This window comes from Felis catus, chromosome A1 (genome assembly GCF_018350175.1).
Source record: "Felis catus isolate Fca126 chromosome A1, F.catus_Fca126_mat1.0, whole genome shotgun sequence".
Lineage (NCBI taxonomy): Eukaryota > Metazoa > Chordata > Mammalia > Carnivora > Felidae > Felis > Felis catus.
Window position 1 is genome coordinate 26,003,572 of NC_058368.1, and position 72,089 is coordinate 26,075,660.

A 72,089-nucleotide genomic window follows, 5' to 3' on the forward strand; every position below is an offset into this window, starting at 1 on the left:
GGAGGCAGCTGTGGGAGCCACCTGTGCCTGCCCCGGCTTGCATAGTCGCAGTGGGCATTGTGGGTCCTCCACACCCACCTGCCAAACAGAACCGGCCAAGCTGGGCAAACACAGGTAGTGACTTCATTCTCCCTGCTTCATACCTGACATTGGAAAGACCCAACTAGTCCAGCCCAGGGTCTTGGCCTGTCCTGTGGACAAATCTCCCGGGTCATCTAGACCCTGGTTAAGAACCTCTGTGTCCAGCAAAGAGCCCTGGATGCACACCTTCCATAAGCAAAAAGAAAGGTGTGCGGGTTCTCAGCAAAATGGTGACCCCTGTAGATTCTGCCGACTGTGCAGCCTCACTAACCCTTTGGTTACCAGTGTCCCCGGGGTTCACCCGAGAATTCTTGTCCTCTCCCTTCTCTTCTGCATAGTTTGGCTGTAGTTCATTGGAAGGTGGGATCAGATGCCAAAGGAGGAGGAGATAGGAGGAACTTGAACTTTGGTCTCCATGGCGAGGAGGACGTAAAGGACATTTTGTTTTAATTAATCGTTTTTGTTCTTTTTAGGATAACAAAAGCCGTATGTGTTGAGTGTTGAAAAATTGAAAAACACAAAAAAGTAAGATGAAAACAAGTTCGCTCATGAGATTCACGCCCTAAGATTTGTGTGTTATTTCCTTCTAACATCATACTCCCATATATAAAGCATATCCACAGACACACTTGTAAACCAGATTAGAAGTGTATAGACTGTGAGCCTCTTTTCTTCACTAAGCAACATGTCACGGGCATGTCCCCATACCGTTAAACTCGGTGGACTTTCAACCATCCTGTGTGGTGGATTCCACGTTGTACTAGAAGGACAACAGATGGGACAAGCTGGTGGGGGAATAAATTGTGAAAACTCCCGGGAGGCCTCCCCCTGGAAGACCCCACTCGGTCACATCTTAGCAACACATCCTGAAGAAACCGTGAGTTCTGACCCTTAGCACTCCAGGCCTTCTCCTTTATGTGTCTCATTCATTCATTCATTCATTCATTCATTCATTCATTCATTCATTCATTCAAGAGAGCGAGTACGGTAGGGGCAGAGAAAGAGAGAGAGGGAGAGAGAGAATCCCAAGCAGGCTCCACACTGTCAGCACAGAGCCCAATGCGGGGTTCGAACTCATGAACCATGAGATCATGACCTGAGCTGAAAACAAGAGCTGGATGCTTAACTGACTGAGCCATCTAGGCACTCCTGTGGGTCTTTTAAGTAGAGGCCATGGTACCAAACTCCATATCAGTTCTCCCACAATTAAAATGTGCACAAGTCTGTGGAAAGCCCTTTTGCATAAGAAGTAGGTTTGGCATGGGGTGGATCCCCTGGATGCTGGGACTTTGAACTGGAGTTTTAATAACAGACCAAACACTGTTGTCTCACAATGTCTCAAAGGAAAGCTCCCTTGCTTTTAAATTCAAGCACACCCAGGGCGCCTGGGTGGCTCAGTCCGTTAAGCGTCTGACTTCAGCTCAGGTCATGATCTCATGGTCCGTGAGTTCGAGCCCCGTGTCGGGCTCTGTGCTGACAGCTTGGAGCCTGGAGTCTGCTTCTGATTCTGTGTTTCCCTCTCTCTGCACCCCTCCCCAGCTTGTGCTCTCTTTCTCTCAAAAATAAATTTAAAAAAACATTAAAAAAAATAAATTCAAGTACCCCATATATTTAACCAAATAAATTCAGAAACTTAATGACTCGGCAGTGGGTTGTGTTGGGGTTTTAGACCCTTTGTGAGTGTCGACAGTTTCTGTCACTCTCCCCTGCACTGTTCTCAGTTGGTAACTAAATGCGCCACGTCTGTGGCTTGTTGTGAGAACCACACGATGTGCCTTTCATAGAGAAGTTTCTCTTTTTGGTTCAGGACTTTGCTAGAAACTACTCTCACCACTTTTCGGATTGAATTCTAGTTTAATCCTCTTTTTCCTACCTCTCCAACGTCATGCACACTTCTATATGAGAAAAGTTGGAGTGCTCTTTAGAGACATTTTCAGATGTGTTTCCACAGCCTGTAAACCTTGTTACTTTGGGGCGCTCGGTACCCAGTGAAGCAATGGGTTTGGGGAGCTTCAGGTGGAGGTCAGAGAGCCAATGGAACAACAAGATAATTGGTCAGTTTTTATTTTTTTAATGTTTATTTATTTTTGAGAGAGAGAGAGAGCGCGCACACGCATGAGCGAGTGGGGGAGGGGCAGAGAGAGAGGGAGACGCAGAATCCTAAGTAGGCTCCGGGCTCTGAGCTGTCAGCATAGCATGGGTTCATGCAGGGCTCAAACCCATGAACCATGAGATCATGAACTGAGCCAAAGCCAGAAGATTAACGGACTGAGCCACTCAGGTGCCCCATCAGTTTTTTATTTATTTTTTTTATGTTTATTTATTTTTGAGAGAGAGAAAAAAAGACAGGGCATGAATGGGGTGAGGGGCAGCGAGAGGGGGGCAGAGGATCCAAAGTGGGCTCTGTGCTGACAACAGAGAGCCCGGTGTGGGGCTTGAACTCATGAACCCCTGAGACGTTGGACAGTCAACCGACTGAGCCACCCAGGCACTCCAGATAATTGGTCAGTTTTGGTCGGTAAAATAGTTTCGACTCAGTCCCCAGTCAGATCCGAGTCTTGGGAGAATGAGGAAAGGGAGGGGGTGTGAAGTGAAGTGTAATGTGAACTCTTCACATTAATTTAGTGTAGGAGAACTATGAATCTCTTCAGAAGATCGTGGAGAAGCTTCTTCCTCCTTTGCAGGTAGTGGGTTAGGCCTCAGGTTGTCTGTCACCAGCCCTGAGGAGGTAGGAGGTGTGGAGGAAAGAGTAGTCTGGAGCCTCCTGTTGGGCTTGCGAGAACAAGAAGTTAGGCAGAGGGAGAGACTGAGGTCACAGGTCACAGTTGGATTCTTGTTTCTTCCTGGCTTCAGGCTAAGTCTGGGCTTTGGAATAGAAGAACCCGTTAGAAACACGAGATAATTAAAGAACCTGAGGAATCGGGACTAGAGGCCCACTTTCTGAGAGGTAATGAAATGGAGGCTGAGGCCTCCAGGAGAGGCCCGGCTCAGCACCTTGACCAGAGCGTCGATGTGAATGAAGGTGGTGGCAGAGGCCAGAGGAGAGAGACACAGCACTCTTGGCCCTGCCGCCTCAACTTGGCAGGTTGGGATCCAGCTGTTTCTCGGTGTCAGGAAGAGGGGATCTGGAAGTTGTGTTAGGCAGAATCATGGCTTCCCAAAGGTGTCCGCGCCCTGGTCCCTGGAACGTGTGAGTTTGTTAAATTCAGGGGTAAAGGAGAAGGTTGCTAATCCGTTGGTTATAATAGAGGGATCATCCTGAATCATCGGGTGGACCCAGTGTAATTGCGAGGGTCCTTCAAGGTGAAACAGGGAGGTAGGAGAGGGGGACGAGGGAGATGGCGGCATGAGAAGGGCCCAGCCTACCGCTGTTGGCTTTGAAGGGGGAGGAAGGAGGCCATCAGCCAAGGAATGTGGTGGCCTTTAGAATCTGGGGTGCCTGGGTGGCGCAGTCGGTTAAGCGTCCGACTTCAGCCAGGTCACGATCTCGCGGCCCGTGAGTTCGAGCCCCGCGTCAGGCTCTGAGCTGATGGCTCAGAGCCTGGAGCCTGTTTCCGATTCTGTGTCTCCCTCTCTCTCTGCCCCTCCCCCGTTCATGCTCTGTCTCTCTCTCTGTCCCAAAAATAAATAAATGTTGAAAAAAAAAAAAAAAGGTGGTGATCTCTAGAATCTGGAAAAGACAAGAGAATGGATTCTCCCCTGGAGTCTCCAGAAGGAACACAGCTCTGCTGACACATTAAGTTTAGCCCAGATGGACCCATTTTAGCCTTCTGACCTTCAGAGCTGTGTGGTAATAGCTGTGTTATGCCACCATTGCAGTAATTTGTTACAGCAGAGACAGGAAGCCCCTCTAATCCCCTGTTACCTACTGGTTTTAGCTGTTTGCTGCCTTGACACATGACTTCTTGGGGAGTTACAAAAGACAACTGGGAATTAGATGTTAATTTGCCATGAGAGTAGTGATTATGTCTGCTTAGTTTACCACTAACCAGTGATGAGGGCCGGGCATGTTCACTATGATATTCAATATGATGTGGTTTGAAGTGTTGGGGTTTGGAACTGATGGCCGAGAAAGAATTCTTGAGACATCTGTGCAAAAAGGCGGTTTTATTATAGCCCGGGGACAGGACCTTCGGGCAGAAAGAGCTGCACTGAGGTTGTGAGGAGTGACTGATAATATAAGAATTTCTATCCTATGGAGGGGAGGGTGGTGAGGGCTCCAGGAAATGGAGTCTATGGGTTTCTGGAGATTGCTTCTTTTTCTTGTAAATCATTAAGACAGTTGCAAACTGATGGAGACTTATGTCCTGCGGGACTGTGATCTCTATCGGTTCACTATTTGTTTTTCCTGTTTCTTTGTTCTTGGGCAGCCAGGAGGGCCTGAGGAATGTCACACATATCCCACCTTGAGGGGGGTGGTCCTTATGGAGCATTAGCTTGTGCTTTGCCCTGTGCTTGCCTTTTGCCGCTTCATCAAATACATGCTTGGTACATGAGTAAGTAATGAGATTCTTTAAAATGTAATGGGGCGCCTGGGTGGCGCAGTCGGTTAAGCGTCCGACTTCAGCCAGGTCACGATCTCACGGTCCGTGAGTTCGAGCCCCGCGTCGGGCTCTGGGCTGATGGCTCGGAGCCTGGAGCCTGTTTCCGATTCTGTGTCTCCCTCTCTCTCTGCCCCTCCCCCGTTCATGCTCTGTCTCTCTCTGTCCCCAAAATAAAATAAAACGTTGAAAAAAAAAAATTAAAATGTACTAAAACTCCCTGGACTATGCACTATTATTCTCTTTCTATGTTGCCCAGATTATCATCTGGACAAGTGAGGAGTAGAAGTTAGTTTGCACCTCAGAAGGCAGAAATTCACCTGATTGGCCTCTTTTTCACCCAAATGGTCCACCCTGAGAAAATGACCTCACAAATGCAGAGCGATAGCTCTGATCCAGAAGAATACGAACAGTAGACTGATCCAGAAAAATGTGGTGGCTGGACAGCGAGTTCTTTCCCCCATGAACATTTTGCCACTATGTGGAGTGTTGATAGAATGGGGTGACCATGGGGCAAATAGATGAGGACACTGTTAGCCTGGCTGAGCTATAAGAAGGGGTCAGTGTCATCAGGAAAAAGACATGTGCTTCCTTCATGCTATTTTACGCTGAAGAATCCGAAGGACCCTGGGGTTCCTCTAGAGGCACTGTTCCTCCAGATCAGAGCTCGAACCGTTGGGGTAGGGGCAGCAGAAGGGTCTTGGGAGAGGAGAGGAAGGAGAGAGAGCAGAGAAGAAAAAGACCCCTGGCTGTTCCTTGCAAGTAGAGTCTAAGTGGACGAGGGCAGCCTGATGGGCAAGAGACCTGTTTTGTCTGGTCTTGGAGGCTCCACGTGTGCTTTCAGTTCCTAGAAAGTCCGTCACCTCCTGGGAACGAACTGGATTAGTACCTCAGCCTCGCCTCAGGGGCAGAGATACTCAGATCATAAGGATCCTGTGCAAGGTTGGGTGGGGTCTTTTCTGCAGTTTCAAGGTCAGATGATTCAGGCAGTAAAGTAAATTTGGGGCAGGAATTATGATGTGGACTGTCTCAGGTTGTGGGCAGGTGCCTGATAGTGCTGGGGACATCCAGACTGGGACCCCTGCAGGACCATGACTTTCAGAGGGGGAGGGCCAAGGGATGGTTCGGCAGACACTCTTCTTTTTCCTCTTTCCTTCCTCTCTCCACCTCCACCTCTAACAATGCACTCAGGGTGGCAGGGATTTTTCTCAGGAGTTGTGAAAGTAAGGGTATGTCGAACTGCTAGGGGCATTTGAGACAATTGAACTGCAGCTTCTAGTCAGGGAGCCAGAGAGTGAGGTGCATTTACACAGTAAGTGATCTCTGAGCCACCTCCACACCAGTCCTCTGGGTACCTCTCCTCTCCCCTTGAACTGGAAGATTTGCATTGTTCAGTAGCAGAGAGCTCCAGATCATTCGCCATCCCTGCTCTGCCTTCTCGGCAGGTTGTGGTGCTCTGAAAAACTCCCTCCTCCTATTCTTACAAAAGAATGATTATTGCAGAGGAGGACATGTGACAAAGTCAGGGCCAAAATCTCAGAATCCTTCTGAGAGATTGACTTATTTACCTACTTTTACATATTCTCTTTCCACTAGGATTTCTAAGCCAGGAGCCTGTGATCTAGAATAGCCAATAGCCATTTTTTCATAGCTGTTGAATAAGACTGCTGTACCAGAGGAGAATAACATTTCTCTAAAATTCAGCAGAAAGCCAAGCCAAGAAATGAAGATCATGAGCGTAAGAGTCCTGAGAACCTTGTTTTGGCACCTGGATCGAGCTCTTCCTGAAGTCCATATCCATTCATTCATAAATATACCAGATTCATAAGGCAATACCCAGCCATTTTGCTTAAGTAGTTAGAGTTTCTGTTAGTATCTTGACTAATGCAGTCAGTTAACCTTGCCCTACAGAAAGTCAGTCTTATACTATCCTTCATCTGATAATAAAGGTTAGGTTTTTAAAATTTTTTTTTAAATGTTTCTTTAGTTTTGAGAGAGAGAGAGACAGAACACAAGCAGGGGAGAGACAGAGAGAGAGGGAGACACAGAATCCGAAGCAGGCTTCAGGCTCCCAGCTGTCAGCATGGAGCTGGATATGAGGCTTAAACCCATGAACCGCGAGATCATGACCCCAGCCGAAGTTGACGCTTAACCGACTGAGCTACCCAGATACCCCTAGGTTAGTTTTCTTTTTTTTTTTTTTAACTTTAAAAAAAATGTTTATTTATTTATTTTTTGAGAGAGGAGAGAGAGCAAGCCGGGGAGAGGCAGAGAGAGAGAGAGAGAGAGGGAGAGAGAAATCCCAATCAGGCTCCATGCTGTGAGTGCAGAGCCCGATGCAAGGCTTGAACTCACGAACTGTGAGATCATGACCTGAGCCGAAATCAAGAGTCAGACACTCTTGAGCCATCCAGGCACCCCAGTAAAGGTCACTTTTCATCACATCTGTTCCACTTTCACAATTCCTTTAATATGAGGATTCATTTAGTCATGTAACTTTTTTTGGTAAGATGTCTATTGTCTTAGGAATTCTGGGAACCACTACTAAATATAAAATCAATTGGAAATCATGCAGCTATAAGGAAAAATATGCATGGGAGGAAACTTGACAGGAAATTCCAGTTTGGGTGGAACGTTTTGGACTTAGAAGTGAGGTTCCACTTAAAATTGCTGCCTTGGATATTCTTGTAATTTCAATTTTTTTCAAAACAAAATTCTGAGAGCCCCGATACATTTAGGAGTAACAAAAAGACAAGAAATGAAGAAGGAAGGTCGGAGCAGACTCCTGCCCCCAGTCATATTGGAATCATTACGGATCCAGGTCAAGTGATTACCTGTGCTGTGCTGTTTCCTCTGGCCAGATATTCTTTCCTTCTCCTATTCAGATGTCAGAAATAGAATCTTAGAGAGGAACCGCTGGGCTGGAGCAGTGACAAATGGGATATGTTGTAGGAGGATTTCAGCCGGAGTCCTGATACCTGTCGGAGGGGCTTAATTAGGATAAATGGCAGGGGATACGCTGAGGGCAAGGCATACCCACTCACGAGCCGCATATGGAGGGCTCGCAGGGTGAGGTCAATGGAGTATGAGAAAAAAAATCACATGAATTCCATCTTGTTGAGAGGGAGCGAGCAAGGGAGGCTGATATTCTCTGCTTGGGGTGCAATGGGACAGTGCAAGCTTGTGGCCGGGATTACAGACTCTTAGGTTCCTGACCCCAGGACTCCTCAGGACTCTTCAGAACTGTGTCTCTAGAGCCCCAGTGCTCCTGTTCTGTGATAAAAGTCCAAGGACTGTCCATTTGCTCTGGGCTCAGCCTCATCGCCCTCACCTTGCCTGATCAGGAGCTTTTCCATAAAGCAATGAGTCTGATTCATGTTTTGATGAGAATAGTTGATAAGCATCAGCCTGATTCTTTTGTAGTAATTCCTCTGTCATGGAAACAAGGCTTGTCTCTCCAGGTACTGATCTCCAGATAAGGCTCCAGATATCCTGGAAATGGATGTAATTGCTGCTGCACCCACGGGGCCACGGCCACACCCTGCTGTGGGGACGGTGTGCTCCCAGTGGGGTTTGCTACTGGCTGTTCTTCATACTCCGCATACCAGTGCTCTTTCCTTTCTCTCTCTCTCTCTCTCTTTTCTCTTTCCCTTCCTTCCTCCCCCTCTCTTTTTCTTTTCTTTTCCTCCCTTCCTTCCTTTTCTTTCTTTCTTTCTTTCTTTCTTTCTTTCTTTCTTTCTTTCTTTCTTTCTTTCTTTCGTTCTTTCGTTCTTTCGTTCTTTCGTTCTTTCGTTCTTTCATCCTGTTTAAAATTTAGAAGCCAAGTGTTTGATTCAGCAAGAGGGAGGAAGGGAGGGACAATGAATTGCACGTTTGAGAGCATTGCTCAAGGAGGAAAAATACTGCTGTATTCGTTGTGCAGTGTGGCCCTAACACATTGGGGGGGGGCACATTCATTGATTCTAACACAAAAAAGAATTTTATTTGAAAAAAATGTAAAAAGTTATTTGAAACGTTTATTTTTAGAGAGAGAGAGTGTGCACGTGCAAATGGGGGAGGGGCAGAGAGAGAGAGGGAGGGAGAGAATCCCAAGCAGGCTCCACACTGTCACTGCAGAGCCCAACGTGGGGCTCGATCTCACAACCTGTGAGATTATGATCTGAGCTGATAACAAGAGTCTGATGCTCAACTGACTGAGCCACCCAGGTTCCCCTAACACTAAAATGAACTAAAAAACATTTTTTTTTTAGTTTATTTATTTTTTGAGAGAGAGACAGAGAGAGACAGAGAGAGAGAGAGAGAGAGAGAGAGCGAGCAGGGGAGGGAACAAGAAAGAGGGAGAGAGAGAATCCTAAGCAGGCTCCTCACTGTCAGTGCAGAGCCTGATTCGGGGCACAAACTCACAAACTGTGAGATCATGACCTGAGCCCAAATCAAGAGTCAGATGCTTAACCGACTGAGCCACTCAGGCACCCGACACGAAAAGGAATTTTAAAGAGGGATGCCTGGGTGGTTCAGTCGGTTAAGCGTCTGACTTCAGCTCAGGTCATGATCCCAAGGGTCGTGGGTTTGAGCCCCGCGTCAGTCTCTGTGCTGACAGCTCAGAGCCTGGAGCCTGCTTCGGATTCTGTGTCTCCCTCACTCTCTGCCCCTCCCCCACTCACACTCTTTCTCTCTGAAATAAATAAACATTAAAATTAAAAAAAAAATTAAAGATTTAAAGGCTAAGAACTATTTTTCTGTATGACATCTACCTATCTATCTATCTATCTATCTATCTATCTATCTATATATGTACATGTATGTGTGAGTATAATAAGGTGAAAAACGAATCTTATGTGGCTACAGCATTCCAAATTCATCTCAGAGAGGAGCCGATGCTTGCTGGCTGTTTTAATGGGCACGGCCCTGTGTTTGCACAATAGAAAACATCCAGAAGAATAAAATATATACTCCATAACCAATAACCTAATTGCACAAAGAAGATCCTTATTCATTTACTCTTTCTTCCATTTATCCATAAAGTATTTATTCAGAGCCTAGCCTGTGGGAGGTCCACGCTGGGTACTGGGGATAGAGCAGTGAGAGGGAGGGGTGCGGTTCTGCCCTGTGGGGTTTGCCATCTAGCTGAGGTCACACACACAGGAAACCTGCCCGAAGGAAGCCAAGTGGAACTCATGCCTCTGGGGAGGTCCGCCGGGCTCTGGCTGCTCGTCCGACACCATCCCCCTGGTCACACGGGGCTGTTGAATACTGGAAAAGCTGCCAGTGTAACTGAGGAGTTGAACATTTAATATTATTGCATTATGATTAGTTTAAGTTTAAATTGAAGAGTACTGGGTACAGTTACTAGCAGACTTTTTAGCTTTTTGGAACAACTTGGGTGCCCGTATCTTTTTCAATTTTAGGCTTTGTGAGATCTAAATACAGATTGTGTGTTTCTTATCAAAATTTAGGACCCTAAGCGAGAGGTTCTGTAACTATGAAATGCACCCTAGATTTAGAAGATTTGGTACCAGGGGTGCCGGGGTGGCTCAGTTGGTGAAGCATCTGACTTCGGCTCAGGTCATGATCTCACAGTTTGTGAGTTCAAGCCCCGCCTCAGGCTTTGGGTTGACAACTCAGAGCCTGGAGCCTGCTTTGGATTCTGTGTCTCCCTCTCTCTCTGTTCCTTCCCTGTTTGCCCTCTGTCTCTCTCTCTCTCAAAAATAAAGTTAAAAAAGAAAAAGAAAGATTTGGTACAAAAAAAAAAAAGAAGAAAGAAAAGAAAAGAATGTAAAATAATTCATTAGTAGTATTTTGGATATGTTGGGTTAGATAAAATATATTATTGAAATGGACTGTATCCGTTTTCTTTCTTTTTTTTTTCTTTTTTAAAGCTTATTGAGCTTATTATTACCTTTTAATGTTTATTTATTTTTGACAGAGAGAGAGAGAGAGAGAGAGAGAGAGACAGAGCATGAGCAGGGGAGGAGCAGAGAGAGAGGGAGACACAGAATCCGAAACAGGCTCCAGTCTCTGAGCTATCAGCACAGAGCCCGACGCGGGGCTCGAACTCACAAACTGTGAGATCATGACCTGAGCCCAAGCCGGACGCTCAACCGACTGAGCCACCCAAGCGCCCCTCTTTTTTTTTTTCTTTTTAATAGGACTCCTGGAAAACTTTAAATCACATATGTGACTTGTATTCATTTGTCTTGGATAGTGTTGGTCTAAGGGGTTTTGAAGGAGAGAGAAATCCTATCATGAAAGAAATGGCTTTTTGGTATTAATTTTGCAGAACTGGATCCTTCAGGTGGAGAGAGCAGAGAACGTTCCTGGGACGGGAGAGATGGGGTCATGGGATGGCTGTGATAATTCCAGGGATGCTGGTGTGTGGGAGCGCCTTGGTCACTGTGTTTGGGGAACAGCAGTGGGACAGGCTGGTCAGGATCACGAGGCCATGGTGTGGGTAGCCTTGCCCTGCCAAGCTGAGTGGGTTGTGCTCAGTCCAGTTGGCCAAGAAGGAGCTGGGAGGCTTTTGAGCAGGGGCAGAGTGGTGAGAACAGCTTTTGTGATAATTTATCCCGCTGCACTATGTAAATTGGGACTAGTGGGGAGAGCCACAAGCAGAGAGATGTGGTTTGAAGACCCCAGCAGTAATTCCTTTTAGCCGAGAATCCAAAAACAAAGAAACAAATCTAGGAACAAATGATAAAAACTTCACCCAGTTCTTACAAGAATGAAATCAGGCCTTACTCACACTCTACTTCCTACAAATTACCCTTTGTAGTAATTTCTTCCCCTTTAATTTTTTAACTTTAATTTGATTTATTTATTAAAAATTTGTAAATGTTTATTTAGTTTTGAGAGAGCGAGAGAGCGAGAGAGAGAGAGCGTGTGCATGAGCCGGGGAGGGGCAGAGAGAGAGGGAGACACAGAATCCAAAGCAGGCTCCAGGCTCTGAGCTGTCAGCACAGAGCCCGATGTGGGGCTCGAACTCATGAACTGTGAGATCATGACCCGAGCTGAAGTTGATGCTTAACCGACTGAACCACCCAGATGCCCCTAATTTTTTTTTTTTTTTTTTTAAACTCCTGGGCGGTGGTCATATAACTTGGATATTGTCCTGGAGCCTGGGATGGAATTCTATCAGTCACTCGTAAGTGAGCCCGTTTAGTTTGCTTATCACAAATCTCCAAAATATGTGATACCCTTTGGAGCCAAGAGTCACAGGAAATAAAGATTTAGGGAAATGAATACCGACGACTCCAGAAGATCTGTAAAGTTCCAGATCCTGGGATTGTAGCACGGAGAGGGCTTCTAGGTGTCATCCAATTCAAACTTGACTTCCCTGAAGAATAGGCCCAGAGAGTTTCCAGGACATGTCCACAGCCACACAGCTAGTTAGTCACACAATGGCCACGAGAGTCTGAGCCACGGGTTTTCATCCAGCTTCTGCCCCAACATGGCATGCTGGTGTCTAGGAGCATCGAGCCTATAATGAATCCAGAAAGATGAGGCAAAACCACAAGGAACTGGGAAAGGTAACAGTTGGGTCCACTGTATAGAGAGAGGTTATATGAGTACACGCAGCCCTGTGAATAAAACGCACGGGGCCTCTCTTCTCTCAGCTGCAGCCCTTGGAGCGTCATTGGTTGATCCCCCATTAATGGCTCAGGGACAGCTGCCCAGTGTTGGGACACCCGGGAGGAACACTTAATCCTCACTGAGGAGGGGCAGCAGGGTGGAGGGCCAGCCCTACCATCACCCCAGGAAGGTTTTCAGTGCCCTCACATCTTCCTTTCCATGTCTGCAGGGAAGAAAGAAGCATTAGAGGACTAAAGAGGGGGAGGCACTAAGAAAAGTTAGGAGAGGGAAAGTGTGGAGGGGTCCATTGAAGGCTTGGCTCATATGTACATGTGCGGACCATATAAAGGCTCTTTAAATAGCGCTGTCGCAGGTGAAGGCGGTGACAGAGGACAGCCTCCCTGTGCTGCAGGGAGCTGAGTAAATACACACTGACGTCATGTCCATAGCTGGGTGGGGGCGGGGCTGGACCACGAGTTTCTCAGAAAGTACCAGAACGTCTGTAGTTTTCACCGCCAAGTCCCGTTCTATTAGACGGCACCTGTGGAGTCGCTCACATTTCAGGAAATATTTTCTGCCTAGGGATCTTTCAGAGGAAAACAGAAAAATCCAGCCTCAACTCTGAACCAGTCCAGCCTCCGAGCCACGGTTACAGCTTATGAATAGCTTGGGCTTTCTTAAGGAGTCCTTAGGCTGTTTGGTGAATTTGCTTGCAGGCACGTGTTTCATACATTCCCTTGAAAATGGAAACCCAATGATAATCACTAAATAACTGAAGTGTGAATCCTATGAAAACCAACCCGCCACCCCTGGTAAGAAGCCACACAAACTGACAGCCTCCCAACCCTGTTGTGTTCTTCCGCGTGGGTATCACACAAGTGGGAATAACGCAAGGGCAAAAACGCAAGCAAACGTTTGGCTTTTGATTAGACATTAAAGCTCAGACAGTCATTGAACTTCTTGAACTCTGTGGCTTCAGTCCAGGTTGGAAAGCAGGTCAAGCAAGTAAAGCTGAAGGTAGAGTGTGGTCTTTTGTTCTCGAAGGCTTTGAAGATTGTTTCACGGTTAATGTTTGACTGTGGGTCTTAACTACTTTGTCCCTTGGCGTTCTCCCATGCAAACAAAACCTAAGTCTTGCCGTGAAGGAAGATCTCACTTTTTTTCATTAATGTGAAGAGCATAAACTCTTTCTTTTGGAGGGTAAAGCAAAATGGTGAAGTGTTCAGGGTCTAGAGCGGCGTGGGTCCAGTAGAGGTATAATGTAAGCCGCGTGCGCGGGCCACACATGGCGTGCCTACTTCTCTAGAAGCCACGTTAACAAAAAGTAAAAGCCAACAACTAAAACTGACTTTAGTAACATTTTATTGTATCCAGTATAGTCAAAAGCTTATTTCAACATGTGATCAATATCTTAAAAACCATTCATGAGATATTTTACATTCTTTTCTTCATACTAAGTCATCAAAATATAGTGTTTTTTTTCCACTTGCTGCACAGCTCAGTTCCAGTTAGCCACATTTCAAGTACTCAGTAGCCATATGTGACTAGTGGCTACTGTATTGAGCAGGACAGCTCTAGAGTCAAATTGTATTGACTTAGAAACTGCCTGATTTTGAGCAAGTTCCTTAAGCATCCCATGCCTCAGTTTCCCCATTGGTAGAATGAGAAGAATAATAGGATCTGTCTTATTGGGCCTGTCGTGCAGATGACAAGTACAAATACATTTAAAGCCCTCAAGGCAGTGCCTAGCATATATTTGATCGATCTGTGTCAGCTAGCATTATTAGTTTTGGCAAAAGTACACAAGGGAAAAGTGTTAGTTTTTCTCCAAAATAGAGTACTTCAAAACCAAGTGAAACTGAGTTAAATTTAGAGCTTAGATCTGTGTTGGGGTGGTGGGGTGCTGGTGGTGGTGGGATTATTTATTAGCCCAAACCCGGAACACATACTCAAAGTACTTTATTTTTTTGAACATTTTAAAAAGTTTATTTATTTATTTTGAGAGAGGGAGCACAAGTGGGGAAAGGGCAGGGAGAGAGGGAGAGAGAATCTCAAGCAGGCTCTGCACCACCGGGGCAGAGCCCGATAGGGGGCTTACGTTCATGAACGTAAGGATCACGACCTGAGCCGAAGTCAGTTGCGTTAACCGACGGAGCCACCCAGGGGCCCCCAAAGTACTTGAATCTTTGATTTCATCAGACCAGTAAAATGTAAAATGGCCTTACGTCTACACCTGTGGCAACAGGAAGCGAGAAGAGTTTAACTAGCTACCTGTCGGCTGTTTCCCCACCTTGTCAGTAATATTTAAGGCAGTTGAATAGTTGTGTGCATTTGTAAAAGTGCATGCATTTCGATTTTGATGGGTAGAATTTAGAACTTTTCAAATTTTAGAACTTTTAAAATAATAAAACAAGGGCGCCCGGGTGGTTCAGTCAGTTGAGCGTCCGACTTCGGCTCAGGTTATGATTTCAAGGTCCGTGAGTTGGAGCCCTGCATCGGGCTCTGTGCTGACAGCTCAGAGTCTGGAGCCTGCTTTGGATTCTGTGTCTCCCTCTCTCTCTGTACCTCCCCTGCTCACCCTCTGTCTCTCTCTTTCTCTCAAAAATAAACATTAAAAGAAATAAAAAAAAAATAATAAAACATTCAATGTTAAGCTGAAATTCCTTGCCTTGTTTTCTAAAGCAGTTTTGCCTGTGAGTGACTGTCACATCCTGGGTGACTTCTGCAATGTCCCTGATCTCAGGGTTTCATCTTGGTGCTCCAGAGGCACACCAGAGGAGTGGAGCATTTGCTTTGTGGCCACAGGGGCCAATTTGTTACGTGAATTTTTTCTTAATCCCTTCTTCTGTACCTGTGAATGAGCATAAGAGAGATGTAATTTTTGATGGGGCCACATCGTCAGGGCTTATCCACACGTGGCCAAGACTGAACAGTATTAAGAAGACCCACAGAGGTCAGAAAACTGGCAATCAGGTTCCATTTTGCCTTCATCCTTAGTTTTAGTGATGGCACCAAACATCTCCATGACATGTGCTCAAAGTACATTTGCATCTTTTGTAGGAGGTATGAGGGGTTTGGGTCTGATCAAGGAAAACAATATGACCATGTTTCAGGCAGTAACATGAAAGCTTTATTGGGCCATGCTTGGACAGGGTTGTGTGAAAGGGGAAGTCTCTCACAGCATGAGACCATCCAGAGGCTCCAGGAAGCCCACCTCCAGAAGGGAAGGAGAGTAGAGGAGCTCCTGGCAGAGAGCAGTGGGGTGGGGAGAAGGGAGTGGGGGATAAGGGGGTGGGGTGGGGCACTCAGCACATGGTGCGGGGTCTCTGGGTAAGAGAACACTGAAAGGTGGTTTTAGCTTGGGGTCTTGTAATTAGAAGTCTCTATCTTATCAATGGCCAACAGGTACTGGGCAAGTTTTTGAGGGGTATGCAAAACTCTAGAGGTGGGCTCTAAATGGCTACAAATCTGCTTGTTTGGCTATATATCCTGGCATGTAAAAATTTCAATTTGGTGTCAGCGGGCTTTTGAACAAATGAGTCTCAGCCTACAGTGGAAAACATATACGACCTAGGGGCCAATGCACAGAAGCCATTTTTGACCAATTTATGTAACAATCTTACATTCCACGTGTGAACAGTGTGGCCACGCAGAAAGCACACTTTCTGGAGAAAACCTTGGGTTCTCATTGTGGCCGTGCCATTTCCTAGCTGTCAATCTGTTGGGACTCCCTGGCCTCATCCGTAAAATGAGGGGTGGGACAGATGGCCTCTGAAGCGTCCAGCTCTAAATATTTATTACTCCCAGGTTCTTGAAACATCCTCATGACAGTAGACAGGGTATGTTTTATTATTTCCATTTGTTGGATGAGAGATGCGAAGCACAGAGTTGTTAAGTGCTGAGCGTTTCATCAGATCTCACCCGGTTCCTGGCAGAGAATTGGATTAGGGTTCATGTTTGGGGATGTTTGTCTCTTTTGTGTTTTCTTATTACCCTGATGGGAAAACAAGGGGAAATCTTTGCAAAAGGTTGCTCTGGAAGTGAAATTAAGATTCTGCCACTGTACGTGGCTGAAGCCCAAGCAAGAGGTAACTCAGATTGAAGATTTATAGGAATAACATCCTGTTATCATTCTATTTTCTTTATGTGTTTATATATATAAACATTTAGAGAAAAAGAACTACAGTAGCACTTCCTTTGTTGCTCTCTATAAAATTACCGAGTGGATGAGACATTATTCCTAAAGACCCCACGCCTGGTGATGTTGCATATGGTACCAGTATTTCCTCTGCACCAATGGGGCTGTTATCATCCTGCACTGATTTCTCAAGTATGTGCTCTGAACTCTCACTTCTAACACAGGTCTTCTCATGGCATTACTGAAAAGTCATGAAGATTTGTTGCTGTTTTTAATAAAGCATATCAGTCTTGGAGGCTGTGCTTCAGAAATACGCTCTGTTTCACTCACCATTATTGGGACCATGTAGAGAGTTTGACTTCTTATGGCCAACAGCTAGGGAGCATTTCCTTCTGAAAGGAGGGAGGTTTACTTGAAACTAAATGAGTTTTAAAACCTTTATCCTGAGACTTGCCTGAATTGTAAAATAAATCATACAGGAGTTTTGGTGAATTTTTTGGCTCTGAAAGCTTCTATATTTGACTGCCCCAGAACGCTCTGTTCTCTGTTAAGCCATGTCCATTGGTTTCTGGCTCCAACATTTCAGAGGACTTTGTGACCCTGTTTTCCAGACCTGAGTTTAATTGGATAGTTAATTATCTGAGCAGGAACACATAAGCCAAGTTGAGTTTGGGGGTGAAGCCTGCGATCTCTGGTCCACCTCGGCCGACAAGAAAGTCTTTGTGAACCTTTGTTGATTATATTTTTACATAAGCAGATGTTCCATATAGCAGAGGAAAGAGACCAGGGAGAAGGGCCTGTAACCAGATCGTGTTTAGCTAAGAGGAAGACAAAAGCCCCTTTATCTTTTTGCAATAACTTAGCTGAGGGAGACCTGAGGCCTGAGCTGTGAGGCCCTCGTTTCAGTTCCAGGCAGGCATTTGAGCTGAACAGGAAGGAATGAAGGTCGTTTGCTTGGCCTCAGCCTTCAGTCATGATTTCTGATTAGCATGTTGTTCTGAGATGAAATTTGTAAGCACCTCGAATAATTTCTTCTTCCTCTCATTCCAGGAATTTTTTAGTTAGGCATTTTCAAAAGTTTCTTTCTTTTAAACTCACTTGACTCAGGCTACTAGACTGCCTTCACTAGTTCAGGGTTTCCATAACAACCAACTGGAGGATCCATTCAAGTCCATCCACAATGACCTTAATGAAAATGATGTCACAGCACTTAGAATAGATGTCCCTTCTCTAGAGCTCAGCTAGTCTCCTCAAGCTTCTGATGACTGTCTATGAAAGAGCCCTCCCCTCTGCCTCACAAATGCCGCACATTTTATTATCCCCCTGCTCCAAATGGGCACCCATCTAGGGTCCATAATCGCAACCATACTGTATTTGGCCTTCTAAAAGTTTTTCCGGATTCTGAAGTGCTGTTCCCAATTTGTCTGCCTTGGAACTTACATCCATTTGACTGTTCTCACCACCTCCCTAGAAACTATTCTCTCCAGTAAGCTTTCCTTAATGCCTCTCCTTGGGACATGGCTCTATTCTCCAGAGGTACACAGTCACAGGCCCTGCCTTAGCGTTAGGCCTACTGTAACATTTGTGGGGGTTGGGCAAGAGTCCAAATGGAGGCCATTTACCACATGTCTAAGTGTTTAAACATCATAAAGCAAGTTTATGAGCTGTCAAATAAACTATGTCTGTCCTCCTACCCTGACAAATATATCTCCTGTCAATGCCATTCAGGCATAGATCACCAGGAACATACCTTTGGTGGAACAAAGTTGGGTGGATTGACTCATACCAATGAGAGAGAGACTCTACCCCATGGGGAACCAAGGGACATCTCGTGCAGTGTTAGAAAGGGCGTAGTAGACATTTGGGCTTATGATGGGTGACTAGGGGAGAGTTTAGGAAGGTATGGTTTTGCTCTGGGTTAAATGGATGCTGTAAAAAAGTGGGGTGGTCCTGTGACTGGGTACCTTAACAAAGTGGGAAGGTGCTGTGGCTGGTGAAGAAACAGTAGTCAGTCTTCTTAGCCAGGGTAGGGGGATAGTGGTCATTGCTGTGCTTTGAATAATGTTCTCAGTTTGGTCTGTGCTCAGACGTGAGTACAAAGAGGTCTTGGTTTTCTCTTACTCTGTCATGGTCACAGTGTGGCCTGTCGCTTGTGATCTGTGAAGTTGTTTATGCTCAGTCGGAGGACATCAGTACTCACCTGAATGCCAAGGCCAGTTCTGGGTCATACCAAGCCTGGCTGATGGGGCTATGCTGCTTTTCTGTTTCTCTTCTCATTTCTGTCTTGACAAGGAGGGCCAGGTTTGAATGTAGAAATCCTGGGCTCCTCAGTGTTCTGTGCCAGAATGTGGCAGTGAGGTGGCGGCTTCTCTGCCCTCCTCTCCTCCCCTTCCTGGCTTCTTCCCACCGCTGTATCTATCTTCTGCTGTGAAAGGTCTGACCCTCAGCAGCACTCATGTCCCATCCCACACATCCAAGCTGACCCGTGGCCACCACTTGGGCCTAGACATCTGCATGCTGGCTGTGAGATACATCCTCAGGAGGGTGAACTCAGAAAAGAGGACTGCACAGGCCTGGGAAGCAGGCTCCGGGCTGTTTGGACCAGAAATTCCAGGGTCCTGGGTACCTGGAATATAATCTAGTGGTTGGTTTTAGGGGCCTTCATTCCCTCAGTCCCGCAGACTTCTCACCTTGTGGGGAAGGGCACTGTCAGAAGAGGGTCAGTGGGGAGGCTGCTTGCCCGGGTCTCAGAGGGTCTGCCTCTAACTGTTGATTCCCTGAGTTGACCTGTTCATTATAGTGACCTCCCTCATCCAGCAGGACTTCTTTTTTTTTTTTTTTTTAATATATGAAATTTATTGTCAAATTGGTTTCCATACAGCACCCAGTGCTCATCCCAAAAGATGCCCTCTTCAATACCCATCACCCACCCTCCCTGCCCTCCCACCCCCCCATCAACCCTCAGTTTGTTCTTAGTTTTTCAGACAGCAGGACTTCTGATCCCAGTCTCCGGTAGCTGGTCTGGTTCTGTTTCACTCACACTGTCATATTAGACAGTCACTCAGGGTACACACCCAAACTGATGGGAAAGGTGAAAGCCACTCAATGTTCGAAGCTATTTCTATTCCCTCAACTTTTTCAAAGAAAGAGACGAATACATAAAAACTTGTTCAAAATCAATGTTCATGTAAATGGCCTACCTCTGTAGAAGTGAAAATATGTCCCGAATGCGCCAAGGTTCGCCGAAGTGCAGTGATTGGTGAGTTACATTTCCTGAGAAGCTAAACTAACTAGTTTTATGAATTCTACCTTCCTTTAAAGTTTGGGCTTTTAGATTAGAATTAGAGTTAACATTTCCAGAACTAGTTTCTATAGTGTATTTTGCTTCTCATCTAAGAATATCTTGGGTTCCTCTCTCACTTCTTACTTTTTGAAAGAGGAAAGTCTTTCCTTCTTATTCTAGTCAGTAGGAAGTGTGACCTCTAGTTTTTGTGCTCAAAGAATCCTCCTTTAGGTAATAATGACCTCAGGTGGTAAGACTTCAGGATGTTGGGACTAAAGGTTTGTAAAGGCAGGCACTGAGAGGTTATAGGAAAAAATGTTGGAACACAGCAGACTCCCTGAGAAAGGACATCCTGTTTCACTCTTTAAGTATCTTCTGGAATGGGCTCATTTCTTCAAACATAAAAATGATAAAATCACATTCTTTATCTGTATGGGCCCATTTTACAAGAGGATTCTTTTTTCATCACCTGCAAATGTATATTTTTACATTTCTTAGGTTTATCCAAAATAATACTTGTTCCTTCTTTCAAGTACTAGTATTTAAAACCGATTCGCCCTGCCATTCATCACTGCTAGTGAAGCTTTGGAGGGCCGTTTGGATGCATTTCCTTCCTTGATTTTCTCCCACCTCTTCCTCCCTTCCTTCCATGAGTGTAACCAACGAAGAGGGTAGGTTTACAGCCCAACTTTCTGTTGAAACCTAACGCTATCATTTGCTAACTGGGCGATCACGGACCTCAGTTGAACCTTCCCTCTCCCATAAAATAGGAGAAATAACATTAGTTATTTTGTAAGGTTGTGAGGGCTAAATGGAAGGTGCTCAGTATGGTGCCTGGCACAAAGTAAGCATTCAATACATACAAACATTGATTTTTTTTTTCCCCACAGTGTTTATTAAGTGCCCACTCTTAATAAGGCACTGTGTGAAATGGTGAGGACACGGTAACAAACTAGATATCTTCCTTATTCTCTGGGAGTGTACCGTACAGAGATGGGAGACAGGGGAGTAAATAAATGGACATCCTAGGATGGGAATTGAGATTGCCATAGGAGTGACCAGGGGGAAACTCTATCTGGTTTTGAGAAGCCAGGAAAGGCTTTATAGCTCCACTGACACCAAAAGGGTGGATAGCAACCAACAAGGTGATGTGGGATCTGATGAGGCCTTCCAAGCAGTGGGAACAGCATGTGCAAAGTCCCAGAGGCAAGAGAGACCACAGCAACTGCAATAAGACTGAAAAGAAATGAGCCAACTTTATTTTTCTGTATCCTTTTTCTTGTGAATTATTCTCTGTTCCTCACAGGTCCCAAGTGGATCCCAGAATGATTGCATCTTGTGTAAAGCGGCTAAGGCGAGATGCTCCTTCTTGGAGATATCTTCACACTGTGCTTTGCTTACCTCTTCCTTTACCTGCCCTCAACCATCAGCTACTTTTGGGTCTTGTTCAGGATTCTCCCTCTCTGGATTTATCCCTTCCAGGGAATATTTGTTTTAGCTTCTTTTACCCTTTTAGGCTTCATCTGTTATTTTAGGTTTACTCTCTTCCCGTTTTATGATGTCTTAGATTCCCCCCCTCCTTTTTTTTCCCTGTTGCTTTTAGTGCCTCCAGCTGATGGCCTCTTTCTAAATCTCAGTAGTTCATTCCATTTCTTCTGTTCCATCAGTCACTAAAACATTAACATTTGCTTGATCTCCAAAATGGTCTTTGGGACGTAGTCCTTCCTTTCATACTAATCACCCCCCTTGCTTTGTGATGCTTTTGCTAGATTTTTAAGGTGCTCTTGGCCAAGATATCAAAGTTGATGTTACAATAAACAATGTCACATGCTTTTGAAGAACATGCTTTGCTGGTCCTACATAAATAATTTCTGTTGGGTATTTCAGCATTCCTTGGGTATTTCAGCCCAAGATACTCAGATACTCCAAATGAATTTAGAGACTGGCTTAAAACTGCATATGTTAGATATCTTAGAAAACCGTCACTTTTAATCCCAATTTTGAGATCTTCACCCACCATAACTTCCCAATGGTGATAACAGAAGTTAACCTATTTTGCACACTTGTTAATGTGCTAAATTCTTTGCCGAATGAATATGAGCACCATTTCATTTTACTCTTATTAAAAAAACCTACACGGTGGATGCTCTTTTATAGATTAGATTTAGGGTGTTTTGGCGCTCTTCCAGTGTCACACACTAACACGCGACGTGTCAGGAATCAAGCCCTCTCCGCAAGCCTCTGCTCTCACTCACCGCACTGGGTGGCCAGGTGGCCTTCAAGCCGTGAAGGCACAAGTGAAGGAGAAGTTGGAGATGTTGACAGGCAGTCAGGCTGGCAGTGTGAATTCTAAGGGTGTGGGGTTTGTCTCTCTTCTGGGATTTTTTATCCAGATGCCCTATCCCTCTCGTAGCTAAAAGGTAATGCAGCTCAATCTTTTCTGCTGACCTGCAGCACCCCGGGCCCGTTAATTTTTTCTAGAATGATATTAGTATTGTGTTTATGATTTTAAAAACGTGTCCTCGACTTTGAAGACATGCATATTGCACAATGATGTGATGCCTGGGGTTGGCTTCAAAATAATTCCTTTGGTGGACAAAGTGGAGGGAACTATAAAGAAACCACGACTGGCTGTGATTGTTGTAATTGGGCATCTGTTGAGGTAGATGGTCTCCGTTCTACTATACTCTATAATTTTGTGTGTATTGAAAACTGATCATGACAAAGTGTTAAAAACATTTCTGAGCAACTTCACTTGCCTCCTGTAAGGCTATCCTTGCTCCCCAACTCCCCTGGTGAATTGTATTTCATTTTCTTTTTTAGAGGCTCATCTACAGTTCGCCAGTCATTTAAGATCAGCATTTGTTCAGGCATCTTCCTTGTGGATCTTCTTTTCACTTTTCTGTGATAAGACTTTTAAAAAGCTTGGTTATTATAATGCATATATTCTTTAACCCTCCACCCATCTTTTTTTTTTTTTTTTTTTTTTGGTTAAAGCAGAATTTGACTGCTGATACCATCTTTTTCCCCATGGGTCTCTTCTCTTCAATTCTCGAACACACTTTTTTCTCTACAAATAGATTTTGTTTGTGCAGTTAATTATGGCGTGATTTTGGTACACTTTTCTGTAGGAATCCTTTTTCAGAAGGACTGTGGTGCTCCAAGTTTGAGGTGAATGTTGACTCTTTTTCACTATTATGAGACTCAAGTGGCTATGATGGGTCTTCTCTATGAGACAGACTTATATTAAAAAAGTTTTATTTAAACAGAGCTCAGGTTGAATGATGGTCTTGCCTATTTATTTGTGTTTCATTCGCTAGTTTATCAATAAAAATTGTTAAATTCTGGGGCGCCTGGGTGGCGCAGTCGGTTAAGCGTCTGACTTCAGCCAGGTCACGATCTCGCGGTCCGTGAGTTCGAGCCCCGCGTCAGGCTCTGGGCTGATGGCTCAGAGCCTGGAGCCTGTTTCCGATTCTGTGTCTCCCTCTCTCTCTGCCCCTCCCCCGTTCATGCTCTGTCTCTCTCTGTCCCAAAAATAAATAAAAAACGTTGAAAAAAATTAAAAAAAAATTGTTAAATTCCTACACATATTGAGCATATAAAATACAATTTACTGTCCTTTTTTTAAAAAAAATTAACGTTATCTATTTTTGAGAGACAGAGAGAGACAGAGAGAGACAGAGCTTGAGTGGGGGATGGGCAGAGAGAGAGGGAGACACAGAATCTGACTGAGCCCCCCCAGGTGCCCCAATTTATTGTCTTAACTACTAATACTTTTGTAGGGATTTTACAAAATATTATTTAAAAAATTATGTTATACTAAAACTGAATTTGGATTATAGCCAACATTGGCTGAATTTTATTCTTTAGGGATTATGAAGTTCAAATTTCTTTTTATATGGTATACACTAAAAAGTATGATCAGGAGGAGAGGATTTATTTGTTCGTTCATTCACTCAATAAATATCTATTGAGGTCCTAGCCTGTACAAATATTCTTCCAAGTCTATGGATACTTTGTCAAACAGATGAACTTCCCTGCCCTCTTATAGCTTATATTCTACTGGAGGAGACAGATAACAAAGAAAATAAGCAAGTTTATACAAAGCTTGTCAGAGAGCAACAAGTGGGCAGAACCTGAGTAGGGAAGGAAAGGGGAAGTGTGGGTTGCAATGTTAGAAAGGTCAGGCAAAGGGGCACCTGGGTGGCTCAGTCAGTTAAGCATTAATCGTTTGCCTTCTGCTCAGGTCATGATCTCGAGGTTTTTGGGTTTGAGCCCCGGTTCACGCTCTGTGCTGACAGCTCAGAGCCTGAAACCTGCTTCAGATTCTGTCTCTCTCTCTCTCTGCCCCTCCCCCATTCATGCTATGTCCCTCTCTGTCTCAAATATAAATAAACATTAAAAAAAATTTAAAAAGGGGCGCGTGGGTGGCTCAGTCAGTTGTGCGTCTGACCTCGGCTCAGGCCATGATTTCACGGTTCGTGAGTTTGAGCTCCACGTCGGGCTCTGTGCTGACAGCTCAGAGCCTGGAGCCTGCTTCAGATTCTGTGTCTCCCTCTCTCTCTTCACCTGCTCTCTCTCTCTCTCTCAAAAATAAATAAACATCAAAAAAAATTTTTTTTAATTAAAAAAAAATAAAGTTGGGGGGGTACTGGATTGGATAAAAATTTGGGAGTCTCTTTTGTCACCAGTGGCTTCCTAGGATGTTTATAAAATTAAATGAGGGCTCCCAGGTAAAAATCCCAGAAACATCCTTAATGGCCTCTGTTAGTCGGCAAAATTCCGATTGCTGTTTAGAATCAAAAAAGGATAGAAAAGGAAAAAAAAGGAGAAAAGAAAAAGGCTTTGGACCTCAAACAGACGTGTTGGAAGCCTGCTCTACCATATAATGTGGCTGGGTGACCTTGAACAAGTTACTCAACTTCTCTGAGCCTCTCCTTTAGAAAAATGGCAGGCTGTACATCTCCAGAGTTGTGTGCTGTTAAAATCTGATAGTGGATAAACTTGTACAGAGCTGCTGAGTGATGTTAGCTTTTCCCCTTGATGCTGACTGCTTAAATGGAATTTATAGCCAAGTGGCTCACCAGTGAGGAGGCAGATGTCCCTGGGGAGGGGGGAAAAGCACTCTGGTGTGAGGAGGGAGCTCCAGGTAGGTGTGGAGGGGAGAGCCGGGCCCCCACTTCCCACACCTCTGCACAGTGTGATGCCATGTCCCAGCATGTATGTGTTGAGTTGAATTCTTGCACATAAGGTGACTGTTTCAATGTAGGGACTGTTTTTTGGCATTTTAAATATTTACAATTATACATGGTTTCTAGGGAAATCCCAAAGGCATTACAAGTTTTGCCTACAGAGATGAGTCCTGAATATTGGGGAGCATCTCTCTTCAGAAACTGTGATATTGCAGAATCCAGCCAGTGGTGGTAAAGGATTACAGTCAGGACCCTGGAACCAGAATATTCCATCCCATGAACTTAATAGAGGTCTCTTTACCAGTAAAATCTCACATTAGTGTAAAAACACTGCGTTTTGCTTTCCTTACGTGAACTTGAAGTTTAGCAGTCTTGAGTCTTTCTAAGTGGTCTGATTGCTGGCTAAGGGGTCCACACAATGGAAGCAGATGATGTGTTGTGTGGGTGTTTATAGCTAACCCCCCAGAGTACTTCTGTCTCTGATGGGATCCCTTTTTGGCAAAATCATAGGGGTCCTATCACTCTGCCTGCCTCTCAGCCTCTTTCTCAAACTCCAGGAGCACCACATACCCTGAACTCGGAAGAGCCTCCCCTCTGTCTTGTCCCTTTGAATATGGGTTCTCCCAGCTGGTGGAGTTGTGTGACTCTGCTTAACAACACCCTGCGCCCAGACCCTGCACCAGCCCGACTGGCCAGAGGGAAGGATGACTTTACAGTGGATCTTCCCCCCTCCCCCCGCCCCCCCCCGCCCAGTACTGCCTCTCTTTTCCCTCTGTGCTCACCACTCTTTCAGTAGGAGGTATTACAGTCTCTTTCCTTGGAAACTGAGGCCCAGGGACCCCAGACAAGGAGGAAAGGGGATGCTAGATTTCCCACTATCTCTGCACTACCCGCTTGGAACCATTTTTTCTTAAATACTAAGGGGAAAGGTGACTACATGAGGCTAGAGTCAAGTCACAGATTAAAAATAAAGCAATGAATTAAAAAAAAATTCTTGCTCAAGATGCTCCTGAGCATTTGCTCTTGGAATAACTCCTGGAGGGCCGATACCTTAAAGCATGGACAGCACTGCGTGCCCAGAGAAACCTGTGATTAGATCCACCAGATCCTGTGAGACGAGCTCTCCAGAGACTGCAATGGCTGTTTTCCTTGAGGTCTAGCACTGTACAAAGGGAGGCACATTAGCGATTTAAAAAGACATTTTTAAAAATCATGCTTGCTTTTTTTCTGACTGTAAAAGTAATGTATGTGCATCTGGGCAGGTCCAGGGTTTCTGGGTCCTAAAGCATACACAATTTGGGGGTACATCTTTAAGGAAAAGAGTAAAAATGATGAACACAGAATTACGAATGACTTGATTTTGAAGGGGCCCCTTGCAAGTGAGAAGCCGGAAGTTCACACTTTGGGTCACACTGAATCTGTCCCTGAGTTTCCCTACAGAGAATTGAGAAGCCAAACCACCTTCAACCCCACTTCCTCAGAGAGTGTTAACACTTTTTGTTTTTAAATAATAGCTTTATTGAGACACAGCTCACATAGGAAATAATTCACCTAAAGTATACAATTGGGTGGGTTTTTTTGGGTGTATTTACAGAATTTTGCAACCATCACCACAATCCATTCTAGACCATTCTATCACCTCAGAAAGAAGCCCTGTGCCCATCAGCAGTCACTAGCCACTTCCTCCAACATACCCAGTCCTAGGCAACCACTAATCTACTTTCTGTCTCAGAAGATTTGCCTGTTCTGGGCATTTGCTATAAATGGAATCACACAATATATGGCCTTTTGCGACTGGCTTCTTTCGCTTAACATAATGTTTTCAAGGTTCATCCATGTTGTAGCTTGCATTAAACTTTATTTTTTATTGTTTAATAATATTCCATTGTATGGATATACCACATTAAAAAAATGTTTTTATTTATTTTTGAGACAGAGAGAGAGAGAGAGAGAGAGAGAGAGAGAGAGGCAGAGGCCCTGATAGTACAGAGCCTGATGCGGGGCTTGAACTCACAAACTGTGAGATCATGACCTGAGCCAAAGTTGGATGCTTAACTGACTGAGCCATCCAGGCACCCCTGGATATACCACATTTTAAATCCATTCATCAGTTACTGTGTTAATTCTTTATTTTTAATTTTTATTTTTTTTATGTTCATTTAAGGTATGTCTACACTCAACATGGGGCTCAAACTCATGACCCCGAGATGAAGAGCTGCAGGCTCCTCTAACAGAGCCAGCCAGATGCCCCAATGTGTTAATTCTTTAAAAACAGGGTGCAGGGGCGCCTGGGTGGCGCAGTCGGTTAAGCGTCCGACTTCAGCCAGGTCACGATCTCACGGTCCGTGAGTTCGAGCCCCGCGTCAGGCTCTGGGCTGATGGCTCGGAGCCTGGAGCCTGTTTCCGATTCTGTGTCTCCCTCTCTCTCTGCCCCTCCCCCGTTCATGCTCTGTCTCTCTCTGTCCCAAAAATAAATAAAAACGTTGAAAAAAAAATTAAAAAAAAAAAATAAAAACAGGGTGCCTGGGTGGCTGAGTTGGTTGAGCATTGGACTTCGGCTCGGGTCATGATCTCATGGTTGGTGGGTTTGAGCCCCGCGTCGGGCTCTGTGCAGACAGCTCAGAGCCTGGAGCTTGCTTCAGATTCTGTGTCTCCCTCTCTGCCCCTGTCCTGCTCATGCTATGTCTCACTCTCTCTAGCAAGAATAAATAAACATAAAAAAAAAAAAAAAATTTTAAAGACCCTGGAGACACAACTGATGAAGTCCTTGAAGAAGAGGAAAATCCCTGGGGCTCCTAGGTGGCTCAGTCAGTTAAGCTACCTGATTTCAGCTTAGGTCATGATCTCATGGTTCAAGAGATCTAGCCCCACATCAGGCTCTATGCTGACAGTGCAGAGCCTGCTTGGAATTCTCTCTCCCTCTCTCTCTCTCTGCCCCTCCCCTACTCTCTAAATAAATAAATAAATAAATAAATAAATAAATAAATAAATAAATAACAAAAAACAAAAACCAAACATATAAGAAAAAAAAAAAGAAGGGGAAAATCCAGGTTTCAAAATACCATCCTTCACCTTCCCTCTCCTACTTCTTTACCTCTTCCCTCCTCTCCAGATTTTGGAAGTTAAGAGACAGAGCTGATGAACAAATCACTGTGACAATCCTTACGTGGAGTTCATAGCTCAGGGGCTCAAGGCCGACCCTGCCTGCAGGAAGGAGATGGGCTGGGAAGCCTTCGGTGGGATTTGCTCCAGGGCATGGGCCAGCCCTAGGCCAGCCCCAGGCCATTTCTGGACAGCCACAGTCTCTTGACCTGCTGGGTAAGTTCTAATCCCTGAAAGATGGAGAAGACTAAAAGTCTGAGGAATGCTCCACAGGCAGGCTGTGGTCGGGCTTCCTCTTGGGCTCCACCTCGAACCTCAGATTTATGCCTGTGGCTTGGGGGCTGTGGTGGGGAATCCAGCCCAGCCGGGAGCTCAGAGCCCGCTGGAGGGCGCTATTACAAGGCCCGTGGGCCAGAGGTCATTGAGTCTGATACTTCTCCCTGGCTTGCCAGACACTGGGGCACTTCTGAGCAGCTGACTTCTTGCTGTTAGCAAGGAAAAGAGTTTCCCTCTACTCTCTTAGAGTTACTTATCTCTCTGTCAGAGCGGCCAACGCAGGAAATGTTTCTCAGCCAACTGCTCTCTCCAGGTGGATCCCGAGGGGGCTGGACAAATCCTGAGCACAGCCCCTGGCTGGTTGCAGAACAAACTCGGATACACTTGTCACAAGAGAAGCCAATAACTCAGGAGACAGTGGTTTGGAAAAGAGAAAGGGAGAACTTTATTTGGGCAGCTGGGGGAGGTGACAGCCTCAAGCCTTAACAACTGAGATGGACGCCAGAGTTTTATAGGCAGATGTCTGGGGTTACAGTCAGAGGGCACGTGATCACAGGGTTGGGGGTGGGGTGTGTGTTCAGTGAGTGAGGATCGGGCAGGGAAGGGGACATCTGGGGTGTGGTCTTCTAGGTAATTCTGTTGCTAGGAGGCCTTTTCTGGCTGGGTCATGGTAAAACATTTTCATCAAGGCCAGGAGAAAGTGTAAGAAATTGGCACAATGGGTTTCAGCTAGAGCATGAGTTAAATGGGCTTTTCTGTTTCTTTTTATTAAAAAAAATTTTTTTTAATGTTTATTTATTTTTGAGAGAGACAGAGCACAAGTAGGGGAGGGGCAGAGAGCAAGGGAGACACAGAATCTGAAGCAGGCTCCAGGCTCTGAGCTGTCAGCACAGAGCCCAAAGTGGGGCTCGAACCCATGAACCTCGAGATCATGACCTGAGTTGAAGTTGGCGCTCAATGGACTGAGCCACCCAGGTGCCCCTGGGCTTGTCTATTTCTGGTTTTAACTGTAAGGGTCTACATTTGGGCAAGAGGACTTGCTGACTTTAGGTCTGGGCTGGGCCTGAGAAATGAACCAACAAAAAGGGAGATTAACAGGAGAGAATCGTACAGAGTTCGTTTGTTGTTAATATCTTATGTGGTAGGGGAGCCTTCGGAGGAAAGAAATGAAGATCCAAAGAAGGGGATCAGCCTGAGAGCTTATGTGGCAATTCAACGAAGAGTCATAAATCGTGGAGCTGTACCAAGACGAAGGAGAAAGGGGTTCGAGTTAGGGGTGATAAATTGTGGGAAAATGACTAGGAAATATATGGGGGGAAACTAAGGGAAGATAGGGAAGATAAGGATGTACAGATTTATTTCAGCGTTGACTCCCAGTCTCGGGTGATAAGAATGTTCTCTTCTGGGACATGAAAGGGAAGTTTTGTTCTGACTTTCAGGTCAGAGAGGCCTTCCTGCGTGTGCTGTTTCTCAAGTGTCTTCAGCTCAAAATGATCAATATGCCACAGTGGCATATTTTGGAGTAGCGTCTTCTGATCCCCTACACCAAGGAAGGATGTGGGCACCGTAAAGAACTGAGCGCCTACTATGGCCCAGGCACAATTCTAGGCTTTGGGAAAGAGCAGAGGAATGGTTAATTTTACGGATCATAAATCTGGGCCAAGGGATGCCCAGATGGCGGTAAAACATTCTATCTGGGTGTGTGTACGAGGGTGTTTCCAAAAGAGATTAGCACTTGAATGGGTAGACTGAATAAAGAAGATTGTCCTCACCATGCGAGTGGGCCCTATCCAAAATCTGGTCAGTTTGAATAGAACAAAGGGCAGAGGAAGGGTGAATTTTCTTAGACATTTGTGTTCCTGGTTCTTAAGCTTTTAGGCTCAGAATGGGCCTTACCCCATTGGTCCTCTAGTTCTCAGACCTTCAGGTTTGGACTGAAACTATACCACCAGCTTCCTTGGGCCTTCAGCTTGCAGATGGAAGGTGGTGGCACTTCTCAGCTTCCACAGTCATGTGAACCAATCCCTCATAATGATCTCTTTCTATATATCTGTCGTATCTTATTGCTCCTGTTTCTCTGGAGAGCCCTGGCTAAGACAAGTAATAAACAAATCAGTCAAAAATCTTTGCCCTCAAGGAGCTTAACCTCTTCATGAGAGAGGCAGTCAACAAAATTAAAAAAAAAAAAAAAAAGAATATTGGAGGTGACAAACACTATGGAGCAAAACAAAACAAAACAAAACAGAACAGAGGGTTTGGAAATGTGAGGTATTATAATTCCAAAGAGGATTCTCAGGAGACATCTCACTGAGAAAGTAATATTCAAGCAAAGAACCGAAGGAGTGAGTTTTGTGCATATCTGCCAGAGGTGTCCCATGTAGAGAGATAACAAGTGCAAAGGGCCTGAGGTGGGAATATGCCTGGTGTGTTCAAGGAATAGAAGGGGGCCAGTGTAGCAGGCTACACTGGCAGAAAAGCCAAGGAAGAGCAGGTCTGAGCGCCAACCTCGGGATTGGCGCTGTGAGGTTACTGGTGACAAGATCAGTGTTAGTGAAAGGGGGGTGCAGAAGTCTTCTGGGAAGTCTTACGGGAATGGGGAAGAGGTAACTGTTGTATGCTGATAGAAATGCTCGGTAGAGAGATACTGATGATGTGGAAGAGAGAGAATGGCTGGAGCCAGACACATGGGTGGGGCAGGCATTGCTAGGGTCTGGATGTGTCCCCTCCCCCCACTTCCCCCCCAGCCTTCATATGTTGGAATCCTAATGGCCAATGTGATGGTATCAGGAGGTGGGGCTTTTGGGACGTGCTTAGGTCATAAAGATGGAGCCCTCATGCCTGGGATTAGCATTCTTTTAAAAGAGATCCCACAGAGCTTCCCCACCCTTCTACCATATTAGGATACAATGAGAAGTTGACAACCCAGAAGAGCGTTCTTACCAGAATCTAACCATGTTGGCACCTTAATCTTGGACTTCAGCCTCCAGAACTGTGAGCAAGACATTTCTGCTGTTTATAAGCCCCCAGTGTGTGGTATTTTGTAGAGCAGCCTGAGTGGACTAAGATGGGCATAGAATGCAATCCTTAGGCAGGAGCAGGTCAGTTCTGTGGTAACAGAAGGGCAGGTGCACGGGGCAGGGGAGATCAGGGAGCTCTCTTGGGAGGGTTTTAGGTCTTTCCGTGAAACGGGAGCACCAGGCAAGAGGGCAGGGCTGGAGAGGGTAGGAGGTGGGAGGGGAAAGTGCCTGGTGGAGGTGCAGGACCAGGGGAGCTTGGTAGGACGGCCGGTCATGTTAAGGACCCACCGGAGCATTGCGATGATCCCAGTGTGTGCTCTTCTCCAGCCTGACTGCAGTTTTCAGGTAGGTGGAGGGTTGGGTTTTAGCAGGAAATGAGACTTGTCCAGTGAGACTAGTTATGAGAGAGTGAAGGTGGTTGTCAGGGTGGATGAGGGAGTGATCTTGATTGACTCTTATTTTAATGATTGGCCGAGGGATTTAATAAAGGTAAAGGGATAAGTGGATGTGAGGGGGTTAAGATCAGTGGATGCTGAACTTAAATGTGGATAACTAGAATGCAGTAGTGCTCTTCTGTTTGTTTTGGGCACTTGGAGAGATCAGCATAGTTGAAAAAGTATGGACTTGGGAACCACACAGGTCTGTATGAGTTCAGCTCTTCAGCTCAGTAACTTAAGGGAGCTTAACCAAGTCTCACTTCTTCATCTGTAAAACAAGGCCCTCATTCTTCCCCAGCCAGGGTTATGTGAGGTATAATTTAGAAGACGCCCAGGAAGGCTTGCAGTGGGTAACCCTTGCCCATGGGGGGTCCTAATATCCATTCCAGGCCGGATGCTCTCCATTTCTTCTGAAACAAACTTCCATGTCCTCACCGGCCAGCAGTGAAAATATGCAAATGATTAGTCACATTAATCATTAGTCATTGCTAATTGATTAGTCACGTAAAGCACATTCTGAAGAGAGGGATTGATGGGGAGCTAGTTGTATTTTTTAATGTCTTTCTTTAAAGTTTATTTTCATTTTGAGAGAGAGAGAGCGAGAGCATGAGCAGGGGAGGGGCAGAGGGAGAGGGAGAGAGGATCTCAAACAGGCTCTGTGCTGTCAGCGTGGAGCCTGATGCAAGGCTCGATCACACAAATCACGAGATCATGACTGAAGTCAAGAGTTGGACATTTAAAACCGACTGAGCCACCCAGGTGCCCTGAGAAGCTAATTTGAAAAAATAAAAAAAAAAGAAGGAAAGGATAAAAGGAGGCGGGGGGGGGGGGAAATGGGGAAAGGCCAGGAAAAAAAGAGATCAAAGGCGATAAAAGTTAATGAAGAGGAGGGGGAGAGGTGTTGAGAAAATCAGATGCAGTTTTGCCCAAGGAAGCAAGCTAATAGAGTCCTGTCAATTTCTGTGACTCAACTTTCCCTCCCCTTTACCTTCGGGACCTTCCTCCATTTAGTCTGAATGGCAAAGAGGCAGGAATGAGGCAGCAGGGCTATTCATCAGGTGTTGGACTTCATTCCAATGTTCACGCTAATGGATTTAACTTCAAGATAAGGTCTTTCTTAAATAAAGAGGGGAAATGCTGGCACAGCAGGGAGTTGTTTGCTCTGGAGCCATTTGCGGTTTGAATGTTGTAAGGAGGCAGGTATAGATTAGATTAACACCTGGGAGCCACAGATCCACGGTAGGGAGGTATCGATGGCCTGGTCAGGGGGTGCAGAGGGCCCGGCGGGAGTGGGGCGGGGGGCAGTTAGTGGGCACTAATTGGCAGGAGGAGGGGGAATTGCCTGTTATCTCATGTATTTGGGGTTAGTTTGGTTCTGTCATTCTGTTCCCCCTCTCTTTCTTCCCCCTTTCTTCCTGGTTTCCCTGAGGTCCTGGCATAGTGTGCCTCTTGAAGCCCTGAGAGGTCTCCACAAAAAGAGGGAGTGAGTGAAAGCCCATAGTAGGGATGCTGGTGACATTGCAGGGAAGGAGAGGCAGCCGTGTTCCATATCGGCAGGAAGATTGGCACATGTCACCCCCTTCCCTCCCAGTCTACCTCCCATACCTCTCCATCACCTTCCCCACCCAGCTGGAATTAGAAAACCTGGGTGCCCACAGCTTGATGTTCCCACATCTGGCAGAGTACAGCGCTCATGGTCCTGTTCTGCGATCGTTGGCTTACATCCTCCCCACCCCCACCCCACAGCGACTGCTCTGGACTTCACTCTTGTGTCTCTGGAACACAGCACAGTGCCTGTCACTTGGCTCAAGTCAGTTTCAGATTTGTCTTGAATCCGGAGGACTTCCTTAGTCTGCACAGGTTCATGCACTGTCCCTCCCCACTTACCGTAATACTTATCTTTTAAAAATGGTGTGTTCTGGGGCCTCTTGGTTTGAAGACAACCAGAATGTTCACCAGGAATGGTGGAACAGCATGAAGTTATATCCCTGGGGCAGAGGTACCAAGGCCCTGGTTGCATTCTTGTGTCTCTGCCCAGAGGTCACCTATAGCTTTGGAGGGCAATTCTCATACACTCCTGAGACCGTCACCCTCTAAAGGGTCCCTGGGGGATCTCTTGGTATTCTTGCCTAGCATAACTTCCTCCCCTTGAGTGTGGGATGGACTTAGTGACTTATTTCTAATGCATAGTATCCAACAAAAGTGATGGGGTGTCGCTTCTAAGATTAGGTTATAAATACTGTGATGTCTGTCATGCTTGCTCTCTCTCGCTCTCTTTGAGTGAGAAAGCCTGCTGCCCTACGGAAGGCCCATGGGGCAAGGAACTGAAGGAGGCCTTTGACCAACAGCTAGCGAGAAACTGAGGCCCTCAGCCCTTCACCCCGTGACGAACTGAATCCTGCCAACAGCCCCCCCAAGTGAGCCTGAAAGCCGATCCCCACACTGAACCTGGGGGCGCCTAGAGCTCCAGCTGAAACCCTGCTGCACTCTTATAAAAGACCCTGAGCAGAATCCCCCAGCTAAGCTGTGCCTGCGTTGCCAGCCCCCAGAAGCTGGGATATAACAAATGTGGTTGCTTTAAGCCACTGAGTTTCAGGGAAATTTGTTATGCTGCCGTAGATAACTAACGCAACTCACTTGTCTCTTTGGCTGCAACACCTGCGGCGCTATAACTGAGAGCTTTCTCTGGCCACAGGAACATGCTTGGCCACATACGTGGCAGCCCAGAAGTGCCCTGGAGTTCATGTCCCCAGGAGAGGCCAGCCAGTGAGTTACGGAAGTCAATGGACAGATGTTCCAGCTGCCTAATCCTTGGGGCACAATTCTAAAATGTGTTCTATACAGTCTGTCAGTCTCGCCTGGGCAAACTGAGCCATAGTTACACGTAGAGGTAACCCATTCACTGAAACAGCCTTCATTGGCTTCTTCCCTTCCCTCATTTCCCCTACTGCTTACCATACTCCCTGGGATCACCACCCAAACAAACTGCTAGCATCCAAATCCTTTTTCAGGATCTATATTTGGAGGAACCCAAACTCAGCTAAAACCTCTGTATGGTATTTTCCAAAAGTTTCGCTAAGGATGTAAAATAACTAACAACCTCCAGCAGTTGTGTTCCATCCCACTATTTAAGGCAATGACGAATCTCCTCTAGATCAAGCTGAATCACAACAGGATTTGCCTGAGCACTTTTGCAACACTTTATATCTCTTCTCATTTCATAAATCTGCGTGGTTCTAAGAATCCTGGGACTTGTGTCAATGACAACCACAAACAACACGTGCTTTGGAGCAAATAGTGAAGCTGCGAGATTGGTCCCAAAGGATCCTGTGGATGTTGAAGCCAAAAGAAAGAGAGAATGGCTTGCGGTCTCTCCTTCTCACTGCGGAGTCCTTTATAGCTGGCTGTCTCAGTGCCGGCCACAGACCTGTTGAAATTAGGTCCCATCTATTGAAATTAGACTTTTTTCCTCCTCAAACCATTTCTGGGCTCCTTTCTTGAGGGTTAGTTGAAAACAGACTTACTGGCAGGATAAACATAACTGAAGGTTGGAAATCCTCTCTGGAATGAGCTGATGGGGAATGTGTGGAGGGAACATTTGAAATCTGTTGCTTCTTTTACTTTTATTTATGCATTTTTTAAAAATGTTTTTGTTTATTTTTGAGAGACAGGGAGAGTACAAGCGGGGGAGGGTCAGAGAGAGAGGGAGACACAGAATCCAAAGCAGGCTCCAGGCTCTGAGCCAGCAGCACAGAGCCTGATGTAGGGCTCGAACTCATGAACTGTGAAATCATGACCTGAGCCGATGTCAGATGCTTAACAGACTGAGCCACCCAGGCACCCCCTGTTGCTTCTTTTAAAATAGCTACTGTGTATAACACTAGCCCAGTGGTTCTCAGTTGGGGGTGACTGTGTCTCCCTCTCTCAGGACATTTGCTAATATCTGGAGGCATTTTTGATTGTCACAACTTGGGGGAGGCAGGGAGCGGGTAGAGGGTAGGGAGGCTGCTAAGTATCCTGCATTTCACCGGACAGCACCACAGCAAAGGACCATCCGGCCCCAAGTGCCAAGAGTACTAAGGTTGAGAAACTCTGAACACCACAGCAATCTCTGAAAATAAAAGTGGGAGGATGTGGGTTTGTACGTAATGCTCTTGACAAATGAAACCAGTTTAGAAGGTCAAGAGCAAAGTTTTTTTTTTTTTTTTTTAAAGGTCAGAAGCTAGGAAGCATTTGTTTCGAAGGAGAAAGAACACAGTGGTTAGTGGATGGTTGTAAAGTCAAGTGGGTGTGAGCGGGACTCCAGGGTCTGTACTTTTTTTTTTTTTTTTTGATGTTTATTTATTTATTTTGAAAGAGAGAGAGAGGCAGAGAGAGAATTCTAAGCAGCCTCCGTGCTGTCAGCGCGGAGCCCAATGTGGGGCTCGATCTCATGACTATGAGCTCATGATCTGGAGTCGAAGTTAAGAGTTGGATGCTTAACCGACTGGGCCACTAGCTGCCCTTGCTGTACTTTCCTGCTCTGAGACCATGAGCAAATGACCTCTTGAAGCATCTGTTTCCCTGATTGTGAAGTAGGTATAGTGATGGTGCCCGGCAGCCTCGTTGAGTTGCGATAACGAAATGAAATGAGCATGTAAAGCATCTGGTATAAAGCCTGGGGCTCCGTCAGCGCCCAATACAGGGACACCTTCGATACTGTGGGTTGACCGGATTGCGATAAACTTTCAACTTGTGAAAAGTGCAGCGTCTGTGAAGTGCAAGGAAATGAGGTGCGCCTGTAACTGGAAGCAAGATAGAGCAGCTACAGGAAAGAGCAGGGGCCTGGAAACCAAGCCGAGCAGTGAGGAAGGGGAGCGTTCTGTTCCCAAAGTTATTCAGCATTAGGATGGAATCCTCTCTGAAATCCTGCTTGTGGAATCATCACAGGATCTTCCCTGCCACCCAGAATTCTGCTGCCTAAATTCCTGCTGGGTTTGTTTTTCATTTCTCGAGATTTATTTCTTGAATGTAAATAAACAGTCCGGGGTTGGGGCCTGTGGAGGCCTTCATACAAACGAAAGCCTTCTCACCGGGAGCTGAAGCTCAGACAAGGAGGTCGCAGAGCCTGCCTCCCGCCCCACCTTCCCCGGTGCTCCTTAGGAGGACGCCTCGGGTTACCTCAGGAAAACAGCCTGCACAAATAAAGCGGCCAAAGACAAATAAACGCTGACCCTTCTTGGTCTAATATTGGAGGCATGAGGCCTCAGGAGGAGAATGAGTCCTTACAGGCAGGGAGGTCTCCTGGATGCATCTGGTAGCGGGCCCCTGAGAAGGACATACACGCACACACACACACACACACACACACACACACAGAGGAACGGGGTAGTGGGGGTGAAGAGGGGGAGGAGGGGAGAGGATGTAGTTTTGGTCTTTTACGGGCCCTTCTTGGAGGGGGCATCCCATCACTTTTGCCAAGTTCTATGTATTAGAAGAAAGTCACTAAGTCCAGCCCACATTCCAGGGCAGGGGAATCTACAAGGGCGCGAATGCCAGGAGCCATTTTAAGAGCAGCTCACCACAAGTGTGGAATGTGGGACATAACACACCATGCAGGCCCCGGTGGTCAGAGTTGACCACACCTTGCCCTCAGGGACGTGCATTGCTGCAGATCTGGGAGCTTGTGGGGTAACCTACGTTTTCAGAGGATTCACATTGGAGTGAAAGAGTAGCTCTGGTCTGTGGGGCCTGGAAACTACAGTCAGGAATATGGAGTCTCTCTAACCTTTCGTCTGGCCCATTTTTATCTCAAAGCTATTGCAGTGGTTTCCTATGACTGCTGTAGTAAATGACCGCAAACTTGGTGAGTTAAAGCAACACAGATTCAGTCTCTAACAGTTCTGGAGGCCCGAAGTCTGAAGTCAGTTTCAGTGGGCTAAAGTCAAGTTATTGGCAAAGCTGGTTCCTCCTGGAGGCTCTTGAGAAGAATCTGTTCCCTTGCCTTTCCACCTCCTGGAGATTGTCCGTATTCCTTGGCTTGTGGCCCTGTCCCCCACGTTCACAGTACACCTGGCCTCTGCGTCTGTTATCACATCGCCTTCTCTCTGACTCTGATTTCTTCCTTCTGACTCTTATCAGGACACTGTGATTACACTGGGCCCACCTGGGTGGCCCAGGCTAAGCCCCCCTGTGAAGACCCTTAATGTGATCCCAGCTGCAAAATCTTTTTGCCATTTAAATTTCCATTCACACATTCCAAGGATCAGGGCTTGGGTATCTTCCAGGGGCCATTCTTCAGCCTGCCACACTTATGTAACCGACATAGCCAATTAACGGGTCTTACTGTCACCACCCAGTGCTATGACCGTTCCATTCTCTTAATCTAATGAATATTGGAATTCTGATCACAGGCATGACTTATGATCATTTTGTGTTAGATAAGAGAAAATAATCAGTTTTCACACTAGGCTCGCCAGTTATTTTTACTCAAGGCTAGAAAAACAAATCTTATGTTTTAAAATTATGAAACTTCTCTCCATTCTTATTTTAGTTAATGTAAGTAATTTGAGTCTCAATTTCCCAATCAAACAATTAATGTCTCTCTCTCACAGTACCTAGTTTAAAAGGCACGATGAAAATGTAAGCTATTTCTGTCATTAGCATGGGTGAAGAGGTTGTCATAGACTATTCCTTGTCCATTGGCAGCTAATGCAATAAATTTGAAGCCAGATTAACAAAGTCATGTGCCCATCACCTTGTGTGAGAAGCTGTAGAGATGACCAAATGAGCAGGTGTCTCATCATTTTTTCCATTTATGTGAGTAGGGGAAATGACTTAGAGCAAAGAAACATGAGCCTGTCACACATGTAAGACAGTCTGGATTGACCAGACTATCTAAACCAGACCGATACCCTGCTGGAAGGGCACATAATGACTCAGGTGGGTACCTTTATCTATCAGGTGGCTATGAGCAGGTCAGGCACCTTGAAAAAACTTGAGGTCCATTCTTCATGCTTGGTTTCCCAAGTGCAGTTCCAGGTACCCTCAGTAACAATTACCCACAGTCATCAAGAGGCAAACAGACTCAGGCGGATCCCTCTCCCTCTCCCTCTAGCATCATTGGCCAGGCAGCATTCTTCACGATTCCTGAAGGTACGGTCAGTGCTGTCAGTGCCTAATGGTGGGGCTGCCAGGTCCCAGGGGCTTCATGGAGACATTTGAAAATCTGGTGGTGTTGTTCCAGGCAGTCTTATTTAAACCAAAGACAACAATGTCGCCCTGGAAAAGATGGGGCAGCCTCTGAGAACATGCTTTCTACAAGCTTCTTCAAAAAAAACCAGAGCTTGCTGAAGAGATGACTGGTTTGCAGCTCATCCCCAAACTGCCCTCCTGGGAAACAGCACATCCTGAGATGCAGAACCTTTGAAGGCTAGGCCTTCCTCCTAATGCTTTTTGCTTGCAGATCCTCTTTTCAGGAGCAGCTTTTCAAGTTAGGAATTTTTCGTTATGGTTGCTAGCCATCCTCCGGGGGTGGGATGTGAGGTGGAGAGGAGGGTGGATGGTGACTGCAGACGGGCTTGCCTTCCGCCCTTTAAATGGCAGTAGGGCGGCTATTTCCTGTTATGTCTTCGTGTGGCCACAGGATGGCAATATTTAGGAATGTTACTGTTACCTTCCAGTGGCTGTTTACGGCCTAAATTGGAGCCCCAGTAAGGCACACAAGTGACTGGTGATGTGTGTGGGACCAAGAGCTTCGAAACCAGAAGGAAGAGGAAAAGAGGAAGGGTCATTGTGAGACTTAAAACAATCCAAATACAAATATTTTGAACTGTATTTTGCAGTACACTTAGGTAAAAGTGGAACAGGGCTGAATCCGCCATGGATACCCACTGTCACGCCTGATGACGTATTTCATGCTGAGTTCTGACCATTACGGGGGATTTTTGTCCCACCCCTGGGAAGCACTTCCACAACTTTGTTCATACAGCTATTTTAGCACCTCCATGCTGTGATATCCCATTAGACTGGAAGCCCTCTTGAGGCCAGGAGCCATGCTTTCTTTATCTGTTTCCTTGGCCCTGTAGATGCAATGTAAAGAAACCTGGGCTCATCACATGTTAATAAAAGACTCATCGACTAAAATGTTATCAGAATTTGGGGCAAAAATTCCCTATTTGGGAACAAAAATTCAAGTTGTCAGAGAATAAGCCCCAAAGGTGAGTTCTGGCCTGAGTTTTGAGGAAGGGTCAAAGCCAGGGAAGGAGTGGTACCTATAGACTCCTCCACACTTGCCCCACCCGGCCCTGAGGGTATGGAAGAGGGCATTGTGGGATCTAGGGAGAAGCAGAAGCAAAGGCACAGGGTGGAAATGTGAAAGGTGTGTTCAAAGCTGGTTGCAAATGCGGAGGGAAAAATAAGAGATTATGGTAAATACAACTAGAAAGGTAGGTCAGGGCCTAGAATTTGGGGAGTTTAAAAATAATGCTAAGGCAGACTTTTTAGTTGATTCCTACCCTTTCCCCCCACTGCCCCCCCACCTCCCTCCCACTCCTGTGATTGCCCAAATTTGGGGTTGAGAAGAGGGAAGCAGCTATCTGCTTGATTACTCCCAGGAGACTGGGGGAAGGGAGTGGGAGCTGGCAATCAACAGACCCCAAGCTCTGGAGGCGGGAATGGGTGTCCTGACCAATGGTAGCTGTGGAAAGGACCCAGTGATGGCCCCAGGTGGTAAATCCCAGGTGGTAATCCCCATGGCTCCCCTGCTTCTCTGTCTCTGTGGTTCAGAGGCTGCTTTTAGCCCCACTGCCCTTGTCCCTGCCCCCATCATGGCCTCTGTGGGCCCAGAAAAGACTGCACAGGTTTTTGACTTCAGAAACTGGAAGGCAGAGCGAAGAGAGCTATCCTGCCAGCAGGAGTTGGCTGCACAGGCAGGTCCCCTGGCAAGCTTGCTGATGAGTATGGATGAACTCAGAAGCCAACAGCCCCCTGGGAAAGATGTTGCGCATGGGTCAGACCTCTCACACACAAATTCAAAAAACGCTCTTACTTTGGTTTGCAGCGTAGACATCCCTTGGTGTAGTGCAAGTTCAGCAAATTACTGGGGAGGTAGATGCCTCTTTTATTCCAGTTAATCAGATTATATTGACTGATTAAATAGGATTTGTTAATAACATTCACTTATGAGCAGTGGAGAACTTTATTAATAAGTCATTATGTTGGGGACTTTAAATACCTAGCATTCAAAAGCAATTCCAAATACTTTTGTATTGCAAGCTTCTGGACTGTCTAAGAACATAGCTTATGCCTGGTGGGTTGCATTCCTATAGTGCTCAAAGACATGGTTGAAAAAATACCCAGAAACCTGTCCCCAGCCTTTACAAAGTAAGCCATTGCTTTGCTCTGAAAGGTGTGTTTTTCAATTTTGCTTAGTGTTTTTTCCTAACCTTTCTTTAGAAGAGTTGCAATCCTAATTGGTGAAGAATTGCATAATAAACAAAAGAGGCTCCTCTGGGTGGTAGATGGATACATGTGATCTGTTCTCATTTTGGAGACAGAACACCTGAGACACACAAGGAATAATTTGCCTAATATGCTCCTTCCTACAGAGAGGAAAGAGTTAAGGAACTGAATGAATAGATTGGAATCCAAGAGGCCTCAACTGCTAGTCTTCCCCACTGTTTTTCCAATTTAATCAGTTCCTTAGACGTCCATGGCCGATGGCAGCAGCTGACTTTGGGTGTGATGGCTGGTCACAGGCTGTAAAGTCAGAAGGGGTTGGAGTCCTGGATTTTCCATGTGGTGAATTTGGCCTAACTTTGTGACGCAGTTTCCTCGTGTGTCCCCACCTGATTGTGTTTTGAGATTAAATGAGTTATCACACGTAAAGTGTTTGGGACAGAACATGGCACATAGTAGGAACTCAATAAATGGCAGTTAGTATAACACATACAGTTCCCGTTATGGCTGTGAGGAGGCAGAGTGGCAGGGAGGTATCCTGACCTATAGCTCCTGCCTTCAACAGCTTTGCTGTGTGGTGGGTGAAGAACATGAACGCATAAAACAAACTTACAAGGGCACACAAGGTATAAGACTCAGGAGTCATATACTCAAAAGCATTCAAATCCAGGTAGGCTACGTAAGCAAGAGAAGTGGAGGGCGTAATGAGGCACGCGGGAGGCTGAGACACTGGGAAATGCAGGTCTGTCTAAAGACATCCAAATTCAATTTTATTTTTTATTTTTTTAAAGTTTCTTTATTTATTTTGAGAGCCAGAGAGAAAAAGCATGAGTGGAAGAGGGGCAGAGAGAGAGGAGAGAGAGAGAGAGAGAGAGAGAGAGAGAGAATCCCAAGCAGGCTCTGCACCATCAGTGGAGAGCCCCATGGGGGGCTTGAACTCACGAATGGAGAGATCATGGCCTGAGCTGAAACTGAGATTTGGTCGCCTAACCAACTGAGTCACCCAGATACACCTCAAATTCTACTTAAAAAACACTCTATGGGGTATACCAATCACAGTTAAGGGCTATATCATTCCCAGAAGCTGATGTAATTTGTGAGTTTTGAAGCGAACAGGTGAACAGGATGGGTTAAAATCAATGAGAGAAGAACTGAAGAAACTGTATTATGGCCAAAATGAAAGGTGAAGCCTCCTGCCCTTTGGGCCTGGGATGTCTGCCCAGTCCCCACTGGGCAACCTAGATGGCGACCCAGAGATGACACTGGGCACCTCTCCCCTTCCCCAAGGTAGCAACCTGTACGCAAGGCCACCTCTTGTTTTGTTTGTTTCCTCTTCCTTCCTCCGTTTCTTCTTGATCTCCCTTCTTTTATCTCTCATCTTTTTTTCGCCACATTTGTCACCTCCCTTCTCCCCACCTGAGGCCTGGCATGGTGTCCCTTGGTACATAGGGCCACTGTGAAGAGTCAGCGGTGACACTCTGAACTGGGGGACAGGACCAGCACTGGTTCATTGGTTTTATACTAGACCACACCCATTGCAGAATATTCATATTTTATTTTATTATTTTTTAAAATGTTTATTTAATTTTGAGAGAGAGAGAGAGAGCATAAGTGTGGGAGGGACAGAGAGAGAGGGAGACACAGAATCTCAAGCAGGCTCCAGGCCGTGAGCTGTCAGCACAGAGCCCAATGTGGGGCTTGAATCTATGATCCCTGAGATCATGACCTGAGCCAAAGTCTAACGCTTAAACAACTGAGCCACCCAGGTACCCCTGAATATTCATATTTTAAAGTGTTAATTCTAGGGGCACCTGGTTGGCTCAGCTCGTTAAGCATCGGACTTCAGCTCAAGTCATGATCTCGCGGTTCATGGGTTCGGGCCCTGTATCAGGCTCTGGGCTGACAGCTCAGAGCCTGGAGCCTACTTCAGATTCTGTCTCTCTCTCTCTCTCTCTCTCTCTCTCTCCCCCTCCCTTGCTCGTGCTCTGTCTCTCTCTCTCTCTCTCAAAAATAAATAAACATAAGAAAGAAAGAAAGAAAGAAAAGAAAGAAAGAAAGAAAGAAAGAAAGAAAGAAAGAAAGAAAGAAAGAAAGTGTTAATTCTGGGAAGAGATGTTAGCATTGCAAGGAGAAGGACAGAGTAGCAAAATACAAAACCTCAAGGTATGAAACTAGAGTGCCAATGAACTTAATTTCTGGTTCATCCCAGCATGGACCAGAAACTAATTACTCAAAGAGACAAAAACTTATTTTCTGTGTTCTAGATAAGGCACCCAAGAAATCATTTCTTGTCCTTAGCTATTAGTCCATTGGGTAAAGATAAAGCCAAGTTTCTTTTATTCTAATCTGCTGAATTTCTCCAAGTATTCCATAAAATATTATTTGTTTGAGTTACATTGTCCACAAACATTGGTAAGAACCACACCCTGATCGTCTGTCAGTGATACGGATCTTGACTAATTGAAGAGCCAGAAGTTAAGGAAACAAGTCAGCATAGCGATAAAGAAAAGAAAGCAAATAGTCCAACAAGGGAAATAAGAAATATGAAGCACATGTTTCTGAGTATCAGTGGGAGTGAGGGGGAGTGAGGAACTGTGGGGAAAATATGGACGGCTGGTCAATTTTAAGTGTAATATTAGAAATACAGCCTGTGTGTGTTACATTAAGAATTTGGTCCAGGCTGGAGGGCAAATCTGGACTCTATCACTTATCGTTATATTCTTAGATACGCTGTTTATCGTCTTGTGCCTCAGTTTCCTCATTAGAAAAGCGAGCATGATAACATCATGAGGATCAAATGAGTGAAGTGTTAGTGAATTATTTACACCAACACTTAGACGCAATCTGGAAATGACAGCTGGTTTGTTTGTTTGTTTTTTGGTGGGGGCAGATAAAATCACACAATATAGTAAACTTTGCTCCCCATGTTGTTTCCTGTTGTGAGGTGTTTTCTCTTCCTCTGTCATTCAGTTGCATTCTGCTTCACTTTTTAGAAGAAAGTGCTGAGTTTGGGGGATCATATCTTGTCCCCTTATCCTCCCAGGTGTGTATGCTCTTTGAATTTTTGTGGCAATAGTTGTTCCTTTTTAATTTTAATTTTAATTTTTTGAAATTTAAATCCAACTTAGTTAACATGTAGTGTAATAATAATTTCAGGGATAGAATCTAGTGATTCATTACTTACATATAACACCAAGTGCTTGTCCCAACAAGTGCCCTCTTTAATGCCCATCACCCATTTAGCCCATCCCCCCACCCAGTACCCCACCAGCAACCCACAGTTTGTTTTTTGTATTTAAGAGTCTCTCGGGGCGCCTGGGTGGCTCAGTCGGTTAAGCGTCCGACTTCGGCTCAGGTCATGATCTCACAGTTCGTGAGTTCGAGCCCCGCGTCGGGCTCTGTGCTGACAGCTCAGAGCCTGGAGCCTGCTTCACATTCTGTGTCTCCCTCTCTCTCTGCCCCTTCCCTGCTCATGCTGTGTCTCCCTCTGTCTCAAAAATAAATAAACATTAAAAAAAATTAAAAAAAAAAGAGTCTCTTATGGTTTGTCTCACTCTATTTTTATATCATATTATTTTTGCTTCCCTTCCCTTATGTTCATGTTTTGTATCTGAAATTCCACATATAAGTGAAGTCATATGATATTTGTCTTTCTCTGACGGACTGATTTCGCTTAGCATAATACACTCTAGTTCCATCCATGTTGTTGCAAATGGCAAGATCTCATTCTTTTTGGTCACCAAGTAATATTCCATTGTATATATGTCCATCTTCTTTATCCATTCAGCCGTCCATGGACATTTGGGCTCTTTCCAAACTTTGGCTGCAATAGTTGTTCCTATTGTGATATCTGTTCCTTAAAATTATTCCCTGCTTCTAGGAACACCTGTACCTATGTTTCTCTTCTTGAAACCTCGATAAAGTGATAGTATTTTTACATGACAAAACCTCAACAGGAATGTAAAGATAAGGGCAGTATGTTTTGAAACCTGGTAAGCATATGGATGAGTGTTGACCAATTTGGCTGACCTGAGGGCATGGAGTCCTACACCAACAGTTGGGAGAGTATGAATATTGTTCATATGAATAGTATGAATATTGACTAAAGGTACATTTAAGAGATAATTATATTTCAAAATATCTTCTCTCACCCTGTGTAGCCCAGGGACTGCTCCTTACCTGTTCCAGCAGAAGATGAGTATTATTTTCTAGAGAGGCTAAAAAGAGGGGGTTTATGGCCTGGGGAATACCAGCCACAGTTGACAGTGAGGATATTACAAAAAAAAAAAAAAAAAAGGAGACTGATTCCCAGCTCTCTTCCTTCTTTAAGCTTCTGGAATATTGACAGGCCTATAATCTCTAGGCAGGAGAGAAATCCCCAGAGAAATTTCCAGGGAAATGCCCAAGGCATTACTCCTAAAGGAATTTCTCTGGGAAATTTGACTAGCTCAAGAGTAAAGACCTAAATATGTAATATGAGAGTTTCTCTATGGGAATAACCCAGCTGGACCATCTTACACTGAAGCAGGCATCCAATAAGCTCCATTCATGTGTTCAGAACTTCCAAGCAGAACTTAAGTACTTTGCTCTTAAATATGATTAGACAACATAAAGTCACTAGACAGGACAGTTGAGGGTAAGCCTTCAAAAACATAGATGGGGACCAAAACAAGCAAATAGGAAAGAAAAAAAAAAAAACAACTGGAAGAAATAAATGATACATGAAAAAACTTACAAATATAATTAATATTCCCAGAGATAGCATTCATGAAAGAAGAACAGGATGCAATGAAAAAAAATCAAGGGAATAAAAAACAGTTTTGGGAACAGTATAGCTGAAATGGAAAACTCACTGGAAGGGTGGAAAATAAAGTTGTAGAAATATCTCAGAAAGTAGAACTAAAAGCAGAAGTGATGGGAAAAAGAGAAAAGGTAAAACTAGAAAAATAGAGGGAATGAAATAATCACTAATTCAAGAAAATTTCACAGAATGAAGCACCAGAACAGTGCTGGTGAAAAAAATCCCATGTTAAGGTATATCATCATGAGTTTTCAGACCATTGAAAACAAGGGAAGTTTCTGTAGGCTTCCAGAGGAGAAAACCAAGCTGCGTACAAAGAATCAGAAATCTGAATGGCTTTGTGTTTCTCAACAGTTCTGGAGTCTAGACAGAAGTGGATCATTGCTATCAAAATTCTGACGTAAAATTATTTCTATCCTGGAACCCTACATCCAGTCAAATATCAATCAAGTGAGAGGACAGCATAAAAGCAATTTCTGGCTCACAAAATGTTTAATTCCTAAGAACTCTTTGTTGAAAAACTCCTGGGAGAGTTGTCAAGAAAAAGCATGAGTTTTAGGGAACAGAAGATCTAACAGGAAGGGACTCCTCTGGAGGTGAGGGTGAGGTACCTGTATGAGGCATGATGACAGCTGGATCAGACTGGGGCAGTTAGGATTTCCAGGAGATATGGGTTCAGGATAAAAATGACAGAAGAGTTGGGAACCTGGAGGTCTCAGTTGGTTAAGCATCCGACTCTTGATTTCAGCTCAGGTCCTGATTCAGGCAACTGAATGATTTGCCTCAGGTGGTGGAGAGATTGATGTTGACTCAATAGTAAGAACATACAAAACTAAGCAAACAAAGGAAATAATGATGGCTTCCAGGGAAAGCAAAATTGTGCAGAAAAGTAATCAGAGAGTATTATTAAGAGAATGTGATCACTGATTATTGATCTAACCAGACTTACACACACACACATACACAGACTGATGGATAATATGTTGAGCGGCTGCATGAGTATGTGGATGGGAGTGAGGAGGGCTAAATTCTCATCTTCCATGGTGGAAAGTCGAAGTATGGTGATTTCATCTGAAAATATGATGAAGTAATCTCAAGAATCGGATTTAATAAAACACTAAAAAAATAGCATATAAATAAGCTATTAGGAATATGGAGGTTAATGGCAAGAGAATGAGCTAAGCAGATAAGAAAGTGGTTGCCTCTGGCATGGAGAAAATAAGAGACAATGTGCTGACCCACTGTTGTTTTCCATAATCAGCCTTGTAAAACTATTTCACTCCTTAAATGTATGCATGCATAACATGGATAGAAAGAAACAAACAGAACCAGATGTGACCCTTGCATCACCAGCTTTTATCTTTGACAATTTAATGTACACGTGTTGCAATTTGACACATTACTCACTGTAAATAATGCATTGTTTTTGCGCAGGGTACCTGTGTCTCTTCTAATTGTGCTACCTTCCTCGATGGCGTTTGCTTTTGGCTGTGTTTGAAATTCAATTTGCAATTACATTTTAGTAACTTCTCTTGAGTCTTTCCATTAACATCAGTGGATAGCTCATTTCTCTGCTTGGCTTTTCAGGAAATAGCTCATCTCTGGTCTGGCCTTACCGTGCTCCTTAACAAACAACTTCCATTTTTGATATGTTTCTGGGTCTACAGGAGGCATATTTGTTTTTGTTTTATACCTACATTTGTGTTATTGTTTGGTGGTGACATTACTCCTAAATAAATAGGATCAAAGGAAGAACTTGCAGATCGCCAAAGATTAAAAGTATGTGTATATGTTGATGATAGGAGGTAAACTTGTCGGAAGTTGTCCTAAGAACAGTCAGAGGTGAAGGTAAAGATTTTCACATAAAGATGTCCATCCAAGCCTTATTTGTGACAGAAAAGCATTGTAATACCCCTAACATCTAAGTGGAGAGGATTATAGTACATTCAAATGATGGGACTATATATAGCTATTCGGTGACATATTAAAGAGAAAATCTATTACTTTGGAAACCTATTTGTATTTATATCTAGCTAAGGGAAATAAATAGATCAGTAGACCAAATGACATTATTATCAGCATATCATTTTTGTAAAAATAATAGTCTATGTAAATATAAAAGAAAGGAAAGACATATATTAAAATGCTTATAGTTATCATTGCTGCTAAGTGAGATTGTAAGTAACCTTTACTTTGTTATGTTGTTTTCCAAGCCTTCCCCAGGAAGCATGAACACGTTTTGTAATTGGGGAGAAACTGCTATTTGAAAAACAAATCGAACAAAATGCATAGCTTGACTTTTTTTTCTTGCCACTGGGAGGAATCAGCTTTGCTGGAATTGAGATTGTTGGAGAAAAACAGTAGAAATCCTTTTGATCGATGCTTTCTTTTCCATGGTTCTGGGTTTGGAACGCTTAACATATTTGGGGGAGTTGTGTTATTTGTTCTGGCCGTGTGAGTAGACTTGTTTCTTATCTTACCCTGGATTCCTCAGATTACTGCCATTTTAAAGTAGTTTGTAACAGTATGGCTACTCAAGCCATTCTAAGGTATCAGATTTAATAGATTTGCTATTTGACTTAAATCAAAGGTTCTCTAATTGGAGAGCTAGGTAACCTGCCAGTTCCTAGGCAATTAGAAGATTAAACTCCCTATATGTTTTTCCCCTACGTGCTTAGACAAGAGGCTTTTTGTTACCATATAAATCTTTAATGATACACTTGAAGCGGCGATTACAAGGATACTGAAATTTGGTAAAACACTCACACCAGACCACAGAGAGGAGGGTGCAGAAGTGGTATCTGTAACGCAGTTGAAACAGTGCCAGTGTAAGTGGGCTGGAAATGACAGCTCACACTGCTAGAACCGCTTTCAAGATGCCCATGTCCGGGACTGGCAGGAGAATGGCCCAGGTTGACAGGATGGTTCCCTGAATCATTACCTTTGATCTTCAATTTTATTTATTTTTACTTTTTTTAAGTTTATTTGTATTTGAAAGAGAGAGAGCATGAGCGCAAGCGGGAGAGGGGCAGAGAGGGACGGAGAGACAGAGAATCCCAAGCAGGCTCTGCACTGTCAGCTCAGAGCCCAACATGGGGCTTGAACTCACGAACTGTGAGATCACAACCTGAGCCACACTTGGGTGCTTAACTGACTGAGGCCCCCAGGCGCCCCAATCCCCAATTTTAGGCAGAAAACTCTATGAGGTAGAGGATGGTAGCTGGATCTTAGGGCTAAGCCATCTGAGCCCTTTAAAAAATTCCCTTTGACACACAAGGCTGTGTTTATCCACGCTGTGCCAAGCATCCATAGAAACACATATGGAGTGACTTGAAATCAGTTGAGAACTGACTCCACCTTATGGGACAGTGGTGTATCTGAAAGTTTAAAACAGTTGCCAGAGTGATTTTTCACTCACAATCTCATCAAAAGGGTTGTGTTTATGGGGCCCTGGGAGAGGCACCCAGCAACAGACAAGCTCTCCAGAGCATACAACATGAGGAAGCATGCACAAAAATTGTGTAGACAAGCGAATCAAACTAGCCACAAGACAAACACCGATAAGTATTTACAACGTGTAGCTACCAAGAGGGTAAGTGCCTTCAAAGAAAGGGTGGTGAGTGAAAGAGAATTCTTAAGACTAATGAACCACTCACAGGATAACGAAGAGTAGGTGCTGAGCTCTTGGGAAATGTCTGAATATCCACGGCAGAGCGATCCTGATTGGATCCACCTACTCTTTCGGCCCTTTCGGTTAGTGTCTCTTCAGCCTTGTATGCGACTCAGTCCATTTATGCACCCTGTACAGGGCATAACCTGCACTGTGTGAGTGTCTTTTCTTCTGCCGTCTAGTCCTGGATCCCTGATCTTGTGTCTCAAGTCCATGCATACGAATCACAAGATTCAAGAATTGCCTGAAAATTCAACATCAAACTGTGTTTTTGTATATGTGACTCTCAAAGGGATCCCTGACTCAAAAACAGGTGAAGAGCCCCTGGTTTATGTGGGTGCATACATTTTTGATTTGCTGTGTATTAATATATAACATCCACTTACTGAAAACATACCCAGCACCATGCTTGGAGCTTTACTATACATTCTTTCATTTAATCGCCATTCAATCCAGGGTGAGTTCATAATATCATTCATGTTATTCTGGAAGAATCGTATTCACTGTGATTCACTGTACTTACCTAGGATCGCACCACCAATGAATGTCAGAGTTGTGTGCTGGTGGGCCTCCCTCTCCCCTGGGAGGCAAGGCTTGGTCTTCCCCAAAAGTCAGTACAGAAGGCCAGGCATGACGCAAGCCTGTCTTCACGGTCAGTGATCAAGATTCACTGATTGCCTGACTGCCAGCCCAAGATGGCGGGTATCAAGTATGGGGGAGGGGAACATGTCCGTAAAAAGGTTCAATCTCTGCAGGCTTTATGAAAACTTCAGGCCCTACAGGATCTCTGTCACCCAACCTTGCTTTCCCTCATACTCAAAGGATCTCTAATAAAACTCCAATTAAGAAAAGATGATCTCTTATATTATTCAGGTGAAAGGGAGGAAGTTCTTGACATGTGCTGCTACCTGGAGGAACCTTGAGAACGTTAGGCTACGTGAAGTAAGCCAGTCACAAAACGACCAATACTGAAAGATGCCACTTATCTGGGGTACCTAGAGTTGTCAAACTCACAGGGGACCGAAAGTAGCAAGGTCGTTGTTGGGGGTTGGGGGCGGTCAGAACGGGGACTTACTGTTTACTGGGTATGGAGTTTCAGTTTTGCAAGATGAAAAGAGTTCTGGTGATCAGTTGCACAACAGTGTGAAAGTCTGAAGCCCTGCTGAAGCGTACTCTCAAAAATGGTTAAGATGGTAAATTTTGTTATATGTATTTAACCACAATTAAAAATAGAAAGGAAAAAAAAAAAAGACCGCTGTGAGGTCACTAGCAGCAAATTCTGTAGATGCATGGTTATTTGTGTCCGTTGGTCATTCACCCTACAGCAAGTGGGAGAGTAGAAACAGCAAGTGCCCCAGAGGAATAGGGGTGAGTGTGAGGCCCTCCCCGGTGGAACCCTGGGCTGCCCCATCTACACCCCTGTTCCAGGTATATGCTTCGCGCTCTGCTAGAGAGGATAGCTTCCAGTTGACCTTGTCTTCAGGTTTGCAGTTCATCGGATCGGAACGAGGAACTGTTTGTAATGAGTCCCTCTACCAAATTCTGTTCAAGTCTCCCACTTTTTATCTTTAACAACTTAGGGGCATCTGGGTGGCTTAGTTGGTTAAGCGTCCGACTGCGGCTCAGGTCATGATCTTGCAGTTCGTGAGTGCGAGCCCCACACTGAGCTCTGTGCTGACAACTCAGAGCCTGCTTTGGATCCTCTGTCTTCCTCACTCTTTCTCTCTTCCCTTCCCCCACTTGTGCACAGGCACATGCGCGCGCTCTCTCTCTCTCTTCCCCACTCTTTCAAAAATAAACATTTAGGAAAAACAACAACTTAACAAAGCAAAAGCAGCGGCTTTCCCCCAGCTAATGTGTACAATGCACAGGCTCCGAGAAGGAATCCTGCCGGGTCCCCTCACTTCCAACACCAGTAATGCTTGCTCCCTGATCCCAGAAGTCTTTCCAGAAGTCATCTGACCCATTGGCAGGCCGGGGCCCCTGGGAGACCTTGACCCAGAGAGCACCAAGATCATCAAAATTAATTGCTGACTTTCAGAATTTAAAGCCCAAGGTTACAAGAGCCCCGTGCGCGGGGCCACTCTGAATGAATTCACAGCTGCGCTCGGGCAGCCCGGGAGCTTGGACGCGTCACAGCGGTGAACTGGTGGTTCTCCAACCCAAACAGATTTGTAACAGTGGCACAGGCGTCCAGGACTGCCAGAGCAGCATTTGTGTCCGACAAATGAGGCCTCTGTCGGGACAAAGGGGGCTCTTAGGACTCATTCTGCTTTGGCTGCTTTATACCCAGCAAGAGCCAGGGGACTTCTTTTGTTAGGATCAGGAAACAAAAGTGATTCATTTCATCACGCACCCTCACCAGGGTCTTTGTGGTCAACCAATGCAGCGAGGCTTTGCAGCGGGCAACCCTTACAGACACCGCTTACTGAGGGCCTACTAAGGGCCAGGGATTATTCTAGGTACTGGGCACATGTTGCCTAATTTAATCCTCCCGACAATGCTGTGATGTAGGGATTATCCCCACTGTGGTCACGTGGAAACAGAGATGCGAAGAGGGGAAGGTCACCCAGCTAGTTAACAGCCACAGAGCCAGCATTCATACTCAGGCCTGGCTCACTCCCGACTGACTGCTGTCCTCAATATGTACCTGTTACTGATGTCTGATAGGCCAAAGGTAGTCCCCTCCTCTAACGTGTCGCCTCCAGGGATGTTGATCTGGAAGGCCTAGAGTATCCCTGATGTCCGACAAATACTTACAGTGAATGGAACACAACCCAAAAGATATGAGAAGACTGAGGTTGACCGAGAGTGTCTTCTAAAAGTCACAGAAAATGTCCCCACTCAATACAAGGATGTTCAGAGAGGCTTTGTAAAAAGCGTTAGGGTAAAAACAAATGGAGGTCTAAGTTTCTATCAATAACTGACTCATCAGAGTCCCCTACCTCGTCTATATTGATTCTATAAAGGCCAGAAGCTCCAGCTGAACACTTTCCTCATGGTTTCCAATTAGTTCCAATCTCTCATGATAAACTTCATATGTTCAGTCAGCCTTCTCTATCCAGATGCACCAATTCAGCATTTGTGGCCTTGCCTAAAGAAGGGCCCAGGGCAACATTTGCTATTTATTGTCTTTGTGAGTCTTGCCCTTCCGACAGGTGTGAGGTGATAGCTCATGTGTGGTTTTGACTTGCATTTCCCTGGTGATATGGGATGTTGAGCATCTTTTCACATGTCTGTTGGCCATCTGTATGTCTTCTTTGGAAAGTGTCTATTCAGTTTCCTCAACCATACTTCAATAAAAAATAAATTGGAGAAAACTTAAGAGAGAGAAAAGAAATAACAAAAAGGAAAGAAAGAAATGGGGGTGGGGAGGGCCCAGGGCACCAGGGCAGGTGACCTCTCTTTCCTTTATCATTTCATTACGGGCCCAGAAAATGAGACGGCCTTCAACACAGCTTGTCAGCATGTTAAAATGCCAAACGAGAAGCTCTCTGGCACAGTGTGTATGAGTCCAGAATTCCCCTCCACAAGCCCAGTTTATTCTCTGTCATGGCCTCTCCGTGCCAGATGGGAGGTACTGCTAATTTACCAGTTCGTCGACTTCCATGCACAGACATCTCCCCTCTCACCAAACCCTTGTGTCACCTTTTCCACTGACATTTGAGGCAGAATCCAAACCCTGGGTTAGGGAATCAGGTATTTGGATGCCCCAAGTTTCCAATTCTAGTTCTTCTCGGGGTTAGGGACGAGTAACTGTGGCTAAGCCATTATCACCTCACTTCTCTGTTCCTGGAGACAACTGGGGAGCAAGATCCTAAACCCAAGGCTGAAGAGACAAAAATTTAAGAAAGGAATGGAGAGAAGGGTGACTGTGAAGAGAGGGAAGGAAGAATAGGATTACTTCAAAGCTGAAGCAAACTCTATTCCCTGTGCATCAATCCTGTTTTTTCCCCAACGGATTTTTATTGAGTACTTCTATTTTCTGACGTACTAGATACTGAAGAGCCAGTGGTGTATCAATCAGGGTACCAGCAGGAAGCACCTACCCTCGGGAGTTAATGAAGGACTATTTGCAAAGGTGTAGGTAGAGTCTAAAGGAACCAGGAGAAGATGAGGAGGACCCCAGGAGAGCAGTAACAGGAAGCTCACTGCTAAGCCCAGAGAGCCAAGGGGAGGCAATGAGCAAAGGAATTGGGCCAAGAATGTAGCTATAGGAATGGGGCTTCCAGACAGCCACACTGGCCTTTGATAGATGGATGCAGTTACTGCCAAATATTGGCCCAGTGCTGAGGAATCTGGGGTATTAAATACCCCGAACATTGAGGGGCCCAAATGGAAGCCAAAAGGTAAGAGTCCAAAGATGCTGTGTTTAGAGTTCTAAGAATAGGGTATAGAGCAGGATGGCTAATGAGCTGGTTGGGGGTGGGGGTGGGGCAAGCTGAGACCATCCAGCATAAAGTGGTGAATGAGACCGAGATGTTCCAGGTCAAGAGCTACATATAGGAGCCTGGGTCCAAGCCTACCAAGATGTCAAGTCAAGGGCTCTTTGGTTATAACAATAAAGTCTCTATTTGCTGAAGTCCTCATTGCAGTAGGCCCTGCAACTCAGCCTCTTAGGATCCAAGGATACCAGGTCAGTTGACTCTCTCTGGATCTGGGGCCCTCCCTGGGCCGAGCTTGACAGCATCTGTCTCTGCCCTTTGACACTGGCTCTGACTGATGGGTTGAGAATCAGTGGCCTTCCCTGAACTGAAGCTCTCTAAAACCACCATCCCCTCCAACATGCAAACAAGACAAAAGAGGGAAATTCGTTCATGAATAAAAAAGCAACAGCTTTCAAGCCTGCATGGGGATTTACTATAGACAATGGAAAGCTAATTTCAAAACATACTAATTTACTCATTAAAGCAGATCCCCAAAGGATTCTCTCCCAAGCAGTACTTTTTGTTGGCACATTTTGTATTTCATGTACACCTGAAAGTCATAAAATCACAACTTTAAAGCCATCCTGTAAATCCTAGTCTTTTCAATTTCTTCCTGATATTCCCAACAATCAGTCTAATGCACTGAGATTTCCATGAATATCTCTCCAAGATAGGCAAGCATGCAGAGTCTAGGTACCAGAAGATAGGGGTTGAGACTTATGAAGTGAACCCTGCCTCTTGGCTTCTTCTTGCCATCATGAGGGTCTCCTTTGGGAAATGTAGACGATGAGAAAAGTCAGAGGACATGAGGTTTGGAAGTTTGAATTTTCTCCTATTTAATGGAAAGGAAAGTGAAATGAATTAGTGAAAAGATCATTGGCTTTGGAGTTAGACATGGGTTTGAATCTCACCTACATCTCTCACCCTGGGTAAGTATCAAACAGTCTTTTGTCTCCATTTGCTCATTTATAAAATGGGGATAGTAACAAATACCTCCTAGGGCCAGCTGAGGAGTAAATGGGATGAGGAATGTGGAGTATCTAATACAGAGTCTGGTGCCCTCAAAACTGTTTCCTTTTCAAAAGTCTGGGGCAGGGTCTTGGCAGAACACTAGCAATATGGAAGGCCCCTGCTTGGGAAAGATGACTGGGGGTGGGGGTTATGTTAGTTTTCTGAGGCTTCTGTAGCAAAGTTTCACAAACTGGGTGGCTTAACCAACATCAGTTTATTGTCTCATGATTCTGGAGACTGCAAGTCTGAAATCAAGGTGCTAGTAAGGTTGGTTCCTTCTGAGAGCTGTGAGGGAGAGTCCTAGCTTCCAGTATTGTGGGAACAGGTGGAGAGATCTATGCAAGGTCCGTTGTCTGTCATGACTTTGGGCCTGAAATCTCCATAGGTCAGGGGCTGGCAGTTGGGAAGGAAAGCTAGGTAGGAAGTAGGAAAGGGCAAGAGCAAATAGAAACCTTCGAAGAAAATCTGAAACCCTCAAGAACAAACTGGCCCTCACATCTGTCTTTCACCACCTCCAGGGTCGATAACATAGGAGGCCTACGGGAGAGTGGGTGCCTGTGCCTCAGAGCTGCACATATACCTGGCCCTGCCCTTGGAGAAGCTGAAATATGAGAGCTGGTGGGAGCTGGGGAGAACTACAGGCCAACAGCCAGAGGACCCATAACGACGTATGTGAGCTGGGCCTATTCTGACCTTCAGACCATAAAATATGGCCTCTCCCCTGCTCCTGCCTTCCAAATATTAAGCAAACTTCTTTTGTGGGCAACCCTATCCTTGAACTTTTTGGAGAAGGGAATCAGGGAAATACTGTTTCATATTAGCTAAATTAACTCAGCGTGAACCCATCACAGGGTTGTGTAGGCAGTGGAAACATAGAAGGTTCTGATGAAGGCATCTATTTGACAAAATTGGTATTTTGAAGAAGATTAATTTTATATTGTATACGATGGGCTGGAGGAAGATGAAAATGAAGATGGTGTAGTTAGAAGTTTATTGTAGTAGTCTGGGTGTGAGATTATAAAGGCCTGAGAAAGGGCTGCAGGGGACAAAATGGAAATGAGGAGCTAGATTTAGAAATGTTCTAAAGGAAGAATTGACAGAGCTTGCTAAACCGGAGAATTGAAGAGTGAGGGCATGAATGCTTTTGAGGGATTGAGCCTGGGTGATAAGTAGGATTGTGGCCCTTGAAAGGAAATTATTTGTTTAAAAGCTATTCTATTCCAATAGACTGGTTATTCTATTCTGTTGAGATGCATTATAATATTCAAAGAAGTTTAAAAGTTTTGGACATTTGAACAGTTTCTAACTACAGGACAGCAAAGAAATAAATGACTGCCTTGGAGTACTGATAAAGGGGGAGCAGGAAATTCTACTGAGCTGTTAGTAAATTTGGGTGCCAAGGACTCCTGTTTGGTAGAAGGTCGTTGAGTCCAGAGGTCCTCTGCAGGGGGCTGGCCGTTCCTCCCCATTTTATACTTGATCCTAAGGAAAGGAAGGAAGAACTATTTATGGCTGGTGTTTTTGTCTTAACTTTAGAATGCAAGTTCTTAATCTGGGTTTCTTAAACTCCTTTGAGTTTCAGGGAGCTTGTAAAGTTTCTGAAGTTTGTCACAAAAGTTTTGGTGTTTTGCGAGGACATGGAAGGACTGCGGCTTCCAGCAGATTTTCAGCGAGATCTGGTTTCCGAACAGGTGAAGAATCTTTCGCATAGAGAGGGACACCACTGGACATAGTTACTGGCTCAATCCACACTCAGCTTTGTTCCATGTCCATTGTTGCCCCAGCACCTGGGACCTTTGGGCATATGGAGAGAGAAGGGGTAAAGCGGAGAGGATTCCAGACAGAGCAAGGAGCCAGCTTCTGATAGTTCCCTCCTTTTCCTCTCCCGCTAAGTGAAAACAGCATGCAAGGGTTTGAGACAGAGGCCTCCTGATTTTGCAAGGTCGTTCTGTTCATACCAGGTGCATAACCAGTGTGCACTAAGTACTTTTCTGGAAGCTAATTGACTGAGGGACTGGTTCCAAAATTTCTGCTTGGGACTCAAACATTAAGGCCACGGACAAGCTAGCAAACTGCCCTTTCTTAGATGTTGCTTCCTGTTTCCGATTGTAATTCCCTGTGCCAGGCTTACTAATTGGCTCGTTTGCCTTGAGTCTACTGTATCCTGCACTGACCAATCCCATCAATAGCAGATTAGTTCCAAAAGGACTGCAGTGCACAATCGCTATTCTTTGGCTTCGCAGCATCTGAATCCACGTCCTGGTTGTGGGGAGTCCCCCACTGTGGTAGCAGAGATGGGAGGCAGGCGCCCCCTTCCCACACAGGAAACCAGAATAGAAAAATAATGATTCCTCTCCTATCCCTCTGGGTATCAGGATGAGGGCATATGGCTTGCTTACACCAGTTGGATACTCCCACCAGAACTTCAACTGTGAATGAGTGACAGAGTGCTTCTGATGATGGGACCCAATTCATAGCCGTGGCAGTTATGTGGCATCCAGTGGTGGGGACTGTGTATGATTTGGTGGTGGTAGAGCCCTGGAAAGTTCATTTCTGCTTTCTGGATGCCTTTATCAACCCTCCTATCCATGTTGTCAATGATCTGTTATCCTTCCAACAGATACGTTTTTGTATGAGTTAACCAGATTTTATTTCTGTTGCTTGCAGTTAGGAACCCAGAGAGATATAGGCAAAGAAGAAAGCTAGTCTCTCGAGCCCTTTAAATCACCTTTACCATGAAACATGGGTTGAAATAAAGGTTCCAGCCCTTGAAATGCCTCCTGCGATGGTTAATTTTATCTGTCAACTTGACTGGGCCATGGAGTGCTCAGATATTTGGTCAAACATTATTGTGTCAGTGCGGGTGCTTTTGGTGAGATTAACTTTTAAACTGGTAGACTGAATGAAGCAGGCTGTCCTCCATAATGGGGGTGGGCCTTGTCCAATCAGTTGAAGACCGGAATAGAACAAAAAGACTGAGCCTCCCAAGGGTAAAAGGGAATTCTTCCTACCCGACAGCTTTTAGACTGCAACATTGGCTTTTGTCTTGTCTTTGGACTCAAACTGCACCATCGCCTCTTCTGGTTCTTGGGCCTTTAGACTCAGACTGGCGTTAAACCTTTGGTCCTCCTGGATCTCCAGCTGCAAACACACCCTGCAAATCCTGGTTCTTGCCAGCCTCCTTAACCACATGAGCCAATTCCTTATAATAAATCTCATTCTATCTCTATTTCTCTACCTCCTATTGGTTCTATTTCTCTGGAGAATCCTGATCAATGCAACTCCCCATTGAAGTAACATGAGGACCTAACAGTCCAATCTAGGGGCACCTCCTGGTGGATAGGGTGTAAAATTCCAGATTGAGGTCCCCCCTCTGATAAGAAATGGACCATTTGGGATAAAGTAGGGTTGTAGTCCTGACCTTGTGGTGAAGTAGTCTCTCTCTCTCACTCTCTCTCTCTTTTTTTTTTTTTTTTTCCAACGTTTATTTATTTTTGGGACAGAGAGAGACAGAGCATGAACGGGGGAGGCGCAGAGAGAGAGGGAGACACAGAATCGGAAACAGGCTCCAGGCTCTGAGCCATCAGCCCAGAGCCTGGGGCGGGGCTCGAACTCACGGACCGCGAGATCGTGACCTGGCTGAAGTCGGACGCTTAACCGACTGCGCCACCCAGGCGCCCCTCTCTCTTTTTAAGAGATACTATACAATAGAAGATCTTTGTGTAGATGTTTTCCTGAGAGTTTATGCTGTTCAACAAGAAGTGTTTTTTCCTTTGGGATTAAAGCATTCTATGTATTTTTATCACTTCTTTTTGAAATAGATCTTTGAAAAAAATGACCAATACCATATAAAAGAAAAATTCAGAGGCTCTCACAAAGAAATAAAAATTACTTGAATATTTTAATTATATATATATCTTTCTAAACATAATGAGAGTTTATGTGTATATACTCAGAGGATTGATGTCTATCAAGATAGAAATGGTCCTTGGTTCTGCTCCATGGAGCTAATGGTCTATTGGAGAAGACTGAAATTAATCAAAATGTGGCTGCATCTCCCACACATGTGGACGCATACGGAAGGCTAATTTCTTAGCATCTTCTAAAATGGATCTCTTCTTTCTAACACTGCAAAATATTCCTTCTCAAATACTTATTAGGTCTCATAACACTGGGCAGCAGACCAAGATTAGTATTTTCTCTTATCATCTCCTAGATTTTTTTTTTTAGTATTCCAAATGCGTGCAAGATAGTAAGCCTCTCAGTAATGTGATCCCCACACCTATATTCTGATTCACCCCATTCCCCCTGTAGGTTTGTTTGCTCCTTTGTTGCAGTGGTGCTAGCTAGCCAATTCAATATTGAGTAATGTGATCTGGGCCCCTGGGGCACTGTTCCCAGCTATGATCTGAGAAGGTGAGCTGTATGTGAAGGTGCTCTGGGCATGTCCTGAACTTCTTCATCTTTAGCTAATGTTTACCAATCACTGTTCTATGTTGCATGCAGGTTTTCAACTTCAGTCCAAAGCCACACATCCTGAAGTCTCTATCAGACATAAAAATTAAGAGGGAGATCATTGGGACAAATAAAATTACATTTAAATAGGACAGTGGAGTCCCAATATAGACATAATCCCAATTCTAAAAATTTTGAATGTTAGTAATACCACTCTAGGGCGAGATAGTAAATAATTATTTTTTGGTCAAAATGATTAAACCTTATGGTAAGTTATATTCTCAAAACAGGAAGTCCTTCTATTACTATTTGTGCTTCTAAAATGATCTGGAAAGAAATTACACTGTCAGAAAGAAAGCATGAAGCATAAGGAATTGGGAAATTAGAATTTCAGGGCCAGTTTACTTTTCAGTAATTTATTTTGTGCCCATAACCAATTTACATTTTTGGTAACTTATTTTTTTTGGTCCCACTTCTAGAATGAGAGTACCCATTGTCTATATGACCATGTTACTTTTATCAGAGGTGATAATATATAGAGATTTGGAAATGATATTATGATAGCACTTGAAAACTAAAATTTAAAAAAAAATTTTTTTAATGTTTATTTTTGAGAGAGAGAGAGACAGAGTGTGAGCAGGGGAGGGGCAGAGAGAGGGAGACATGGAACCCAAAGCAGGCTCTAGGCTGTGAGCTGTCAGCACAGAGCCTGACATAGGGCTTGAACTCATAAACCACGAGATCCTGACCTGAGCCGAAGTCGGATGCCTAACCGACTGAGCCACCCAGGTGCTCTGAAAACTGAAAGTTTTAAACCAAATAGCACTATTTACTGTACCAGCATCACTTTCAGACAATTATCAAAAACGTAAGCTCTTATCCAGCACATGACAGAGAATTCAGAATTATTTTCTGCAAGGGTTCTAGTCTGTTTTTGGATCTTTGATGGAAAATAGCCAAGTCCTCAGAGAGGCCACATATTCACTTGAACTTTAGATATAAGAGGTTCATTGTGTCTGTATGTTCCCTTCTCTGGGAAAGTATGAAAGTGAGGAATTTGGCCTACTATATAATTCTTTTGTTTTAATCAGCATGGACCCCAGGGAGTCCTGGGGTCAAAACCCAATTCCCACCATCTTATTGGTTGTATTATCTTGGGCAGATTTTTATTTAATTTCTGAGTCCCAGTCTCTTCATATATAATAGAAATATAAATATCTTCCTTGGAGATGGTAGGGAGGATTCACTGAAGTCATGTTTATAGATGTCTGGTGGTTTACCTGGCACATATTGGTGCACAGTGTCTTTGGATCCCTTTTCCTTCCCTGTATGAACAATTTTTAACCAACACCTGTGACTCAAGCAAGGATAATAGAATTATTGGTCTATGTGTAGAATTAGGTGCAATATATGAATCTGTATCTTTTTTTTTTTTAATATATTTTTTTCAACGTTTATTTATTTTTGGGACAGAGAGAGACAGAGCATGAACGGGGGAGGGGCAGAGAGAGAGGGAGACACAGAATCGGAAACAGGCTCCAGGCTCCGAGCCATCAGCCCAGAGCCCGACGCGGGGCTCGAACTCACGGACCGCGAGATCGTGACCTGGCTGAAGTCGGACGCTTAACCGACTGCGCCACCCAGGCGCCCCTGAATCTGTATCTTGAAAACAAATGTGATACCAAGTAAAACTCTAATCATAGTAACATTAGCTAATATTGACCGAGAAAGAATAAAAGTTGGATCACAGTCTATATTTCCAGAAATTCCAGAAGTTGATAAAAACAAGGATGGCAGGGAGAGGTTACCTTTTGATTATTGAGAACTAAAAGTTGGGAGCTACATGTTTTGTTTTGTTTTGTTTTGTTTTGGTTTTGGTTTTTCCACCCCAGGTCTCACTGAACTGCCTGAGTAACCAAACAAATTCTTCACTTTTCTTAAATTAGCTTCCCAAATGGGGGAATTAGGGATTTATTTTATTTTGCTGGGCAGTCAATGCCATGTGCTTAGAGATTCTTGGATGAAAGATGGAGTCCACCTGAAATATTGCTGTTGACAAAATAAATCAAACATCAAAACCTCCAATGCTCTGCTCATCACTTCCAGAAAAGCTGTGTTAGGGCATTTCTGGTGAAGTAGAACATGTAACCCAATGCACATTTCTTGCAAATTATTTTCATAGGATAAAATATTATTTCACTGTGACTGTCACCCTTATTTTAGCAGTTTACTTGGAAGACAGCCCTTAAACCTACTGACCAAAAAATATCAATTGCTTTTTTTGGGTGGTTAAAAAATAGAAGAAGCAGAAATTAAGGCACAAAATGACTTAGGAAGAAAAACCACCGATTGCCCTCCCAAATCTTGATTGAACTGCAAAGATTACCAGAAACGTTTGGTTTTGGTGGCATTTGTGGGATGTCAGCTAAAACCCCATGGTTCTCTTTTCTGGAAATAGTTACTTCAGACATATAACTTCAGACTCTTCTCAGCAAAAAGCATAGAAAAGGAAAAAGGAAACTACCTCTTCTCTGTGTGTACCAGCCTGTACCTCCCATCCCACCCCACCCCGGCAGGGGGGAGGTCTTGCAAGCCAAGAAGGCCATACTGGAAGTGTCCGCACCCACAGGAACACCACCTAGAGACTGCCCCACCTCCCAAGACCCTAGACATTTTGGAGCCAGGGTATGTTTGGCAGACCATCCCTCATAGAAATGTGGGATCACCACATCAGCATTGTGCTTCCCGAACTGTGGAGTCCACCATAAAGAAGATTGAAGACGAGCCCATTCCAGCATTGATCAAAGGTTGACCAGGCCGACAAGTAGGAAAGCGAGCATGACAAAGCTGATGTTGAGGCAGTGGAGAGAAGATGGTAGACCAGCCCAGACTGTATATATCATACTGGGTCTCATCAACAAAGGTAATAATCAATGCAGCCGGTTGGTCCTAAATATAACGTATTTTTCCCACTGCAGAAGTCGGGGAAATGACGTCGGCATAGACTGATATACTAAAATAAAGCTTAGCATGCTTAACAGACCTGAAATTCCCCATTGCTGGCCAAAGCGAGTGGCCAGAAACTTCAGGAGGAAACAAGAAGAAACTGGCTCAAGGTTCTTTTATAGATTCACTGTTATTTAGTTAACCGTAACCAGATTGTAACTTTCAAGGTCAGCGTCATTTGTCCAGAGCTGATTGAGTGATAAGATAGCTAAAAAGCCACTGGAAAAAAGTAGTAAATGTGATCTAGGGCCAGTGTAGGGAAGGCAAGGGTGCCTGAAACTTTCTGGTGAAGTACTGCCTGCAGTAAAGCACCGAGAATCATCTGACCTGCTTTTTTCCATGGTGAATTTCCCTCCCGGCAGAGATAGGCGATACTGTGGAGTACCAACATCTTTTACTTCCCTCTAGCATCCTTTATTCTTTCAGAGCTAACATTTCAGAGCTACCTTATTAACTTCCAGGCCCTGCGAAGCGTGCTTTATATGCATCACCTCATGTAATGCATTGTCACAGCCACCTTGTGAGGTAGGTGCTAGAATTCATTTCGTTTTTGAAACAAGGAAACAAGGCATAGAGGAAATTAGGCCCTCACTGAGAAGGGGCCCGGGGAAAAGGGACAGAACGGGGACTCCGTCCCAGATCTGTTTTATTTCAAACCTTGTGCTTTCAATCTCCACACTGTCTCGCCTCCTACTCACTGCTTCTTAATTCTGAATTGAAAAGAAATCTGCTCCCAAGTAAATGAAAATAGAGTGAAACAGCTGTGAATGTGAACTTGAAGTGTAGTGTTGTTAGTGGGCTTAGGGGAGCAAGGGATGAGGCGGGAGGTCTGTGACAGATAACGCCTCAGTGATTTTCCACGATGATCTGAGAGGAATCATTGCTAGAATCATTAGAACAGTCACCATCAGAGAGCTGCTAGCAGCCGCAGAGTGAGCTGTGAAAATCAGGATCAGGACCTCGGGTGCCAGGTACCCCAGGGAAGACGTCCTCTTTTTCTCACTGAGAACTATCTCCCTCATCTACCTTCTTCTCCAGTTTGAGTTTCGCCGTCTTGGCTGGTCCTCATCTTTGACTGCCATCGTGCAAACCCTCAGTGATCGCATGCGTGGTACGGAAGTGGCCCTTGTAGGCAGATGGCCTGACTTGGACAGATCTACCTTTGAGTCCCAACGATGCCACTTAACTCACTGTGTACCTTGGGGTTGGTGTCTGAATGTCTCTGAATTAGTCTCACTACCCATAAATGGCACCAGTAATACCCACTTTGCTGGGCTGTTGTAAGGATCAAGGGATACAATGGATATAAAGTATTTAGCACAGTGCCTGGCACATTATATACTCTGAAATGATAGCCATTCTTATGATAGAGCGTTTTTTTTCTTTTAGTTACTGTGTGTCATATATTTTTTCTCTTCACTATAGAATTCCCTACTCAAGAATGGATTGCCTTTGATGTGAGAGCACAATAACACCTATGTGTTAGTTTTTTAGAACTGCTGTAACAAAGTACCATAGACTAGGTGGCTTAAACAACAGAAATTTATTTTCTCACAGTCCTGAAGGCTAAGAGTCCAAGATTAAAGTATCTGTGGGGTAGTTTCTTCTGAGGCCTCTTCCCTTGGCTTGCAGATCGCCCTCTTCTCCCTGTGTCTTCACATCGTCTTCCCTTAGTATGGAGTCTGAGTCCAGATTCCCTCTTATACAGACATGAGTTATATTAGATTAGAGCCCATCCTAATAACATCATTTCAACTCATTACCTCTTTGAAGACCCTATCTCCAAATATAATCACATACTGAAGTACTGGGGTTTAAGACTTTAATATATGAATTTATGTTAATTTAGAACATAAATTAATTGGGGGAAGGGATGGCACGATTCAGCCCATAGCAATCAATAAAGTATTTTCACCAAAAAATCACACATCAAGTCAAGGAAGTACAGAACACAGAGAAGCATGTTTAAAGTACCATGGGGAATTTATTAGCAAAATCTAGGGAGTAAAAAATTGTATAAGACATACAACCTGGTTTCTTCAACAAATAATTGTGATAGCAAGGAAAAAAGAAAGGGAGGTGGACCCTAAAGGCTAAAAGAAACTTTATGCTCAACATCATTCATCATCAGGGAAACACTGATCAAAACCACAATGAGATGTCACCTCACACCTGCCAGAATGGCTAACATTAAGAACTCAGGAAACAACAGATGTTGGCAAGGATGTGGAGAAAGAAGAACCCTCTTGCACTGTTGGTGGGAATGCAAAGTGGTGCAGCCATGCTGGAAAACAGTATGGAGGTTCCTCAGAAAGTTAAACAATAAAACTACCCTATGACCCAGCAATTGCACTACTAGGTATTCATCCAAGGATACAAAAATACTGATTCAAAGAGGCACGTGCACACCAATGTTTATAGCAGCACTATCAACAATAGCCAAATTATGGAAAGCCAAATGTCCATCGACTGATGAATGGATAAAGAGGTGATACACACACACACACACACACACACACACAATGGGATATTACTCAACCATCAAAAAGAACAAAATCTTGCCATTTGCAACGACATGGATGGAGTATATGCTAAGTGAAATAAGTCAGAGAAAGACAAATATCATATCATTTCACTCCCGTGGAATTTAAGAAACAACACAGATGAACACAGGGGAAGGGGGGAAAAAGAGAGAGAAAAGGCACACCACAGAGACTCTTTACTATAGAGAACAAACTGAGAGTTGCTTCAGGGGAGGTGGGTGGGATATGGGCTAAATGGGTGATGGGCATTAAGGAGGGCACTTGTTGGGATTAGCATTGGGTGTTATGTGTAAGTCATGAATTACTAAATTCTACTCCTGAAACTAATATTACACTATATGTTAACTAACTAGAATTTAAATGAAAACTTAAAAAACTTTAGGGACCTATCCACCAGTGGATCTTAACTGGAACACACCAACTTCAAAAAAAAAAAAATGGCAAAGCATTCTGAGACAATCAAAGAGATTTAAACACTGTCTAGATTGTTAATGATATTAAGAGATTATTGTCAATTTTTTAGGTGTATTAGAGTGTTCTGGATTTTTCTTTTATAAGATCCTTATCTTTTAGAGAGACCTGCTGAAATATTTACAAACACAGTGATAAGAGCTCTGGGACTTCAGTGTGGTGCAGGGAGGGAAATAGGCATGATGACAGTTGAAATAAGATTGGCCCACTGGATGATGGACTTGTTATAATAATAACCTCACTACTTTGCGTATGCTTGAAACAACCTATTACAAAAAGGGTTAAATATATAGAAAACATTTTTCCATGTCATTAAATGTTTTTCTACAACATGAAGTTTTCAATGTAGCATTCTGTTGTATAGATGTATCATAACAATGAACGTTGTGTTCATTGGCACAATTTCCATTGTCAAACTCTTAAGTTTTTGGCTTTTTTGGCTATTAATAAGATATGTAACTCACTATACACAATTCAATTTCTTGGGGTGCCTGGGTGGCTCAGTCGGTAAACGTCTGACTTCAGCTCAGGTCATGATCTCATGGTTCACGGGTTCAAGCCCCGCATCGGGCTTTAAGCTGACAGCGTGGAGCCTGCTTGTGATTCTCTGTCTTCTTCTCTCTCTCTGCCCCTCCCCCACTCTCCCTCTCAAAATGAATAAATACACGTAAACAAAAAACTTTAAACAAAAAAAGAAAACCACATTCTGTTTCTTGAGAAGAGACTCCTATACATGAAACTGGTGGGCCCAGAGTTAGGCCTGTATTTAAGGTGTATTTAAGGAGGCTATTACCCTCCATCAGTAATAGCCTTTTGCTTTCTCCTTTTGTAACACAGTCCTGCCCTCCTCTCACATTCCCCTGGCTAGATATAGAGGGCATACATACCAGGCTCCAGAATTTTCCTGCTGGAGGGCAGTCCCAAAACATTTCCCAAGAGTCCCTTGAAAATCTTCCACATTTGCTTGATTTTTCTTTTCCTAAAATATGTTGTAAATATTACTGATCGTGCTTTGGCTTTCATCTAGAACCTTCAGCATGAGAATGGCAAATCAAACAACCAACTAACTGACAAGACTCTCTTGTTTGATGCCATAAGAGGATAGGGAAGAATACAGAAGCCAAAAGGACCATGCTTACACTCAATACAAAGGGCTAAGGTGACTAGACAAGAAACAAGACTAGATCATTAAACAAGACCAGCAAGCAAAAAAAATGGTGTTAGCCTAAAGAGTAGGAGGGATTACAAACCCTAGTTGAAGAAAAAAAAGTGAGAAGCAAAATATCAAAATAATCTCTTCCCCGAGTCAGACGATGACTCAGCCACAAGACAGTGCTGGTTCACTCAGCTGGCTGGAGACACCTTAAAGAGACAGATCTGAAGCGTCCTTTATACACATTGCTTCTCTTGGTGTTTCCTGATAGTGCAAATGGCCAGAAGAATATATGGCTAAAACCAGCCTGGTAAGGTGGAGCAACCATGGATCTTGGTGTCTTGTGGACCTGAGGTTAAAACCCTGCTCCACCATTTATTATTAGCTGTGTGACCTTGGCCAAGCCACTTAGCAGCTTCAGACCATATTTGTAAATATGGATCATGAAACCTACTTCAAAAAGTAGTTGTGAGTGTTGAACAAAGAAATATTTGTAAATTGCTTAGCACAGTGCTGGGCACTTAGAAATTCTGGAAATGCTGACCATATAAGGTGAACTATTTTATTAAAAAAGATTTTTTTAATGTTTATTTATTTTTGAGACAGAGGAAGACAGAGCGTGAGTGGGGGAGGGGTGGAGAGAGACACACACACACAGAATCTGAAACAGGCTCCAGGCTCTGAGCTGTCAGCCCAGAGCCCGATGTGGCGCTTGAACCCGTGAACTGTGAGATCCTGACCTGAGCTGAAGTCGGACACTTAACCGACTGAGCCACCCAGCCACCCCAAACTATTTTAAGATAAGTTTGCCTTCTATGTTTCCGAAGCATCTTCCCAGATGGTATTAAAGTTGTATTACATTGTTTTATAATTATTTGTTTTTGTGACATTATCTCATTCATTCATTTATCCGTGGGGGCACAAGCTTCACAAAACTTTCTGCTGACTGCATAAAACTCAAATTCCAGCATCCACAACAGTAAATATCTAGTTATTGCCAACTGACCTAGATATTACAAGTGAGCTTAAAAAGTTCATTCATGTCCAGCTATTCAGCATCTAATTAATCAAGAAATGTTTGTTGGCTTACTTATTTGGGAGGCAATATCCACAAGTGGTGAAAAGTATGGTCTTTGGTACCAGACAGACCAGGGTTTCACTCTTGGCTTTGCCCTTTCCCAGCTGTGTGATTTGGGGCAAGTTCCATAACCTTTGTAGTTTCAGGTTTTTTCGCCTCTAACAAGGAGGTCTAATAATAGTGCCTGTCTCATTTGGTTGTTGAAAAGATTGATCAGGATAAATGCAGCAAAGCATTTACAATATAGGATACTGACATATAGTAGGGGCTCAGTGAATGCACTGTAGTGTTATTTTGAAAATATATTAATTGAAATGTTACTGTGGGAAGGAAATGAGGTAGGTGTTGTGAGAAATTTAAAAAAAAAAGTATGTAACTTGAGTCTTGTCCTCAAGATTTCAGGCTTCTTTGTAAGATAAAACAAACATGGCTAAATACAAGTCAGTCTCTGGTTAAGTGCTTACTAAGTGGAATAGACAGAAAATTTTAAGTCCTGGGGCAGTGATCAGTGAAGCAAATTTTTAACATCTCCTGCCCACTCTCTCCTCGGTTCCCCTTCTTGATGATAGCCATTGAAGGTTGGCCAGTCTTTCTTCCTCTTCCTTTGAGTTTTTAGGATACAAAATCAAAAGTTTAGATCAGTAGTCACAAACTCAAATGCCGTCGTGGGTCCATGACAGGTCATGTGTTACAAATAATGCAAATATGGGAAGCAACAATAAATCATGATAGGATATGATAGCTCAATAAAGAATAAATGCCAGGTATAAATCAAATTCATACATTTATTTTATTTATTTTATTTGTTGAGAGAGAGGGAAGGAGACGGCACGAGTGGGGGAGGGGCAGAGAGAGAGAGGAGAGAGAGAATCCTAAGCAGGCTCTGCCCTCTCAGCGCAGAGCCCGACTCGGGGCTCGAACTCACAAACTGTGAGATCATGACCTGAGCCAAAATCAATAGTTGGATATTTAACCCACTGAGCCACCCAGGAGCCCCACAAATTCATACATTTAAAAAGCCACTGTGTTGGCTAAGCACAATTTGACCTATGGGTCACTGCTTGGAATCTTTGGTATAGAGAGTTTCCAGTTTATCACATACTTTGAATATGCTGAAAATAGCATAAAATACTACTACTGCTGAATGACTAACATGTGTTGAATGCTCACTATGTGTCAGATATCGTGCTAAGTACTTTACTCTTAATTCTCAAAGCAAGTAATGGGCTATTATTATTTATTATTACAGATAAGGAAGCCGAGGTTCAGAGATGTCACGTAACTTGTCCAAGGCCACAGAGCTTTAAGTGGTAGAGGCCAGACTTGACTCAGACAGGTATTTTTGATGGCAAATTCCACATTCTTGACTACCGTTCCACAAGAATTGGATTTGGGTCAGAGAAGCTTTTAAGTAGGATTTGAGCTGTTGAAAGGAGGATAGGCAGAAAGACTTTTCTATGCCACGTTTCCCTCATGCATTCATACAGGTTGTTGTTTGTTTTTTTTTTCTGGGTAAGAATAAAACATTGCAATATCCTTCAAAATTGCAATCAATTGAATCGAATATTCTGGTGAAATTAAAACATGTAACACAATAATAATGTCCTAAAAAGAACAAAAGTAAGACGATATGGTCTTGGTTGAAGCTTTGCATATGCATCCCAGGAGAATCCCGGGAGAGCTAACAAGCAGTGGGTGTTTTCTGATCCTTTGGTTCATTAATATGCACAACTCATTTGCCAGAAGTCACATAGGAAACACCACCTTTCAGGATGGAATTCGGAACTAAGAGTGTAAATACTTAGGTACCATCCTTCTAGCTGTCTCTATAAGACTGACCACTGTCGTATCTAGGTGCTTTGATAATGTTTCCAAGAATATTTTGCTAAGGCTGAAAGCAACATAAGAGAATTTTTGGTTTGCTTTGAGTTTTCCAGGAGCAGACTTCTACAGGGAAATACGCAGCTTGGCTCATTCAGATCTTACTCACTGAAAGGCAGGATCACACTATGTAATTCAAGCAAAAACTCTCAACTATCTAGTTGAGATCTAGTGGTCAATTTTATGAGTTTCAGTTAAAAAAAAAAAATCCTTCAGATGTTATTGACTTCCCAAGAACTATGCCTCCAGTTCAGGTAACTGCCACCATTGATTCACTAATAGCTAACCTTGCATTAAACAAAGCAATCTAGAGTAAGATATAAAGACAAATATTTAACATGAATACTTACCATCGCTTCATCTAAGTTAGTTAGTTACTTCATCTTAGTTAGTTTACCTGAATCTTGTTTCTTAGTCAAAAGTCTTTGGAAAAAACATTCACCTTTGTCTCTAGCACTTTGGAACTCTAAAGCAATTAAAGCTTTTTACTTCTCCATATCAGGTTAAAAACTTTAGCTCGTGATTCGCAACTTGTTGGAGAAAACAAATGTATTGATCTTCTGAACGTTAGGTCCTAATTACTTTTGGGGTGTTAATACTTAACTCCTCCTCCATTAGCTTCTTTTAGAAGAAACCTGTGTACCACTCCATCCAACTTGGCTTAGCTAGAAAGAAACATTCTGGTTGTCTGCTCTCTAACTCTCCCGACAGTGGTCATTTCTAATTGAGTGTCTCTGATGATAACTCCTAATAAATTTCTTCTCAGTTTCCTTCTCCAGTGTATACTTATTTATTTGGCTAGGACTACTAATTTAGAATTGTTTAGTAATCTGTGTAAGCTTCCAGATGTTTTAGGAGAGATCTCAAATGGGATAAAAACTTTTATCTTTTGAAAATTTCGAAGCACATTTAAATAAACAATTTCTAAAGAGAGCTTTACAAGTGGGTTTCTTGTTACCTTTCTGAGATGTGCGTGTGCATATGTATTTGTGCATAAAACTAACCATAGATATATGTACCAGGTATATCATAGTCTGATGTAGCCAGACAGAAAATAAACAAATTAAGAAGCCTGGAGAAACTTCCTTGATTTGGAAAAACCTTGACCTTTTCAGACTCATTTCTCATGGTTTTTCCATTGGCAGCGGTTAGAATTAAGATGGCATTAATAGTTGCCTGCACTGAATTTCTTACTCTTTCTTTTCTTTTTTCCACGCTCTACATTCAGTGTTTATCGAATCAATCTACTTTATATTGGGAGGAAAGTGCAGTTTTTATATTCTGATGACAAACGATTTCAGGCATTCTTGGGACCGTTGGCATAGGATGTGAACTTCACCTCATTACGTCAGGATCTTCCTCTCTCTTATTTTAAGTGTACGAATGAGGCACAGACCCCAAAGTAGAGTAAGAGTTTCTCAAATCTCTGCACAAGCTCCCGAAATCAAGATGGAGTAATAGCTCCTTCTGTAATTTCTGCCAATTAATCCACCCCCACACCACAAACCAAAGATTCCACAACAAGTTAAAGAGCAGTGTTAGTGACTCAGATGGAATGATTTCACCCATATGGCCCTGCTGCGGTGGTTTTTCACATGCCACTGGTATTTCCCTTTGTACTAACAGTGACATTTACCTGGGGAGATTGATGGGGGAATAGATGACATTACTTTCCCAGCACCTCTTGCAGTCAGAGTCCATGGCCTCAGAAATGGAGGGAGCAAACCATGCCTCAGGGGGTTAGAACCCATTAACTCATGCTTTTCCCTGTCGAAGCCTTTTCCTGGCTCCCCATACATACAGAATAGACCCCCCAATATAGTGGGACAGTCGAGGCTTTCCCCAATCTGCACTAGTTTGCCTTTCAGCCTTCCTAGCACTTCTTTACCTCAAACCAAACAAACTGGATTATTCTAGCTCCCCACAAATGTCACACCCATTTTTTTTTTGCTTCCATCTCTGGCTTATGCTGTTGTTCCTCCCTGGATTGTCTTTCCCCTTTCTCAGCTCCAGAAAACCAAATCATATTCATCTTTTAAGACCTCTGAACCTTTTTTGGGGCGCCTCGGTGGCTCAGTCGGTTGAGCGTCCGACTTCAGCCCAGGTCATGATCTCGCGGTCCGTGAGTTCGAGACCTGTGTCGGGCTCTGTGCTGACAGCTCAGAGCCCGGAGCCTGTTTCAGATTCTGTGTCTCCTTCTCTCTCTGACCCTCCCCTGTTCATGCTCTGTCTCTCTCTGTCTCAAAAATAAATAAACATTTAAAAAAATTAAAAAAAAAAGACCTCTGAACCTTTTTCAGATGCCATTTCTTATTTTTCCAAAGATATGTACCTCCCTTAAACCACTGACCCCTTCTGCCTTATAATCAGAGTATTTGTTTACATTTGCTATAAGTTTTGTGCAGGAAACATCTGCTGCTTATTTATCTTCATGCATTAGACTCTGTTTGGCATAGTTTTTGCAGGGACTCAGTGACTACTTATTGACTTGAATCTCAAACCCAACATTTGAACTCAGT